We start from the raw sequence: 72,089 nt of genomic DNA on the forward strand, positions 1-72,089 counted from the left end.
TTTCAGCACTGAAAAGAAAGAGCTCTCAAGCCATGAAAAGACATGAAGGAACTTTAAATGAATATTAGTACATGAAAGAAGCCAATCTGAAAAGGCTACATACTATATGATTCCAACTATATGACCTTCTGGTAAAGGCAAAACTATGCGAAAAGATCAGTAGTAGCCAGGGGGTTTTGGGAGAGAGACATGATGAGGTGGAACACAGAGGATTTTTAGGGCAGTGGAAATATTCCGTATGATACTATAGTGATGTATTGAATTTATTATACATCATCCCAACCCTTATGATGCACAACACCAAGAGACAACCTTAAGGTAAACTATGGATTTTTGGTGATTATTTTATCTTTCTAAAAATTGTAATGTGAACATGTCAATTCTACAAAGTGACTCAGTCAAGACATACTAACTCATCTAAGACGTGATTATTTATGTATCTCAAAATAAAATATGTCAAAGAGTACATAATTCCACTTAAAATACATGATTTTTCTCCTATTCAGAATCTTAGAACAGTTATTCAACAAAAGAACTAATCTGAGATGTAACTTTATATTTAATACCTAGAATAGCTACTTAAATTTTTTTATTAGAAAGTAGACACACTTCATTTATCTCTGGCACAGTTCCCTCTCCAGTGTGTGTGTGTGACACATACCTGTGCCTTTATTCATGGGCTTGTTTGTGCCCTTGTTTAACAGGTACATTTGTTTTGCTATGTGGTAGAGAAAATGTAAGTGGAACAGGTGGATATATCAAATATCATTAAAAAGGTTTGACAAGCAGGTCCAAAATTTCTCATGATTCCCCTTAGCCATCCTCTTCAGGTATTATAATTCTAAAGAGGTTTTCTTTTTTACTAGATGACAGTCTTTGGAAAAGCTAAGGATGTCACACTGGGGATTTGAGTGCAGTGTGATGCTTAAAAAGTATCTCATTGCATGGGGAAATTCTGAGAGGAATTGAACAAGGTTATTGTGCACACTACAAAGTTAAAGTCCCAATCCTATAGAAAAATTTGCCTTCTCAACCACCTTCTTGAATGCATTCCTTACGTCCTTATTCCTCAGGCTGTAGACCATAGGATTCAGCATGGGGATGACCATGGTGTAGAACACAGATGCCACCTTGTCTGTGTCCATGGAATGGCTGGAGCTGGGCTGTAAGTACATGAAGATGACTGTCCCATAGAAGATGGAGACGGCAGTGAGGTGGGAAGCACAGGTGGACAAAGCCTTTTGGTGTCCCTGAGATGACTGCATCTTCAAGGTGGTTATAAATATGAACAGGTAGGAAATCAATATAGTCAGAAGAGCAAAAAAGATGTTCAAGCTCGAAGTAAAAACAAGAGCCACCTCACTAATGTGTTTATCAGAGCAAGAGAGAGTCAGAACAGCTGGAATATCACAGAAAAAGTGATGGACCACGTTGGACCTACAGAAAGAGAGACTGAATGTATCTCCAATGTGGATGGAGGCATTCAGGAAACCACAGATATAGGAGCCTATGGCCAGACGTGCACACACACTTTTCTTCATGGTGGTGCTGTAATGCAGGGGTTTACACACTGCTGCATAACGATCATAAGCCATTGAGGCCAAGAGGTAATTTTCCACAGTAGCAAAGGCTGCAAAAAAGAACATTTGAGCAGCACATGCATTGTAAGAGATGATCTTGTCACCCATAAGTAAGCCAGCCGTGACTTTGGGAGTGACAGCTGAGGAGTAGCCAAAGTCCACCAGAGACAGGTGACTGAGGAAAAAGTACATGGGAGTGTGGAGACGAGAGTCCAAGAGAGTCAGTATGATCATTCCCAGGTTTCCAGCCAGAGTGATGAGGTAAATAAGAGTGAACACGACAAAGAGAGGAATCTGTAGTTCTGGGGTGTTGGTGAGTCCCAGGAGGATGAACTGTGTCACTTCTGTCCTGTTCTCCATCAATGCTACTTGGGAATCGTGAGATGTACTGTAGCAATGAGAAATAAAGGGGGAAAGTGACAAACAAAAAATAAATTGTAGTGAAATTGAAATGTATAAATACCATATGCATTATTTTATTAATAATGTGTACTTCAAAATTATCTTGATCTACTGCTTACAGTTTTACATATAAATTGATGTACATACAGTGGATAGTATTATTTTTATTTTCCCATTAAAGAAATTAAGGATTTAAGAAGTCATGTGATATTCTACAATTAGACTGTTTGAAGAAGTTTCAAGATTCAAAATTGATTAGGTCAATTTCAACCTAATCAAAATCTGTGTGCTTATCGCCACCTCACTGTCAGCACATTTAAAAGTGTCTATAACCAGAAAGACGAGATTTGGGGGGAAGGTTAAACTGCAGTTTGATCTTACTAATTCATTCAGTTCTGTGTGCAGTATAAGAATGATCACTTCACATGCATGCTTTTTCCTTAACCTCCAGTGGGAGACCAGCTGATGGTGAACAAGATGAAATTGCCACTTACACAATCAGAGCATCATTTATCTTATTTTTTAAACATTTCTCTTCGTTAAGGAAGCAGCAGGGTATTTCATAAGTATCACTAAACTTACCAATGGAAGTTTTGACATTTATACTCCAGCCTCAACTTACTATTTTATATAAAGAAGTTCAAAACATTTATTTCTATGCTCAAATAACTCATAATATATGTAGTTTCCCCAATGATTTTGCATGAATTACACTTTTTACTAATAGTATATATAGAATATAGTAGCTTACCTCAATCCTTGAAGAGAAAGAACAGTGAATCCTGAAGTGAGTGTGAAGTGAGAAATTCAGCCATGAAACAATGCATAAATAATGAGAGAGAAGCTATGTTTTAGGTAGTGGTTAAAAGGTTCCAAGTTCTCTAAAGCAGGGAAATATGGAGGGAAAAAACATTACCAAGGACCCAGGAACCTGGGTGCAAATTTCAAATCCATTATCAATTCTTACTGTGCTTTTGAAGGAGTTACTTACCTTTTCCTTACTTGTAGAATAAACATAATAAAATTACTTCTGCCACATAAGTTACAGAATTATGTCTGTGAACAACAAATAAGAGGTCTGTTCTAGAAAATAATTCAGTAAGGAATTATCATTTTTAAGTTACTGAACCTAATTTTTATCTTGGGATGGTTTCCTTGGCTATGGTTGTAGACATATAGCAATTCCTCAGGTAGGAAGAAGGCCTTTGTGTAATGACAACTATTAACAATCAGATAAATATATGATGATCAAGGGGGCCAGCATGCAGTCAAGTGCTTCTAAGATGATGCCATGTGGAGTGTTGTTGGTATTTCAGAGGCTAATGCAAGGGAAGCAGGAGTGAATTATAGAGACAAGAAGCTCCCAGAGGATCTCCCCGCCTCCCATGAGAGCATCTCCAGCTCCTCATCCCTCCTTCCCAGGGAAGAAGCAATTAAACTGCCATGGGGACCTGGTAGCATATATGAATGTACATATTTTGGTATTGCTTCTTCTTTCATTTTTAGATTTTCTAAATACATAATTTGCAAACAGTAAAATCCACACTTCTGTGTATAGTTTGAAGAATTTGGTCAAATGTATATGGCTATGTAACTACTGTCACAATCAAGGTATAGAACACCCCCTTCACGTAAACAAAACCTGAGGTTCTTTGTGGTCCACTCCTCCTCCTACCCATTGCCCTGAAAACCATGTAAATATTTTGTGTATATAACTTTGCCTTTGCAGGAATATCCTTAACTAGAATTCTAGCACATTTGGTTTTTGAGTCCTGTTTCTTTTACTTTTACTTTTATAAAGCATTTGTGATCCATCAAAGTTGTTACCTTCACTATCAGTGGAATTTTTTTTCAGTCATATTCCATTTTATGGACATTATATTTCATTGAAGGACATTGGTTCGTTCTAGTGTTTGCTGATTCTGAACAAAACTGATCTAAACATATGTCTAAAGGGTTTTTTTTCCCTGTTAACATAGGTTTTGATTTCACTTGGGTAAAAACCTGTGAGAAGGATTGCTTAGCCACGAAGTAAATAAATGCATAATTGAAAAAGAAACTGCCAAACGGTTTTCTGAATTTGTTCTACTATTTGGTTCTCACTGGCAATGCATTCCAGTTGTTTCACATCTTTTCCAGGACTTGGCATTTTAATATATTTAAAAAATTTTAAAATCTCATTTCTTTTCTTGCTCTCACAAAGATGTCCCTCCCCCGCCCCCCAATCTCAGAAAAATCAATTAAAAAAAAACCCCTATTTGCCTTTACTATCACAGTTCTTGTCTAGGAATGTTTTTCTCCAGCAAAAGAAATAGATCCATTCTTTGTCTTTACATTTGCCTCTTAACACACACTCCCAAAGAGACATCACACTTTGCTCGGTGTAGCAAGTTTAGTGGTTAAAAATTTGTTCTGTTCCCTGAAAGGCTTAGTCCCCAATTCAAGTAAGTTATTTAACACATTTAATCATCAGCTTTTCAACTGTGTGGAGGGAGACAATATCATGTAATCCTCATGGAATTGTTAAGAAGATCATCAGATGATATATATATATATATAAATGAGTACAATTTCCAGCACTTTCCAGGTGTTTCATAAGATTAAATATTACTGTTTTGTTACTCATCAAAAATTGATATGGCATGTTTTAAAAATATATTGGTGCTCAAACATTCCATCTGCTTCCCACACATCTGACTACCTATTGCAGCTCAGCAGAGACATTCATTAGTTCTAGACAATGGGCTTTGGGAAGAATTGATGTGTGTTACTTCTTGGTAGGCTGAAGCCCCTGTACAACACTTTAGCTGTCTCTTCCACCATGGAGACTAAGGAGGGATGTTACTACTTGTCTTACAGAAATAAAAAAAAATTAACGCAATACTATTCACAAATATACAACTATAGGTAGTCCAGATGAAATCATGAACTCTTAAAAATGCCAATATTACAAATATTGGATCAAAATAAGAAAATAGAAAATCTGAGCAGTCATATAAAGAGATTTTTTTTCAACAACAACAAAAATAGGAAAAGATGGCTTCACTGGTGAATTCCAAAAGTATTTAAATAACTATAAATACCAGTTCTACTTAGACTCTTTCAAAAAAAATAGTATAGAACGACTCAGTCATTCTATGGGGGCAGCATTACTATTTTGCCAAAATGAGTCAACAACATCACCAGAAAACAACAACAACAACTGTGAACCAATATCCTTCATGAATAGAGACGCAATACTATTCAGCAAAAATGTTAGCAAACCAAATCCACCAACATGTTAAAAAGATTATAAACCATGACTAAGTACGATTTATCCCAGGAATGCAAGAATGGTTCAATATATGAAGCTCAGTAAATGAAACAAACCACTTCAATTTAATGAGGGAAAAACAACCATCTCATTGATTTAGAAAAAGCATTTGACAGACTCTTACATGTCTTAATAATTAAAAAAGCCACCCATAAAAGTAGAATTGAACTTCCTCAACCTGATGAAGTACATTTATGAAAAACGCATGGCTAACATAATATTCAAAAGTGAAAAACTGAATTCCTCCTGCCTAGAATCAGGGACAAGTAGCCTTTTTTGTGTTCCAAGATGGCTACATAGGAAGATCCTGACCTCACTTCCTCTCATGTGCACACTGAATCTATAGCTACACATACTACAATTCCCTCCGAAAAAGATCTGAGAACAGATGAACACCTCTACGTCAAATGACAAAAGGGTCACATTGAGATGGGTATGAGAGCATGGGACATAAACCCCACCCCTGGCACAGCACGCCACAATTGGGAGGGAACACATAAATCTGGAGCTTCTCTTCAGAACAAATGATTTGCACCCCAAGTCTGGCAACCTCACTTGTAGACCTACACCTGAGAGATGAGACCCAAGAGCATCTGGCTTTGAAAACCAATGGGGCTCAAGTCCACGAGCTCCAAAGTGCTATAGCAAACTGAGAAACTGCTCTCAAAGGGCGCATGCACAGATTCACTTACCCTGGGGGCCAGGGTAGAAACAGCAGTTTGAAAAACTCCCAGGCTCTATGTGGTGGAGATTCGTTTGCTAATCTTAAAGTGTACACCAGAGCAGCAGAGAGGCCCTTTGGACTCTCTCCAAGGACAGAGGTGCTGGCGGGTGCCATTTTCCTGCTCTCTCTCTGCCTTGTTAAAGTATGTAATTTTCTGATGACACATTTTATCTAGCACTACATAAATACAACATTTTAACAGAATCAACAGTTATGTTAGCACTGATTTGCTTGTCTAAAACAGCATGCTCTCATAATAATTGAAAAAGAAACCCAGAGTATACAAGAAGAAAAAATAAAGGTGATTTCAAATTTGTGCACATATGACCACCAACTCTTCATATTGTGCTAAATAAATATAATGAGGAAAACAATAATGCTATATGTTGCTCTATCTTTAAATACTTTCAAATGGTTATTACAGCTTGTTCACTCATACTTTAGTTGAGATATATATATATTTAATCATTTCCCTAGTCATTCAGCCAGATGTATAAACTCTGATTTTCTTTCTGCTCTGTAACAACTCAAAACACACTTTTATTGCAGGACATTTTATGGTCTGCTTCCTCTACTTAGGATGCCCTCTCATTTCACTATGTGCCTGATTAAATGATACCATATCATAAATATCATCCTTTAGCACCTTCATAAAGCTCCTCCTTTTCATGTAACCCTGAGGAAGGCGAACAGGCTGGAGGCACCTGGCTTCTTGATGTCACACTACATTAGGAAGCTACGGTCAACCAAAAAGTGCGGAATTGGGACCAAAAGAGTCACACAGACCAGAGGAATAAGACAGAGAGCCCAGAATTCAACCCACATGGATGGGGTGAGTTACTGTTTGTCAAAGAGGCCAAGAGCACACCAATGAGGAGAGGACAGTCCCCTCCCTAAACAGTGCTGGGAAAACTGGACACTAAATACCACATAGGCTCTACACTGCACACAAAACCCACTAAAAGCCCAGGTTTCTACAGCAAGCCCCTTCCTGGGTCCTCTGAAGAAAGACTCCACCTCTCACTAGTTAGTCACACATTGTAAGCTTCTCCTGATTTTCCAAACTTCTCTTCACCTGTTCCTCACAGCAGAGCTGCCCCAAGTGGGTCCCACAAGGAAACTGGGCACAGCCCTGTGCTTTCCTGAAGTTGAAACCCCAGCGTGTCCTAAGGAGGCTGAGCTCCATTCAGACTAGATGCTGAGTTTCTCTCTTGCCAAAGCCCAAGCCCAGTCAGAACCTGAGGAGACAGAACTGTTCTCACCTGCACACAGGACCAGGTCACAGTGGAACTGACAGTCGTAATACCCTCCAAGTCTATCCACTTTGTTGCAAATGGCAAGATTCCATTCCTTTTATGACTGGTAATATTCTATTGTTTATGTATGTGTGTGTGTGTGTGCGTGTGTGTGTGTGTGTGTGTGTGTGTGTATATACATATATATATCTATCTATATCTATCTATCTATCTATCTATCTATCTATCTATCTATCTATCTATATATATATATCTTCCACATCTCACATAGTGGTCATTTTATCCTTTTAGTTGCTTAGACAACTAGGCTACTCTTTTCCTTATACCCACATGTGATAATCAGTCTATCATAGCATCTCAATAATTCTAATATATTAAAAATAATCTAGCTATCTTGGAAGAATATAATCCTGCCAATGATTTTGAAGAAACAGAAAATAAGCAATTAAACAAGTAGAATATAATTTCAGAGCTTTATTTAAATTCTTTGAAGAAGATAAGGTTGGGTAACTTATTACTTAGGAGAGCTATTTTAGGTGAAGTGGCCAAGAAAGGATTTTTTAAAGAAACGGTGCAGGAGCTAGGAGAAGAGTTACTACTGGAGAAAAAAGAAAAAGAAAAACAAGCTAGAGGCACAGTTTTGGTGACAAATGTAGTAGTTCAGATTCAGGTACCATGTATGGCAGACTACTGATTTTCCTCAGACTTTTTTTTTTTTTTGGTAGTGTATTGGGATTTTAGCCAAGCACATTGCCACTCAGCTAGAGACTTCAAAGTTGACTTGCAGCTAGTTCTTGTGATCATATGACTGAATTCTTGCCAACAGAATGTACTCAGAAGTAATGTGTACATCTACTGCATCACCTCCCAATGATCTCTTTCTCCTTTCTTCCAGATAGAATAGTTATGATAAGGACAGACTTTCAACACTCTGTCTGATGGTAGAAAGACACAATGTGGAATGAACCTGGTCCCAGAAGGACCAAGACACATCAGCTGTCTAGATAGCTCATTTTGACCTTGCTATATTATCTACCACTATTTGAGAAGTAAATTGCTCTCTTTTTCAACCTACTGTATTTTAGCTCTGTTAACAGCAGTTTAACCTAATTTCTGGTTGTGATAGATAAACTATGGGCAGAAATTCTATGCAGACTTTCTCCTCAAGAGGTGGATCTTTTTTCATGCTTGGATCTTGGTCAGCCTTTTGACAAACATTGATTAATATTATATGGTAGAAAAAATGTTGGAAGTCTAGACTTCAAGAAGCCTTTCAGTGGGGGCAGATAAATTATGAGTTGGGGATTAACCAATACACATTACTATGTCTAAAGTAGATAAACAACAAAGACCTAATATATAGTACAGGGAACTGTATTCAATTTTTTATAATAAGCTATAATGGAAAAGAATCTGAAAATACCTGTATATCTATGTATGCGTATATATAACTGAATCACTTTGCTGTATATCTGAAACTAACACTGTAAATCAATTACACTTCAATAAAAAATTAAATTAAAAAAAAGCCTTTCAGTTTCACTTTCACACTGTGAGAATTCTGGCCTGAAAATATTATTAAAGAAAGCTTGTCCAGCCTGTAGAGGACGAAAGTCCACATGGAGAAGAGGTAGATCATGGCTGGAATCGACATCCAGAAATGTGAGGCCACCTTTAAGCTTTCAGCCCAGCTGGCCATGAAGAAGATGTGCAACTTCATAAGTGATTCCATGTCAAAGCAGCAAAGTACCTGCCCTGCCAACCATCCAATTATGAGAAATAATAAACTATGCTTTTAAGCCACTAAGTTTTGTGGTAGTTTGTTACAAAGCAATAGATAACTGATTAGCTACACAAATTGTATAATCTCTCTGATTAACCAATCTATGTTCTGAACAGAATCTTCATCTTCTCAGTGGCTTTCCTGAAAGCATTATTAACCTCTTTATTCCTTAGAGTGTAGACAATAGGGTTCAACATGGGGATTATTATTGTATAGAAGACAGATGCCATTTGGTCATTGTCCATAGAATGACTAGAGCTGGGTTGTAAGTACATGAAGATTACAGTTCCATAGAATATGGTGACAGAAGTGAGGTGAGATGTGCAGGTGGAGAACGCTTTCTTCTGTCCTTCTGCTGAGTGCATTCTCAGGATGGCAATGAATATGAACAGGTAGGAGGTCAAGATAACTATAAGGGCAAAAAAGACATTGAAAGCTGCTAAGATAAAGAGTACAATCTCATTTACGTAGATATCTGAACAGGAAAGAGCCAGGATTGGGGGGATATCACAGAAGAAGTGATGGACCACATTGGAATGGCAGAAGGAGAGGGCGAAGGCAAATCCAGTGTGGATGGCGGATTCAACAAAGCCCCAGACATAGGAGCCTATTGCCATCTGAACACACACACTGGTGGTCACAGTGGTGGTGTAATGTAAGGGCTTACACACCGCAGCATGACGATCGTAAGCCATGACAGCTAGTAGAAAACAGTCTACACTGGCAAAAGCCACAAAGAAGAACATCTGAGCCACACATCCCCCATAGGAGATGACTTTATCTCCCATGAGAAACCCAGCCATCACCTTGGGGGTAACAGCCGAGGAGTAAACACAATCCACCAGAGAGAGGTTACTGAGGAAAAAATACATGGGAGTATGGAGGTGAGAATCCAACAAAATCAACATGATCATCCCAAGATTTCCAATGAGAGTGATGAGATAGATGAAAGTGAATATTATGAAGAGGGGAACTTGCAGCTCTGCGGTGTCAGTCAGTCCCAAGAGTCTAAACTCATGCACCTCAGTGGTGTTCTCCATGAATGTCATTGGAAATTGTGTTCACCTGTCAAAACAAGGGAAGCAAAATGGATAGTTTACTGATGCATGGAAGATGACTCACTGCACACTATGTCACCTGAATGACATGAGCACACTCTGATTTCATTACTAATGCAGGGCTTCCAGTCACCCTGAGACTGGCAGCTTCTGACCTCCACCTTGAAATTTGTAAGCTTATGCCCTGTATTTGTTAGTTGCTGACCCTACTCAGATATTCCAAATGACCACTCAGTAATCTTCAAAATATTTTTTGCCTATTTTTATTTGGGTTGAAAGTTTGTGCTTCCTCTTACTTTTATCATTGTCATTCTTGGGTGAGATGGCACTGATATTAACTGAGCACTTACCATCTGCCAGGTACTCTGAGAAGAATAAATATTAACTCATTTAGTCTTCCCCTATTAGGTACTTACTTGAGAAAAATGATGTATTACTGCCTTTCTTCATGTGAATACTGTGAAGAATGAGATTTTTCTACAAGCAATGGTGATCCACCTGAGGTTTAAGAAAGGATAGTTTTTCTTTCATTCTTCAGAGAAAATTGTCCCTTCATTGAAAGATATGCCCCTAAAAGTATAAAAATCTCAAAATTGTGACTTTTTGAACATACTTTGTCCTGTACAGTGTATGCCCGGCTTTATCCTTCTGAGGGAGGCAGCACAGAATGGAGGAAGATGGTCATTCTCATTTTATTCCCTTGGAAAAGCAACATACGTGTTGATGAGCTCTAATTGCTTCCTCTGAAAAAATAAAGTGGACATTGTATTTCCTACTCTTAGTATGCCACAGGAGTCTTGCAACAATTTTAAAAGGTGTTTGGAGACCAACACCAGTATTTGCACAGGAAGTATACTGTGGTGATAAATAACATGGTCTCTGGAGTGACCTGCCTGACCTGGAGTGGCATTGTCACTTGCTAGACAGGTAACCTTGGACAATTCACAACCTCTCTGTGTCTCTCTGTGTCTCTCTGTGTCCCTGTTTAAAAAAGGGATGATAATAATAGTAGATCACAAGGATGTTTGGAAAATTTAATGAGTTGATATTTTTATATCACTTAGAATACTGTCTAACACATAGTTAGGATGCAGTAAGTCTTAATTATGACTACTATTAAATAAATATTATTATTATTATGAATAGTAGTCATAATATTATATAAGGTTGTTGAAAAAATAACAAAAGAAGCTCAAAAAATAATTGGAATCACATTACATGGGTGAGTGACCTGACGACTTAACTTCAAAATCATTTAATCAAACATACTATTTACAAATATTGACAACAAAAAACTGCAGGCTGAGATTTAGGGATAATAACAGGTACAAATTTTGAGATGCTATCTTTAGGGCAAGACTTCTGCAAGAAGAATCTATTAAAGGTTGTATTGATTATTTCACCCAACTGTATTTATGAAATAACCTACCGGATTTTCCAGATCCATCTGGAAATGGATAAATATCTGATCAAACCTGATAAAAGTCTTCAACATACAACCCCTTAATGTCAGAACTATTCAGCCCTAAGCTCTCTTTCCCTCACACTCCACATGTAGTCCATGAGCACATCCTGTTATCTCTACCTGCAAAATATATCTTAAAATCATGTATTTGTCACCGCCTTTGGTATAACCATTTCATGCCAACTCATCATTTAGGTCATACCTGGTAAGAACTGAGGCCCAGAATGAGACACTGGCAAAGTTAGGGAAAGGAAATCTGAGTTAAGATGCAGACATGGAAGCTGAGAGATGGTGAGGGCTAAGGAGTAGGATGCTAAAGGATGTTGAAGTTTTATCTTTTCAATTTGATAGTAAGTGTGTCCTAGAGGCCAGTCTTTTTTAACCACAACAACAATAATATCAGAAACATAATGGGTAGCCTCATTGCCCTCCATGCAAAGCACTACTGTCCTAGTCCATAGAGATTTGAACCTTTAAAGTCTGTGTAATATAAACAATATGTTATATTGCCTTGATTTTTTTCTGTATGACCCAATGTTTTCAGTAAGCAACTGAGCACATACTAGATAATAATTAAGAAGACTAAATGATTAAATAATTCCATAAGTCAATCTGAAGTAATAAAAAGTATTTGATTTTGGGGCCAGACACCATATTTGAATTTCAGCTTTTTCATTTAATAGTTCGAACATGATTTTAGAATTCTCTAATGGTTTCTTTTTTCAATATGGCAAAGTGAAGGTAATAACTACTTTACAATTATTGTGGAAGCTTTGCTGTGCTTGTGTGTTTACATATTCATTGCCTACTGGATTGGAACTTGGAAGAGCTCTCATTGACTTATCATTATATCCATGTGTCTAACACAGTGTGTGGCATGTACCACAGAGTCAATTACGTTCTGTTGGATGACTGAGCTAGTGAAGAAATGATTGCTATCACTTTATAAAAGTAGCTCTGTAGAGACTAATTCCCAATGAGAGATTGAGCAATATCTTCAATGACAGGCTTTGTGACTCCAAGTGGAGAATATAAGGGGGATGATTTTCATGCATTTCATTGATATTTTCATGAGACTATATGCTTCATTAATATATTCTTACCCAACATATTCTGTCTTTTATTCAATACAGTAAATGCCAATAGCTTTCTTAAAGTTCCCCTGAGAATATACAGTTGACCCTTGAACAACACAAGTTTGAACTGCACAGGTTCCATTATATACAGACATTTTTTTTTCACTAAATACATACTACAGTATTATGTCATCCATTGTTGATTGAATTTGTGGATGTGGAACCACAGATACAGGAGAGCTGACTATAAACCTATATGCAGATTTAACCTTCACATTGTTAAAAGGGCAACCTTACTCAGTGAAATATATTTAAATCACAAGATAAATACAGAGAACAGATGGGTAAGGTTGTTAGAGGTGGGGGAATGGAAGGTGGGTGAAGAGGGTCAGAAGGTACAAACTTCAGTTACAAAATAAGTCATGGGGGTGTAACTTACAGCATGGTGACAATAGATAATAATACTGTATTGCATATTTGAAAGTTGCTAAGAGAGTGATGTTAAAAGCCCTAAACACAAGAAAAAAATGTTTTATAACTATGTATGGTGACAGATGTTAACTAGTTATGTTCTGGTGATCATTTTACAATATATACAAATATCAAAACATTATGTTTTACACCTGAAACTAATATAATGTAATTTATCATTATACCTCAATGAAAGAAATCACAAAAGGGATATATGTGTATTTATTAGAATATTATCAAGAAGAATATTCCATGAAATGCCTTTTTGATAAATACTGATTTAAACTTGTTATATTCATCAAGCCTCCAACAAATAATCCCACCATGAATTTGTTTTGAATAAATAACGTTTTGGGGAATGAATTTACCACAAATTGTCCTAGAACAGTATTTTACAAAAGGTAGGTTATGACTATATAGATGGTGAAATCAAATTGTGAGTCAGGATCAACATTTAAAAAAAAAAACGAAATGTAATGAAATACTTTGCACTGCTCTTATTAGTGATAATTGTTACTGCGTGTAGCATCTACAATGTAAGATGTTCTTCTAAGTGTTTTGCATATATTAGTTCATTGAAGATAGAAAAGCATAGAAAGTAAAGGTGCATTGCAAAAGAAAAAGAAGCAGGGCTCCGTGAAAGTTTTGTTTCTGCTATATGGGTGTGTGTGCGTGTGTAGACAGGTGGGTGGGTGTGCTGGGTGCCAGTATAAATCATATTTTTTTCTGTGGATCTCTTGCTCAAAAAAGTCTGAAATCTTTGATCTAGAGCCTCTGACAATCCTGTGCAAAGTTACACATAAGAATATGCTTTAGTAACACAGGATCATGCACTTCATATTATGTTCAACAACCAGCTCAACAAACAGTTCATCCAGTAATTTATTCATTCACTAATTTATTCATTTATTCACTCATTGCCTCAATAAACCTTTATTGAGTACTCACCATTTTCTAAGTACTCTCCTAAGCACAGAGATTTAATATAATAAGGAAAATAACATCCTCTATTATTTGAGAAAAATTATCATTTCCTAATTAATGAAGGTTGTTACAAGATCTGGACTCTGGCTAAACAGCATGAAAGCATGAAACTTGGAATATTAAACTCTGAAAAATCCGTGGGGAGATGTTGCCCTTGTAGCTGTACACAGCACATCTTGTCATACTGCTGAGCTAGAAATTCACCTTGCTCATCAAGGAATGTGATGCAACTTTACTTACTGGTCTTTAAATTGCTAGTCCCACTCAGTAAAGAAAAGGTCCTATTGAAGTGTTTTCTTAATGTCTGCTCACAAAGACTGAAGCTCTGTAAAGGCAGGGAAATACAAGGAAAAGGTAATTATTAGGTGAAGATTATAAAATACTCTTGCATCTGTCACATGGAATGCTGCTGTGAGGACAATGAGAACATGTTTGCATACACCCTACTAAGTGCTGAGCGGAAACAAGAAAGGATCGTCATACTCACCATGGACATTTTAGCTTGGGGTTTTATTCCTGATCATTGTCTCAGGTCCAGAGTAATATGCCAGTGAAATAAAGTCACTTAGTAAAATAAGTAACCCTTTGCATTAAGAACAATAAAGGAATGCAAAAGGGCCACTGACACATAGACTAGTCCCTCTAAAATGATGTGAAACAGAATCATGTTGGGATGTCAGAGGCCAATCAATGGGAACCAGACAGATTCATAAATAGGGGAAGTTGTCAGCAGACTAGGTACCCAAGGGAATAACCAGTCTCTCATTCCAGTCACCTAGAGGAGAAGCAATTAAACTCTCTGCAGAGAACCTACCTTCATTTGTGAAGGCATAACACTGATGTACCTATATCACCTAGCATTATTTCTTCTCCATGGTGCAGACATCTTCAGAAGAGATTTGGCATTAACTTTCTTGATGGCAATCAGACAGAATCATGGAAAGGGCAATGGAAACTATGCAGGGGACATTAAGTAAATTCTGTTGTCACACAGCAATATGATGTCCTAAAGTCATATTAAGAAGGTTACAGGTCATGTAACTCCTCTGTACTTTGGGTCCCTCATTTATAAACAGGAGATGATGATGGTTCCTATATCCTATGGATGTTATATGGAGCATATACATTAATATTTATAAAGTTCTTAAAACAGTGTCTGGTATATAGTAAACCCTTATCAAGCACTATAAATAATGACAGAATCTTAATTTTTGTGAAAGAGCCTCTATTCATTTCTGAAAGTTTCAAATCTCTCTAAAAGAAATTATTTATCCCGTAGGGGCCTTAGAAGTCACCGTGAGTTAATATCAAAGACCCGGCCGTGTAGTTGTGGGGTTGGGGTGTGCATTAATAATTAACAAACTGAGAAATAAGACAAAGGAGAATCAAAATATGAGCTGCTTAAGCTGACAAAGAAAATTGGAAAACAAAGATTAGTCTGTAGCATATTCAGTTTGCCCAGTGAGTTACAGACAAAGCTGAACAACCCTGGGACTCACTATAAAATTTCTAGATGTATTTCTATGTGGAAACACTGACATGACCACCAGGAGCTTGCATCTGATATTTTTCTGGAAATCTTTTACTCTGACTCTTCCTATTTTTGATAATTCCCCACTATGTGCATTTCAGTTCATAATGTACATTTTGTTTACAATGTCTACTCTTTGATCAAAAACATACTTTTGAACAGATGAAGACACTGCTTCAGGAAGTAAAGTATATTGACAAGGAAGTCACTGTGCCAAGAAGATCTAAGAGGGTTAAATTGGGTTATTGTCGATCCTAAATAATTAAAACACTAACCCTAGAGACATTATTGTCTTATCTGTGTCTGAGGAATTCCTGGAGAGTGACCAAAAGTATGGAAGATGACTGTCCCAGAGAAGATGGAGACTGCAGTGAGGTGGGAAGCACAGGTGGAAAAGATGTTCTGGACTCTCTTGCCTAAGCACATACTCAAAATGGCGATAATTATGAACAGGCAGAAAATCAAGGTCAAACAGGAAAACAAGAAAGATGTTGAAGCTCGCCACAAAGAAAGAAAGAGCTAAGTTACTGATAAGTTTATGTGAGCAAGAAAGAGCCATGATTGCTTGCTCCCTCAGAAAAAGTGATGGACCATATTGGACAGACGGAAGGAGAGGTAAGTTGAAATCAATATGGATGGAGGCATTCGGGAAATCCCACAGACCTAGCTGTCAGTGGTGGCCACGTGACCAAAAAATGTATTGTCATAATAGTGGTATAGCACAGAGGTTACACACTATTGCATAGCTGTCACAGGACAGTGAAGCCGTATCAGGATCAAATTAAATGCATAATGATCATGCTTTACACTAAGATATGGAATGCACGTCACCTTTATTACTGACAGATATTTTCTAGTTTATATTCTATATGGACATTGTGAATCGTTTCAGCTAGATGTATAAGCAATATGCATGAAGTAATTTTCCAAATTAAATCAGAGAGTAAACTTTTATATAATCTCATATTAACATATTTTATGACTTACCAAACAGAATTTGTTTGCTGTTTACTTGCCACTTTACAAGACATCATTTCTGAAGAAAATACATGAGCTGATTTGAGATTACCCAGTTGACAGAATGTCTAGGAAATCACTGTGCCAAATGTGGGGCATGCAAGCACTAAGAATATAAACTATTCCAGCAAAGCAGAAAATAAACTGTAACACTGGAAATGTTCTAGAAGCATATTTAGAAGGTTACTATAGGTAATAAACTATATTATGAGCCTCAATGGCTCAAAGATTTAACATATGCTACAAATGGACTCAAAATTTATTTGTACACTTAATAATTGTTTATTGAGAGTTGATTATGAAACACATACTCATTTAGATGCTGAGGATCATGAGATGAAAAATACAAAGTCACTGCTCTTATGGAGTTTACATTCTACTTAGGAAAAAGAGTTAACAAACTAGTGGACAGATAAATATACAAGGGTGAGTGTTGATAAAGACTATAAAGAATAATGAAGGGTGAGGAGCTGTTTTTTTGGGGAGGAGAGAGGGACTATTTTATAAAGACGGTCAGGGAAGGTCTCTGTGGTAGGGTAACATTTAAAGACATCCTGACTGTCGAAGTAGGGGAAGATTCCATTCAGAGGGAACAGGAAGTACAAGGGACCTGAGGTGGACATGTATGTGGAGTTGCCAAGAAATAGTGTCAATGGAGTGGGGGAGGAAATTAGGGGAGTAAAAAGAGATGACTTAACTCAACTAAAGTAGGAACAAACGAGAAGCATTAACCATTTCAAAGCATCTGCAGACTGGAAAACATCCAACATTATCGATATTCTCAGTGCATTTTGTAAACATCATGAAAGTTTGTGGTCATATACGAATAATTGAAAACGCTTTTATTTCTCCCCATTTTTCTCGTATTGCAGTTCTTTTGTCCTTTTGAAAAATTGTAATTTGGACATTCAGTTCTACAAAATGATTCAATCAAGACAGAAACATAACTCCACTTGAATGTGATATTTATGTGTCTTTCAATAAAATGTGCCCCAAAAGCACATACTTTCATTTAGCATTATTATATAACTTTTTCTCCAGTTAAGACTCCGAGAACAGAAATTCAACTAAAGAAATAAATAAGATTAGACATAAGTTTATATTCTATAACCTTAAAATTATTTTAAATTATTGTATTATAAACTACCTACAGTACGAATTTACCTCGACCATGTATAAGTGACCATGTATTCATATAGAGCACATGTATGTACTTCTGTTCGTGAGCTTGTTTTTTCCACAGAATACATGTCTCTTTGTACTGGCATGTGGTAGAGAAAATGCCTATGTAACAAGTAAATGAGTCAAAAGCCATTAGTAAGGTTTTTAAGAAGCAAAACCCAAAATGTCTTATGATTTACTTGAGCCATATTAGCTCAAGTATTACATTTCTGGACATAATTTAATTTTAATAGACAACATATTTTTGAGTGGTAAGGGTATAATTATAGGAATTAAATGTACTTTAGGGCTAAAAATATGAACTGAGAGAAATGAAACTAGATTATTGTGTATCGTGCAACATTAAAATCATTAAAATCCCAATCATAGATAGAATTTCACCTCTCCCAAGACCTTCTTAAATGCATTTTTGACCTCTTTCTTCCACAAGGTTCAACATGAGGATAACCATAGCATACATAGAATAAAGATGCCATTAAGTCTGTGTCTGTAGAATGACTGGAGCTAGGTTATAAGTACATAAAGATGACTGTCCCATAGAAGAGGGAGACTACAAGTGGACAGAGCTTTTTGGTACCCCCTTAGTTGAATGCATCTTCAAAATGATGATAAATATGAAAAGGTAGGAAATCAATATAACCAGAAGATGAACAAAGACATTAAAGCTTGAAATTAAAACAAGAACCATCTCACTAATGTGTTTATCAGAGCAAGAGAGAGCCAGGACACCTGGAATATCACAGAAAAAGTAATAGACCATGTTGGACTTACAGAAAGACAGACTGTGTCTCCAACATGGATGGAGGCATCCAAGAAACCACATACAAAGGAGCCTAGAGCCAGATGTGCACAGACACTTGTCATCATGGTGGTGGTGGACTATAACGGTTTACACACTGCTGCATGGTGGTCATAGGCCATTAAGGCCAAGAGATAGTTTTCCACAACAGCAAAGGCTGCAAAAAAGAACATCTGAGCAGTACATGCATTGTAAGAGATGACCTCATCTCCTCTAAGGAACCCAGACATCACTTTAGGTGTGACAGCTGCAGAGTAACCAAAGTCCACCAAAGACAGAGTAATGATGAAAAAATACACTGGAGTGTGGAGACAAGAATCCAACAGGATTAACGTGATCATCTCCAGGTTACCAAAAACACTGATGAGATAAATAAGGGCAAACACAATAAAGAGGGGAATCTGAAGGTGTGGGGTGTTGGTTAGACCCACTGGTAATGCATGAGAACCTCAGTGCCTTCATGTCATTGCCAACCCTTAGTATCATCTATACCAGAGCTGAGTGTTCCTGGCAGAATGAAGCATCTGAGTGAAGGTACTTAGGCTGTGAGAAAGATACATTGTTTAAGGAACTAAGAGAAGTCCATCGGGTCCACAAAACATTTGGTAAAACTATTGGAAAAGTCCAAGTCTCAGCTGCCTAAAGCTGTGACATTGAGGAAAGTTAGTAGAAAAATCAAAATTTTTGAAGGATATCTAGAGAATAATATGTGGGCTTTGAAAAATTCTGATACTTTCCTGGGTATTGAGAAGGCTAAGCACATGTTTAAAATTGCCCAGAAAAGAACAGAGCAGATGCCAATTACTCATTCTTGGATGGTCTTGAGGACCTACACAAACAGAGAACAAGAGCCAAAGCAGATTTTTCAACTGCCAGACTTTGAGTATCATCCCCAACCTACATGTAGAACCTCTCATCAAAATGGATCTAAGGAAAACTCTGACAAATGGTTGGCCAGTAATACAGTGACAACCCCTAAGAAGACAGGCTTATAAATAAAAACATCTATAAATAAACAAACAAACAAACAAATAAAGTTTATTGAAAAAAATTAAATCGACTGGGCAGAGACTTCAGTGCCCATAAGAGCAAGTGAAACAGACTTTAAAATGAGTACTACAGTCAGCTCACTAAACAAACAAACAACAAATATTGAACAACTCCTGGCTAGCCAGAATTCAGTTTCTACACTATACTGTCTAAAGTGTCCATTTATTTAACAAAAAAAAAATTGTGAGGCATGGAAATTAAGAGGAAAATGTGTCCCCCAAAAGTGAAACAGCCATCAATAAAAACTCTCTGAGGGTGTCCATATATTTTCAAAGAACTGAAGGAAACAATATGTAAATGAAGGGAAATATAACAATAACTCATCTAATAGAGAATATAAACAAAGATATTAAAGTTATAAAAAAGAAATAATTAGAAATTCTGGACTCATCATTTAACTTTATCAAAATTCAAACATTTTCTATGTTAAAAGACACCATTAATAAAATAAAAAATCACACCACAAATTGAGACAAAATGTGTATAAACCAAATATCTGATGAAAATATTATTTTGAGAATATGGAAATTTTTACAACACAGTAATGAGAAGACAAACATCTCAATTAAAAAGTGGGGAAAGATGTGAAGAGAGTTTACCAATAAATTTATATGAGTGCCTAAAAACCATGTGTGAAGAGGTAGAAATGATCAAAAATCATAAAAATTGAAATGACAATGAGATACCATTTCAGACACACCTGGATGACTATAATTGAATAAATTGATAATAACAGATATTCATACCCATGCAGTGAAGTGAGAATCCTCATACATTATCGGTAATTTTTGAATTTTGGATTGCTTGAGGCAGAAGAATTGAGCTAAACTCTTTTAAAAGGTAGAATAAAATCCCCTGAACTCTCTTTATACAAAGGAAACAACTGCTGGAAGAGGGAACTCTGTTTCAAAACAAGGATAATCTCACTCACAAGACATAATTCTATTTTGAAGGTAATGGAGTGAAATGTTAGAGGGCTGGACTGGAGAATTCTGAATTTTGAGGAGACAAAGACTCAGTAGAGTTCCAATCTAAACTCCTGGGAGAAGACAACTTAAATTTCCAGCTAATCACTATACAGACTCAATTATCAGTGTGTCTAGGGGATAACTTTATCGTCTCCATCCCATCCAGATGTGGCTCCTTCTGATCCAACAGCTCATGAACTGAAAAGAAAACTTAGCTCATCCCCCATACATATCCAATGTATAATGTTGAAACAGAAAGATAGTAAGGGTAAAAAGCCTCTTTCTTAAAGTAGAATAATGGAAGATATGTGAGTCAATCCTGAAATTTTGCTGAGTTAGCATTACAAAGACACACACACACACACACACACACACACACACACACACACACACAAAACCTTGAGAATGATAGATAATTGCTCATTAGATCTTGATCTGTCTCTTAGTTAAGAACATTTTTCATTCTTTTCTTAGCATCTGGTTCAATCTTCTGGATATTGCTTTCTTAATTCATTATTTTTTATAATGACTTCAGAAGTAGTGGTTAAGTGTCTCTTCTCCTTGAGGAATATCATTTTGTGGCTCACTTCCATCTGTGCAATTTGGAAGTCAAAGACTTCTAAATGAAGGCATAGCTTTTTAAGCAATGCAATCCTTTCAAAAATATGGAGGTTTCTTACCATTTTCTCTCATATTCTAGTAATCACATGCCAATTTTTTTTCCTAGCTATAACTCTCTAGCCTGCTTCATTTATTTTCTTCCATAATCCCAACCTTACTGTTTCAACCTGATAGTGGCTGTGCAAGTTATACACTGCTGGTAACACATTATTATATTATAGCTTTGAAAAACAACTAGTTTTATTTGTTTATGTGACATTCAAAATTGGAATCTGAAACAAAATAAAAGGACATTAGTGGAAAAAACTAATGAGCTTTGACTAAATCTCTGACTTTTTAGTTAACAGCAAAGTACCTATGTTGAGTTACATTTGGGAAAATGTACCACAATAATGTAAGATTAAAAAAAAAAGAAAAACAACCTTAGCTATAAGCTTCTTGAGCAAACTGCGTGAGTGCTATATAGAAATTCCCAATCTTTGAAATTTTTGTAGTCAATCTTAAATAACTCCAACATTGAAAGTTATTAAAAATAATTTTAGTGGTAAGGCCTTTACATAGTACCATAAAGAGTTCAACAGACTTTCTTTCCATTGAAACAATAATATAAATGATGAAAATTATATTTTAAAAAACAATCATTTGTAGGGGGAGGGTAAAGTTCAGTGGTAGAATGTATGTTTAGAATGCATGAGGTCCTGGATTCAATCTCCAGTACTTTCATTTGAAAAAAAAAATTAATTACCTCCCTACCACCCCAAAAAACATTTGAAGTTCCTTGAACTTGTCCTAATTTGCATCCCCATGTTCACTGCAGCACTATTTACAATAGCCAAGATATGAAAGACGTCTAAGTGTCCATTAATAGATGAATGGATAAAGAAGAAGTATATTCCACACACAGTGGAATATTACTCAGCCACAAAAATGAAAATTTGCCATTTGTGATAACATGGATGGACTTAGAGGGGATTATACTAAGTGAAATAAGTCAGGTGGAGAAAGACAGATACTTTATGATTTTACATATACATGGAATCAGAAAAAAACAAAACAAATAAACAAAAACCAGAAACAAAGTCATAAATATAGAGAACAAACAAGTGGTTGCTGGAGACGAGGTGGTAGGGAGATTGGCAAAATAGGTGAAGGGAATTAAAAGGCACCACCTCCAATTATAAAATAAATAACCTATGGGGATGTAATAAACAGAATAACTAATATAGTCAGTAATATTATAATAACTTTAAATTGAGAGAGATGGTGACTAAACTTATTGTGGTGATCATCTTTAATGTACATAAATATCAAATCACTATATTATACATCTGAATCTAACATAACATTCTATGTCAGTTATACTCCAATTAAAAAAAAAAAGCTGAGGGAGTTCATCAACGGTAGACCTGCGTGGAGGGAGTTCATCAACGGTAGACCTGCGTGACAAGAAATGCAAAGGCAGTCCTTCAAGTAAAAATAAAAGGATGTTAGACAGCAGTGCAAAAGCATATGAAAATATAAAGCTCACTGGCAAAGGTAAATATATAGACAAATACAGAATCCTACAATACTGTAATTGAGGTGTGTAAATCACTTGGAATTCTAGTATAGCATATAAAAGACAAGCAGATAAAAATGATTATAACTATAATACTATATTACTGGATACAAAATTTTAAAAGATATACTTTATGATATCAATAGCATAAAGAGGGGGGAGGTATAAGGGAATAGAACTTTATATGTGACAGAAGTTGAAAATAGATTACTATAACTATAAGACGTTTTATGTAAGCCCCATGATAATCACAAAGAAAGTACCAGTAGGAGATACACAAAAGAAAATGAGAAAGGAATCAAAGCCTATCACTGCAAAAATCAACGAAGCACAAAAGAAGTCATCAAGAGAGTGAAAGAGGGAAAAAAAAGCGTACAAGACAGAAAACAACAAAATGAAAATAGCAAGACCCTCTGTGATGGTTAATTGCATGTGTCAGCTTGAGTAGGTCAGGGGATGCCCTGCTATGTATTTAAACAGTATTTCTGAGAGTGTGAAGATGTTTGTAGAAAAGATTGGCATTTGAATTAGTGAACTAAGTAAAGCAGATAACCCTTCTCAAGGTGGGCAAGCATGAAACAAAAAGGTAAAGGAAAGTGGAATTCACTCTCTGCTTAACTGCTTGAGCTTAAAGACTTTCATCATCTCCTGCCCTTGGCACAAAAAAGCTTGGGGTTTTTGTTTCGATGATAGAACTCTACTATATTGTGATTGTAGTAGTGGTTATATGACCAGATAAATTTGACCAAATTCTTGGAATCAATCATACACTAAAAATTATGGCTTGTTAATTATTTGTAAATTATGCTTAATTAGAAAATTGGAAAAAAGAAGAAAAAACAAGCAATGCAAAAAGCACATGTACACCCTCAACATATCCAGCTAGATCCCATGGACAATTTAATTACTTCTCAACTAAAAACGTGGAATGAGAACAGTGAATGCCCTCCTGGGGAAAAACCTCAGAGAATTCCATGTTTCTCTAAATTCCCTCCTGGTTCCCATGAATTAGCCTCTGAAATCCCAATACGACTGAACTTGACATCATTTTAGGGGGACCAGACTTGGCCATCATTTATTCATGTGATTGTTAGTAGTTGTAAGTACCTGTAGGCTTTCCCCGCCACCCACCTATTCTGAGGACTTGCTATGAGCCTGCAATCATGGCCAGAGAAAACTTCTCAAGATAAAAATTATTTTGATTAACTTTAAATGTGAAAACCTCCCAGTAAGGTGTTTTACACAGCTTCCCTAATTTGCTAATCATAGGCACAATTTTGTGAAATACATGGAAGAGGTTATTGTATTACTTATTTCTCTAATAAGAAGACAAGTGACCCTTTCAAAGGCATAGTAAAAACCAGTAGTGGATTCAGGATTTGTACCTGGGTTTCTAACTTTATGTTGGACTCTTTCCTCCATCTTTACCTGTCTGAGAGGTCTGGCCATCTTTTGACCAGTACCTGATGAAGAATATCTCTAACAGTATTCATTATTCCACAACTAAATGTCTGAGTTCAGACTCGTTATTCAGGATTGACTTTGTTTCCAGCAGCAAGGTAAGCTTCTAAGTTTCATATACATCTTTAGTGAGAAGCATAATTCATGCAAAATCTATGGGGCAGCTATGTCTACTATGATTATCTGAGCACAGAAATAAAGGTTTTGAACATTTTTTTTCTAAAATAGTAAGTTGAGACTGAGGTTTAAATGTTAAAACTTCCATCAGTAGGGAATTTAGTGCTACTTATGGAATATCATCATACTGCTTTCCTAGAAAATATTAGCAAAATAGAAAAAAAAAGGATAGGCGATTCTGTTATTAACTCTTAATTTCATCTTAATATTTCTTCACTGGGGGCAAAAAAAAAAAAAAACCCCGCAGAAAAGAAGTTTTAAAAAAACCAGAAGAGAGGAGAAAAACCCTTATTTATTTAAATCATAGAAATGTTGTAATCAAAGTAGCAAGATCCTATGTCCACTGTAATCTTTTCCCCATAATCTCATCCTTACTATTACTAGCATTTTTACAAATGATAATAGTAAAGTGGCTAAAAGCACAGGCTTTTGGTTTGGTCACAGCTGGGTTTGAATCCTAAATCCTGAATCAACCTCATACTGAGTAACTTTACAGCTTTATATAGCTTCTCAAATCCTCAGTTCTCTTAATGGTAAAATGGGAATAATAATACTGTCTGCCTTAAAACATTACTGAAGTTTCAATGAAAACATACGTGTATTTATATACTTATATATACATATATAAACACATGAATAAATATATAAGCACACACATGCATAAATACAATTGTAGATGCATATAGCTCCTAATATGATTTGATAAACATACTGCATTCTACAGGTGGTTATGATTGCCAAAGCTTGGCAAACATAATGATTTTAGGGATGAGGCTTGTAAAATGAAGATGTGAAAGAACTGGAAGAATGATAGCAGAGAATAATGATTGTCAATTGATAGACATCCTTCTAAAGGCATAAAACTAAAATAAAGAAATTTAAAACACTCTTCATAGACAAGAACATTATTCAAGATAAACAGCAAGGTCCTTCTGTATAGCACAGGGAACTATATCCAATTGCTTGTAGTAACCTGTAATGAAAAAGAATATGAAAAAGAATATGCGTGTGTATATATATATACAGTTATATATATATATATATATAACTGAATCACTATGCTGTACTCCAGAAACTAACACAACATTGTAAAGCAACTATACTTTACTAAACATTTTTAAAATTAAAAAAAAATGTAACCGTGGAACTCACCACCAAAACAGACCTGCAAGCTAAAGGCAGTCAACAAACTAGGAACTGTCAACCCTTGATCTCTGTGGTCCAAGTATGAGATGATTGTAATGAGAAAAAAGTTGAGTTTAAGGAAGGAGACTCTCTCAACTCGTCCTAAAATTTGGATTTTAAGAAAGAAAATAAGCAAATGAATGACTCGCATAGAATGACTAAAACAGCCACTCATGCTGGAAGAGACTGACAGACTGAGAAACATCAGAGAACACAAAAAATTTCAGCAGACCGAGTGTGTGAAGAAAAGAAAGTCGAAGAGAGTGGCTACAAGAGTTCAAAACTCATTCATAATTGAATTTCTGAACTTCCTCACCCACCTTTCTCGATCATAGAGGCTATCGTTCCACCCTAATAATAAGTATCATAATTAACACTTACCAGATGATGCTAAGCACCCAGCATTTTACTCATGGTTCTTAAAGCATTATTTCACTTAATTCTCACAATAACACCTTAAGGTTGATTTCATTACAATCTTCCTTTTGTACATGGAGAAAATCAGAATCAAGTACTTATGTTAGAACCAGTGACTCTTGGGTAGTAAATGGTAGGACTGATACGAACCTCATTCCAGAGTCTAGGCTTTATATCCAGTCTGTCATTTTCCCTCAGAATCACCTCTGCTGGTGGTACATGTCCCTCCTGCTTTAGTTACCACACTAGATCTTCTGTGCATCTACGTCTCAGCTACTTAACTGTGAAACCCCAAACACTGAGTTTAGATCAGTGGAGACAGTGAATAATCATAATTCAGTTAAATTCAATTTTATTTAAATTTAGTTAAGACCAGTAGACCAAAGAACTTCCTGGGTACAAACTTGGCTTTGGCAGTAAAATTTTGTAAACTGAAATACATTATTTAACCTCTGTGTTTCATAAGTTAAATGGAGGTAGCACTAGTCAACCTTAAAAGGTTAACGAGAAAAACAAATCGATATACATGTAGAGTGAATAAGGCAGCTCCTGGCACAAAAGCAACATAGATGTGTAAGCATTTACTAAGCTCACGGAATGGAAATGGCACTTGTCATCTGGATCAAGAGATTACTTTGTCCACATTCTAGTTAACAAGTTTATAAAATTTAGACAGAAGATGAGCTATGAAGATCCTTTAATTTCAACAATATAACATATATCTCTATAATGTATGCATTAAATTTTGTTGTCAAACCCTTATTTGTCTGAATAATATTGAAGTTAGAATTATTACATAATGAAATAATGTACTTCTATCTATCTATCATCTAGGTATCTATCTGTGTCTATTTCTCCACATTTCATTTTTGTTTATCACTCTGTTCCTTTATTTCTTATTACTATAGAGTACCTTGTGATTTCCAAACAACATCCATGGAGAACAATACAGAGGTGACTCAGTTCATCCTCCTTGGACTAACCAACGCTCCAGAACTGCAGGTCCCCCCGTTTATCACGTTTACTGTCATTTACCTCATCAATGTGATTGGAAACCTGGGGATGATCATTTTGATTCTCATGGACTCTCATCTCCACATCCCCATGTACTTTTTCCTTAGTAACCTGTCTCTCGTGGACTTCTGTTACTCCTCAACGGTCACTCCAAAGGTGATGGCGGGGCTCCTCCTAAGAGACAAGGTCATCTCCTACAATGCGTGCGCTGCTCAAATGTCCTTTTTTGTAGCCCTGGCTACTGTGGAAAATTTCCTCTTGGCCTCAATGGCTTATGACCGCTTTGCAGCTGTGTGTAAACCCCTACATTACACCACCACCATGACAACAAGTATGTGTGCTTGTCTGGCCACAGGCTCCTACATCTGTGGTTTCCTAAATGCCTCGGTCCACATTAGGAACACATTCAGTCTCTCTTTCTGTATGTCCAACCTAGTCCATCACTTTTTCTGCGATGTTCCAGCAGTCATGGCTCTCTCTTGCTCTGATAGGTATATTAGTGAGCTGATTCTTCTTGTTGTGGCAAGTTTCAACATCTTCTTCGCTCTCCTGGTTATCTTGACTTCCTACCTGTTCATATTTATAGCCATCTTGAGGATGCGCTCATCTCAGGGACACCAAAAGGCTTTGTCCACCTGTTCTTCCCACCTCGTTACAGTCTCCGTCTTCTATGGGACAATCATCTTTATGTACTTACAGCCCAACTCCAGTCATTCCACGGACACAGACAAAATCGCATCTGTGTTCTATACAATGGTCATCCCCATGCTGAACCCCCTGGTGTATAGTTTAAGAAACAAGGAGGTGAAAAATGCATTCAGGAAGGTAGTTGAGAAGACAAAATTGTCACTTCACCATTTGAAGTTGTAGGATCCAAAATGACCTAGTTTCATTTCTCCCAGATTTTTAACATGATAAGGCCCACCCTGCACCAAAATTAATGAGATAATGCCATTTCTCTTTCAAAAGTCTATCTTTTTTCAAGAGAAAAAAAATATGATGTCCAAATGTGTGATATCTGAATGAGGATGTCCAAAGGGGACTTCAAGTTTTTTAGTGCCTTGCTTGTAATAAACCTTATTTATTATATTTAAGTTATTCATATGTTCATATTTACTCTACCATATGGAAATGCAAGGATATATGTAAAACATTGGAAACACAAGCCCAGGAGTAGAAGCATGTGTAAGAATCTCATTAAATACACACACACACTCACACACACACACACACACACACACACACAGCAGTTAGAAATCTGTCAAAGTAGTTGGAAAGAGTATGGCTAATTTTTAATAAAAAGTTAAAATAATTTATGTTCAGAATATAAATGTATGTCTGACATTGTTTCTCTAGTTGAAAAATTATTTCAAGAATCCAAACTGAAGAAAAACGTGATATGGATTTTTAAAATAAAGATATGTTTTTGTTAGCAGATTTTATTCAGAGCTACACATGTACAACATTTGAAAGGAATGAATAGTTCTGTGTTCAGTAAATCATTTGGTAGAAATGGTATGGACATAGGATAATTTTGAAAAACAAGAAGGCCAGAGTACAAGAAAGGATGATTGATTAATAATAAGAAAACTTTCTGATTTTTCTGTATATGATGACCTTCTCTTACATTTTGAAAAAGGTACACTGAGTAATAACAATTTTATATGTTTTTCCTCTCTGGAAACACCATGACATGGCTAATGCCACTTACTTGAGGATACTTCGGTTTTAGATGAGCTACATCATGACTTACCACTCCGCTACTTTTTCACTCCACTTTGTTCACACTGATTTCTTGCTATTCCTGGACAACTCCAAGTGTGTTTCTTCCACAAGGTCTTTCTACTTGTTGTTACCAATGTTCAGAAATCTCCCTCGCTTCCATCAGGTCTTTGCCCAAATGTTATCGTATCATAGTCACACACACCCTCACGGACACCATTCCTTCCTTTTTTTTTTTTTTTTTGATGTATAGTTGATTGATGATATTATCTAAGCTTATAATTGTTGCTTATTTATTTTATACATAGTGGTTTGTGTTTCTTAATCCCATACCCGTGTTTCCCCCTCCTCTCTTTTCTCTCCCCACTAGTAACCATTAGTTTGTTCTCTTTATCTGTGAGTCTGTTCCTGTTTTGTTATATATCTTCACTTGCTTTTTTTATTTAGATTCCACATATAAATGATAATGTAGAGTATTTGTCTTCATCTGTCTGAGTTATTTCACTAAGCATAATACTCTATAGATCCATCCATGTTACCGAAAATGGCAGTATTTCATTCTTTTTATGGCTAATATTCCATTGTGTATGTGTGTGTGTGTGTGTGTGTGTGTGTGTGTGTGTATACACCACACCTTCTTAAGCCAACCTTCTGTTGATGGGCACTTGGGTTGCTTCCATGTCTTCGCTCTTGTAAATAGTGCTGCTGTGAACATGGAGCACATGTATCTTTTCCAATTAGTGTTGCAGCAGTGTGTAAACCCATTTGTTTATTTCTGCTTTGATTTCTATTGCTGTGGTAGACTTCTCTAGAATATTGCTAAGATTTTTGTCAGAGAATGTTTTGCTTGTGTTTTCTTCTAGGAGGTTTATGGTGTCTTGTCTTATGTTTAAGTCTTTAAGCCATTTTGAGTTTATTTTTGTGTATGGTGTGAGGGAGTGTTCTAACTTCATGGAGCTGTCTAACTTTCCCAACACCTCTTGCTGAAGAGGCTGTCTTTTCCCCATTGTATATTCTTGCTTCCTTTGTCAAAGGTTAATTGGCTGTAAGTTTGTGGGTTTATTTTAGGGTTTTCTATTTTGTTCCATTGATCCATATGTCTGTTTTGTGCCAATACAGCACTGCTTTGATTATTGTAGCTTTGTAGCATTATCTGAAGTCCGGAAAGGTTATTCCTCCAGCTTTGTTCTTTTTCTTCAGTATTGCTTTGGTGATTCTGAGTCTTTTGTGATATCATATAAATTTTAGGATTATTTGTTCTAGCTCTGTGAAAAATGTCTTGGGTAATTTTATAGGGATTGCATTAAATCTGTAGATTGCTTTGGGTAGTATAGCCATTTTAACAATATTAATTATATATATATATATATAATTATATATGTTCCATTACATGTGTGTGTGTGTGTGTGTATGTATGTGTGTGGAATACTAGTCATCCCTAAAAAAGAATAAAATAATGTCATCTGCAGCCATGTGGATAAGTCTACAGATCGCCATACTAAGTGAAGTAAGCCAGAAAGAGAAAGACAAATACCATATGATATCACTTACATGTGGAATCTTTAAAAATGACACAAGTGAACTTATTTTCTAAACCTAAACAGACTTACAGACAGAAAACAAAATTGTGGTTATCAGTGGGGACAGGGGGAGGTGGAGGATATGCTGGGAGTCTGGGATTTGTAGGCACTAACTAGGTACTAATATATATAAAATACATAAGTGACAAAGTCCTACTGTATAGCACAAAGAACTATATTCACTACCTCATAATAGCTTATAATAAAAGAGAATATGAAAAAGAATATATATATATATGTATAACTGAATCACTATGCAATACATCAGAAATTAACACAACATTGTAAACTGACTATACTTCAAAAAAAATAATTTGAAGAAAAGAGTTCCCTTCTATGAAAGAGAAGAATGGAGATACACTGGTCAGCTTTGAAATCTTGCTGACTTAGCATTTTGAAGGCACCTCAGTCTTGGTGATGGAAGATATTCCTTTATTCAGAGCCTGATTTTTCTCTCTGGGGAAAACTCCATTTTCCATTATTTTCCTTAGTCCCTGGTCTACCTATGTGTTAACAATGTATAGGATACTGGAACAGAAAAAGGATATTAGAGGAAAAACTAGTGAAATCAGAATAAAGTATGGGATTCAGTTAGCAGCAACATGTGACTATGGGATTCTTTGTATTGACACAAGTACCAAGGCAATATAAGACAATAACACCAGGGTAAACCGGGAAAGGAGTATGTGGGAACTCATTATTTTTGCACCTTTTCTGTAAATCTAAAAATAATCTAAAAGCTTTTATTGAAAAAATATTAAATGGCTCTAGAAGAACATATATCACTATCATCATAGACTTATAGCCAGAAGGGAATGCTTGTATTACAGCACTCTGCCCACACTATGTCCACATGACCATCTTAGCACATCCATCCAAGAGCAGTCTAACAAATACTGAGAGTATGAACGCCTCTAAGTATATAGAGGCAGAAAAGGGAACATCAGTGCAAATTCTTATCGATAGCTTTATTATGGAATTGAGCTCCCTTGAGGATCAAAATAAAATATATAAACATTACTCTACCTGGATATTAAATTTAGATTGTTTATTATTGACAAGTATTTTTACATTATATATGGTATTTAGAATCACAGGAATTAACTGCATTACCAGTGTGTGTGAAGTAGTTTTCCAAACTGAAGCAGAATTATGCTTTAAAATAGTTTCATACTTTATGAAATAAAATCTATTTGATGGGCTACTCAGTCAATGAGAAACCATTCCTAAGGAATGATTGCAAAATTTTCAGATAACTATTGTGTCTATAAATGGGGATTGAAAGCACTGAGTGAGAATGTATTCAAAAATATTTCAGCAAAACAAAACACCATTCATGCCTCTTGAAATGCTCTCTAATTCTACATACAAGGTTTATTTTATGAAAGATGAATTATAAATATCCATGATTCAAATATTTAGTGTATTTATATGATTGAACTAAAAGCTTTATTCATTTATTTAACAAATATTTATTTAAATCTCTTATGATCCAGAATTATGAACAAAGTGGATAAATCTACTCCTCACAGGTAGTTTATGTTCTTAGTTTGAATATATATAATAAATAGGTAAACAAATAGAAAAATCAAGAAGTATGAAGCAGGGTGAGAAGAAAATGTCAATAGGGAACATATATTTTATAAAGGTGACCATGGAATACTTCTATGATGGGATAGGATAATACTTCTATGATAGAGAAACAAAGAGAGTAAGGAAACATTCCAGGCAGAGGGAACAGCAAGTGCAAAGGCCCTGAGACATGCTTGGACATGTCAAGGAAGAGCAAGAAAGTCAGTATAAACAAAGTGGGATGAATGAGTGAGAATGTGATAGGGATTTTGTAGCTCAACTAAATTATCAACGAATGAGTAGCATTAACCATTTAAAACCATTACCAACTAAAAATCGGCACTTGTCATCTGCCTCTACAAGGATTAAATCAGGAACCACTGCAGCTGCTGACCGCCAACACACCCTGAAAGGAGCTCTGGGAAAACTGGTGGAACAGGCCTTCAGAGAGTTAGATATTTTCAGGAGAAGATTTTATGCACCCAAATTCTTGCATCTCCTCCTATCTGGACAAGCACTAAAATCACTGAGAGTGATATCTGCTCCTTGTGACTAGCAGCAAGCCTCTGCCTAAACTTGTTCTTGCTTGCATGTAACTGTCTTCACTAAAATCATGTAATACTGACGTTCCCTCCTACTTCTTTGGAGCAGTTGCTCAGAGCTGTTGAAAATGCTGTCTCCCAGGCAATAGTCCTCATTTTGTGCTAAATAAAACTTAACACACACTCTCATATTGTGCTTTTTTTTTAAGTTGACAATATTTATAGAAAGAAAATTTTATCAGTATTTTTATTATCAGTGCATTTTTTTTATAAAATGTGAAGTACTGATAGTCATATTTTGATAAATCAGAAAACGCCTTTATTATCTCACTTCTTTTGTGTACTCTTACTCTGCTTTTTTTTCCTTTTTGAAAATTATCCTGTGAATGTGTTTATATCAAGTAACTCAGGAAAGACAGAAATATCAATTCATTTAAAAATTATATTTATGTAGCTGTGGAAAAATTGTGCCTAAAAAGTACTTAGATTTATTAAAAAAAAACTTGTATTACTTTTTTTTCTGAGTTTAGGACTAATAACAGATTTTTCATTAAAGAAATAAATAAGCTTAGACATAAAAAATACATATATATCCTTATAGCCAATTGATTATTTTACATTCATTTTTCCCCCCCAAACCAGCCATACTCCATTTATTTCTTTAACAAATTTCCTACTTCTGTTTGTATGTGCAAGCATGGGACACGAGCATGCACTTCTAACCCTAGGCTTGTGTATGCTCCTGTTTTGCATGTATATTGTCATTAACATGTGGTAGAAAGATGCATGCTAACTAACATTGTGTTCAGTTTCTATGAGACCTCTGAGATTGTATAATGGGGGGAGTATTACCTCAAGAAAGTAGGTGGGCCTTAACTTGTGAGTCACTGAGCAAAGAATGTCATACAGAGATGAAACTAACTTATTGTGGAAGCTACATTATTAAAAGGTTAATCTTAGAGACAATTTTGCCTTCTCAACAACCTTCTTGTATGCACTTTTGACCTCCTTGTTCCTCAGGCTGTAGACCATGGGGTTCACCATGGGAATGACCATGGTATAGAACACGGATGCCATTTTGTCTGTGTCCATGGAATGGCTTGAGCTGGGCTGTAAGTACATGAAGATGACTGTCCCATAGAAGATGGAGACGGCAGTGAGGTGGGAAGCACAGGTGGACAAAGCCTTGTGGAGTCCTCGACCTGAATCTATTTTCAGAATGGTGATAAATATGAACAGGTAGGAAATAAAGAGAACCATGAGAGCAAAAACCACATGGAAGGTACTGATATAAATAAGAATCCAACTCACTGATATGTTTATCCGAGCAAGAAAGACTCATGACAGCTGGAGCGTCACAGAAAAAGTGATGGACCACATTGGACCTACAGAAAGAGAGCCTGAAGGTATCTCCAACATTTACAGAGGCGTTCAGAACACCACAAGTGTAGGAGCCTACGGCAAGACAAGCACACATATTTTTCGTCATGGTGGTGGTGTAATGTAGGGGTTTACACACTGCTGCGTAGCGGTCATATGCCATTGATGCCAAGAGGTAACTTTCTGCAGTGGCAAAGACTGCAAAAAAGAATATCTGAGCAGCACATGCATTGTAGGAGATGACCCTATTTCCTGTAAGGAATCCCATCATCACATTGGGTGTGATTGCTGAGGAGTAACCAAAGTCCACCAGAGAGAAATTACTAAGGAAAAAGTACATAGGAGTGTGAAGATGAGAGTCCAACAGTATCAACATGATCATCCCCAGATTTCCAGCTAGAGTGATGAGGTAGATGAGGGTAAATATTATAAAGAGTGGGATCTGCAGTTCTGGAGCATCAGTAAGTCCTAGAAGGATGAACTCAGTCACCTCTGTATTGTTCTCCATGGACGTCATTTAGGAATCACAAGATGCCCTGTGGCAATCAGAAGGAAGGAACAGAGTATTAAGTGGAAAGAGGGTACAGTAAAATTGGAATGTATAAATCCTCTGTGGATTATTTCAATTACAACGATAATTTGTTCTCCAGACCTAAAGCACACACATAACAAAAAATTGATAAATAAATTATCTGTAGTGTTATATATAGTGGAAATTGAGGGATTTCCTGGATTACTCACTTAATTTTGTATGTGAGAAACTGAGGTGCAGAAAGAGGTAATGACTTGTCCACAGTCACACATCTGGTGTGACTCCATCTTCCAAATCATATCTACTGAGCCTAGAAATAGTTTACCCCTGTATAGAGCTCATATTCCAGGATCTGTGTATCTCAGATTCAATCCTGTTATCTGTAGTAGTTAGGTTCTGTAAAGTCACAGCAAACAGTGAATTCCTGATGCTTACTTTCTAGCAAAAATACACAAACAGGTTCCTACAAGCCTCCGGTCACATCGTCATCAACCAATCAATCCAAAATCTTGTTTATGAGTATTTCTCTTTAAAGACACCCTTTTTAATACATATTGTTGATTCATTGAACTCATGGCCAACAGCACTATAACTCATGCCTGAATGAAGCTAATGTAACACATATTTTCTCCTTAAGGCATATCACAGCTTTCCTGAGCTCAGGAACATTGGATGGCACTTCAGAACTTACACTCAAGGGCTGTTTAAATAGGAAAATCACTGGCAAAAAGCAAAAAATATGAAAAACTGACACTATATAGACTGCATAAAAGACACAATTACAGTTTGAGAACTGAAGCAAGAAGGCAGATCAATTGCCTTGTTCAACCTCAGCTGGAAATGTACGCATCAGGCAATGCATACTTTTCACCACTCTTCACCTATCCCTAAATGATCATAAGAGCACTGTGAATATTTACTTTAGGACTACAAATAAATTTTAGATATATGAAAATTTGCAAATATGAAATCTGTGAATATGAGAATTGACTCTCTATATATTCATTTAATTCTCTCAACAGTGCCATGAGATTAATTAGTCATTGCCCTCATTTATTTTATGAGATAACAGACTCAAAATGGTTGAGCAATTAGTTCTAATTTACACAAGTACTAACTGGCAAAATCAAGCTTTGTTCCTGGGCAGCCTACTTCCCAATTCCAGTGATGTTAACTAAAATTTGAATTGAATTGAATTAATTCAATTCACATTTAAAAATTAAGTTCACTGGGGCAAGCTTAATATTAACTATTAGGAGTAGTGAGATGACTAGTATATATCCTTAGATTTGGGACTTACAAGGGAGTAACAGAGGCATCTATGTGAAGTAGATGCAGTGAGCTAACCAGCAAAGGCAATTCTGAAGAGAAAGTAATGCATTGAGTGTTAGAACTCAAGCTCTGGGAAGAGATAAATATGTACTCTGAAAGTACCCTACCATTTACTATCTGGGAGACACTATCCAAACCAAAGGTTTCTGAGCCTCCTATTTTTCATCTCTAAAGACAGAGGTGTTCCATGAAGGGGCAATTGTAAGAGTTAATAAAATAACACGTGAAAAAATGGTAAGTACAAGCCTGCTGAATATTAGCTCTAAATATTAGGGTGAAATGATGGATTCTACCTTGGTTTGGTAAAGGTGGGAAGCAATATCCAGGTCCTTAGGTTATGGATTAGTTTGAAGTGTGATAGTCTCACTCCTTGATTCATCTTTCCTCACACACTATGTCCATTCTGATCTTCTGATCCCTCCAGTGGGTCTCACTCTGTCTTTCCTTTGACTGTATCATTGGATGTACCAGCCATGTGCTCAATTTCTTCCTTGAGATCCATATTTTACCTCAGGTTGAAACAATTTTCTTTTGCTTTAAACTTTTCTCATGACTGTCACCCATAAGCTGGATCACAAAAATCTAGGGTTGAAATTTTATGCCCCTGGGTTTTACTTTAGCTTTCAGATCTACTTCTTTGGTGCGCTCCATGTCTGTAATTTTGTTTGTTGGTTTGTTTGAACTTGAAGCTGATGTCACAGCTTCCATTAATTGGTAACCACTCTTCTTCCCCTTCACAACTTCACCTCTCATGCCTAGTAACTAAAGACGTTTGTATTTGCTCACCCTTGACAAACATAACTTTTCTTAGCATATACTATTGTCTATAATCTCTACTAAAGAGCATTTCATATATATAAGTATGTGTATATATTTCATTTTATCTTCCTGACTGTAAGTTAGGTAGTATAATATTTACACTAGGCTTATGAAGATAAGCATTTATAAAAATAACTTATGAGTTGACAAGAATAACTTTATAAGTTATATTGTCCTATATCTTTATCCTGCAATGTTATAAGGTACAGAGTATTATTATCCACATTTTTTTTGTAAGGAAACTAAGGATTTGAGAGGTTAGGTGACTTCATAAAAGTCCACATCTAGCAAGAAATATACTCAAGATTCAAATCCAGGTCAGACAGATTTTAAAGCCTATGTCCTTAGCCACCACTCTTTTAGCTTTTCTAGGTGTGTTAGTGATAATATGAATGATATTACCAAACCAGAGCATAATCTGTCCTATGATTTGAGGAGTTTATTTTATTTTATTTTGTTGTTGCTGTTGTTTGTTCTCATCCTCTTTAGGAAAGCAACATGATGTTTAAGTATCACAAAACTCCCCATCAATGCACATTTTTAGCATTTAGTGACCAGTTCCACACTGACAAAAATATTGAAAACATCCATTACTTTGTGAAAATATCTTGTAGTAGACATAGCATTCCTACTATTTTGACATGAATTACACATCTCGCTATAAATGTCTAGGGAAATATAGACGCTTACCTTGCTCCTTGACAAAAAGGGAGAGGCAACCATGAGTTGTGAGTCTGGTACCAGAAAATCAAAATCCTACAGGATAAGCTCTCCCAAGGACTGGTAAGAGGATTTTAAGGTCTCTGAGGCACGAAAATATGGAGGAAAGATCATCAACACGATGCTAGGAAGCCTCGGTTCCAGTCCTGCATCTCCCATGTATTCTTTATGACCCCTTGGAAGAGTCGTTTTCCTCTGTCAAGCTCAGTTTAGTTGTGAAACTAAAATTTAAAAATTACCTCTCCTATACACCTCACAGAATTTTGTCTGTGAATAGCAAACTGAAAGAAGATCTATAAAACAATTTGGTAAAGTGGTTATCATTTTATCTGAATCAGTATAATTCTTATCTTGGAGTATTTTCCTTGGCTGTGGCTGCAGGCTCTAAGCAAATCCTGTTTGGAGGAAAATCGGCATGTGACCTAGGAAATATTAGCAGTCAGATGAATAAACAAATGAACAAAAGGGGTTCTGCACACAGACTGGTCCCTCTAAGATGATGTTAAATGGAGTAATCTGAAGACTTCAAAGTCTAATGAACAGGAGCCAGGAGGAAGTTATAGGGACACACAGTTGTCAGAGGAATAGGCCCACTATGAGAACATCCACGACTCTTCATCTCATTTATTTAGTGAAGAAGTAATTAAACTGTCTGTGGGGAGTTGAAATGCCTGTTAACTGCACAGCCCATTTGCGTTACTTGACTTTTTTTTTCATTTTCTAATTAAGATGTAATTTACATATAGTTATATCCACACTTTTTAATGTATAGTTCTAACAGTTTGCACAAATGTATGTGGCCATATAACCACCACCACATCATGATATAAATCAGTACTATCAACCCGTCAAATTTCCTCTTCTCTTTTGTAATTGACCCCTCCTTCCACCTCCTCACAACCACTGATCTGTCTGCAGTTCTTATAGTTTGGGCTTCCTTAGAATGTCATAAAAAATAATTATACAGTAGGTTGTCTTTTGAGTCTGGCTTCTTTCCCTTAGCATAATGCACTTGAAATTTATGGAGTTGTGTAGTTGTTCTGTAATTGGTTCCTGTTTACTGCTGAGAGGTATTCTGTGTATCCAGTGTAGAATGTTTATCAAGTCTACAATTGAGAGAAAATTGGATTGTTTCCAGTTTTTAGCTAATACAAATGAAGCTTCTGTAGACATTCACATTCAGAATTTTATGAGAGCATATGTTTATATTTCGCTTGGGTAAATTGTTAGGAATGAGATTTCTGGGTCATATGATACTGTCAACCTGTTTTCCAAAATGGTGCACTATTTTGCATTCTTGCCAACAATGTATGAATGTTCTGATTGCTGATTGCTTCACATCCTTGGCAGTATTTGGTATTTACAGTGTTTTTTTTTGTATTAGTTATCTAATAGGTTTGGAGTGTATCTATTTGTTTTATTTTTCATTTCTCTAATGACTAATGATGTTGAGCATTTTTCCATGTGCTATTTACTAGTCCTATTATCTTCTTTTGTGAAATGTCTGTTTAAATCTTTTGCCCATTTTTATTGTATTTGTTTTGCTATTATTGCAATTTGAGAATACTTTATGTATTCCAAAATACAAGCTCTTTACTAATAAGGACTGATATGTGATTTGCAAATACTTTCTTCTAGTCCGTGACTTGTCTTTTTGTGTTTTTGACAAGTATTCCAACTATATCAGTTGAAAATACTTTCTCTTAAAAATTGGCTTTGCAAAATTGTCAAGTATCAACTGATCATATCAGTATTGTTGGTAAATTTCTGGAATCTCTATTTGGTTCCAGTAATGTTTAATCTAATACAACTATCCTTGGTCCACTACCACACTACTTGACTATTGTAGTTTAATGGTGAATTTGGAATAGTGGGATGTGAGTGCTCCAAATTTGTTGTTCTTCAAAATTATTTTGGTTATTCTAGTTTGTTTGACTTCCTATGTAAATTTTACAATAAGCTTGACAATTTGTACAAAAATTCTTTCTGTGATTAGATTAAACTTCTGTTGATCAGATTTGGGAAAACAGATATTAACGTTATTTAGTCTTCCAATCCATTAACATGGTAAATTTCTCCATTTAACATATTTGAGTTTTTAATCAATGTTTTATAGTTTTCAGCACATCTTGCACATATATTGTAAGATTTATACCTAAGTACTTCATGTTGTTGTCACTATTGCAAATGGTACGGTTTTAAAATTTCAGTTTCTGGAAGGGAGGGCATAGTTCAAGTGGTAGAGCGTGTGCTTAGCATGAGCAAGGTCCTGGGTTCAATCCCCAGTACCTCCTCTAAAAATAAATAAATAAGTAAACCTAACGACCTCCCCACTCAAAAAAAATACAATAAAATAAATTTTAAAAATAAAAATATTTAAAAATTTCAATTTCTAATTGTTTATTGATATTATATGGAATTATGAGTATTTTTGTCTATTGACTTTTGTTTCTTGAGAACTTGCTAAACTCATTAGTTTGTCACCTTCTTTGAGATTTTATAAGTAGAAAGTCATATTTTCTCTGAATTGTGAGAATTTTACTTATTCCTTTCCAACCGATATGTTTTTTATTTCTTTTGATCTCCTTACTATATGGACATCTATCATGATGTTGCATAGAAGTGGTTGGAGGAGACATCCTTGCTTATTTCTAATTTTAGGGAAAAAGCATTCAGTCTTTCATCATAAAGTGTGAAGCTAGCTGTAAGTGTCCCTTGGGTGTCTTTTATCATGTTTGGGATGTTTCACTATTAATACTTTGCTGAGATTTTTTTTTATCATGAATAACTGTTGAATTTTGTCAAAGGCTTTTTCTGCATTTATTGAGATGAGTATATGGTTTTAGCTTAGTAATACCATATTATTTCACTTATATGTAGAACATAAAAAACAAACAAACAAAACAAGTGAACAAACCAAAGCAAACCAAACCAAAACACATAGTTACAGAGAACAGAATAGTGGTTACCAGAGGGGAAGCAGCAGGAGGGGGAGGGCAAAGCTGATAAAGTGAATCAACTATATGGTAAATGGAAGGAAAATAAATTTTGATGGTAAGCCTGCTGTAGTGTATATGGATGCAGTAATATAATATTATATACATGAAACTTATACAATGTTATGAACCAGTGTTACCTCTAAAATAAATTTAAAAAATTAAACAAAATATACAAACCAAAAAACACAATATCCTAATGTAGTCTATCAATTCTCAACCCCACTTGCAATTAATTTGCAATCCCACTTGGTCATGACTTATTAATCATTCTATATATTGTTGGATTTGATCATACACAATGATGCAAAGATAGTTCTACATAAACAAATCTATTAATGTGATATATCACACTAAGAGAATGAAGGATAAAAACCACATGATCATCTGAATAGATGTAAAAAAATAATTTGACAAAATTCAACATCTTCTCATGATAAAAACTTTCAACAAATTAGGTATAAAATGAATGTACTTCAACATAATAAAGACTATATATAACACACACACAACTATATCATGCTCAGCAGTGAAAAATTGAAAGTTTCCTTTAAGATCAGGATCAAGGCAAGAATGCCCACTCTCATCACTTTATTCAATATAGTAACAGAAATCCTAGCCAGAGCAATTAGACAAGGGGAAAAAAAAAAGATATCCAACTTAGAAAGAAAGAAATAAAAATAAAACTGTCTCTGTTTCCATATGACATGATTTTATGTTTAGAAAACACTATACTTCAAAAAACATTTAGCACTAATTAACAAATTCAGTAAAGTTGCAGAATACTAAATCAACATACAAAAATCAGTTGTGTTTCTAAGCATGAACAATGAATCATGTGAAAATAAAATTAATAAAGCAATCTCATTTATAATAGCATCAAAATGAATAAATAATTAGAAACAAATGACTTAAGGAAGTTAAAAATCTATACAAATAATAAAACTAAAAAAATTAAAATAATTGAATAACACACAACTAAATAAAAGGATATTCTATGTTTGTGGATTGGAAGAATAAAAATTGTTAAAATGGCCATACTACTCAAAGTGATCTACAGAGTCACTATAATTCCCACCAGAATTCCAATGGTAATTTTCAAAGAAATAGAAAAAAATTCTAAAATTCATATAGCATCACAAGAACCCTGAATAGCCAAGGCAATGTTAACCAAGAATAATAAAGCTGATGGCATCACACTTCCTGATTTTAAAACCTATTGAAAAGCTGTAATAATCAAAATAGTGTGATATTGCCACAAAAATAGGTAGGTAGGTAGATAGATAGAAAGATAGATAGATAGATAGATAGATAGATAGATAGATAGATAGATAGATAGATAGATATAGACAGACAGACATCTCTCAATGCAACAGAATAGAGAGCCTAGAGATAAGTTCACAAATTTATTGTCAACTGACCTTCATTCAACAAAGGTGCTAAGAACACACAATGAAGAAAGGATAGCCTCTTAAACAAAATTGTGGGAAAACTTGATATCCACACACGTGAGAATAAAACTGGATCCTTATCACATACAAAAATGAACTCAAAATGGATTGAAGACTTAAATGTAAGACCTGAAATTGTAAAACTACTAGGAGAAAACAGAAAAAAAAACTTCTTGACACTGATCTGGGCAATGAGTTTTTGGATATGATCCCCAAAGCACAGGCAGCAAAAGCAAAAATAGCTAAGTGGGACTATATCAAATGAAAAAGCTCTTTCATAGCAAAAGGAAAAGCAACAGAGTGATAATCTACAGAATGGTAAAAAATATTTACAAAGCCAACATCTGATGAAGGGTTAATCTTGAAAATAGATTTTAAAAACTCCTACAACTCAATAGCAAGAAAACAAATAACTTGATTTAAAAATGGGCAGAGGGAAGTAAATAGATATTTTCCAAAAGGAGGCCTACAAAGAATAACAGCTTCATTTTGCCTGCATTAACCCATCCCCCAAGCCAGCATTGCTTGGGGTGCTAAGAGGGAGCTGCCCAGCTAGAAAGAGTTACCTACTGTGAAAAGGAGAGTAGGGCAAGCAACTAGCTTCCCACAGCATACTTCCGGCTACCACCACTGCTTGCCCAAGTTCCTAGCCATTGGACCTAGAGGTTGTGCTGAGGATTCGAACAACTGAGTAATTTCTGCAGGTCTCCTGCAGTACTCATCATGGATCATGCATTTGTGGATGTTGTGGATCCTAGCAGCCAGAGCTGAGCTGTCACCACATCCCCAAGACCCAGAGCCACCACACGCCCCCACATTTGCTGCTGTGTACCACTAGACCCGGGGGTCACAGCATGGTCTCGCATTCACCTGCAGGAATTGGAGTAAGATATTTCCTTACTGAAGAAAGCTGGTAAAGTTTGGGGTAAGTAACTGGTACTTCAAATGCATAGACATCTATGCAAGGGAATTCCTTTAAAGCTGTATCAATGGCTTTCTCAGCAGAAACTTTGCAAGCCAGGAGAATAGGATAATATACTCAAGAAAAATACTGACAGCCAATAATATTTTACCCAGAAAGATTGACCTTTAGAAGTAAAGGTGAGACAAGACTTTCAAAATCTAAAGGAGTTAATCACCACTAGGTCTGCATTACAAGAAGAAAAAATTGAAATAGTGAATTTAAAAATAGAAAAGATCAATAAAACTAAGAATTGCTTTTTTGAAAAGATAAAATTGACAAGCCTTCAGCTAGACTTACTAAGAAAAATAGAGGACTCAAGTAAAATTGTAAGTTAAAGGGAAGACATTACACCTGATATCACAGAAATACAAAGGATCGTTAAGAGACTACTATGAACAGCTACACACCAACAAATTGGAACCTAGGAGAAATGATAAAATCCCTAGAAACATACAACTTACTAACTCTGAATCATTAACAAATAGAAAATCTGAAAAGACCTAAAAGAGGAAATTGAATCAAAATCAAAGGCCTCCCCATACAGAAAAGCCCAGGCTCAGATGGCTTCATGGGTGAATTCTGCAAAACATTTTTAAAAGAACTAATACCAATTCTTCTCAAATTTTAACAGAAATTTGAAGAGGAGGGAACACTCCCAAACTCATATCATGAGGCCAGCATTACCCTGATACAAAAGCCAGATAGGGAAAGGACAATAAAATAAAAGTACAGGCCAATATCCCTGATGAACATAGATGCAAATATTCTCAACAAAATACTAACAAGCCAAATTCAAGAGCACATTAAAAGCACTGGAAACCATAATCAAGTGGGATTTAGCCCTGGCATGCAAAATAATTCAACATATGTAGAGCAATAAATGTGATACACCACATTAGTAGAATGAAAGACAAAAAAAATCATCTTTAATAAACACAGAAAAATCATTTGACATATTCAACTTTTTATGCTAAAAATGATCAGCAAATCAGATCTAGAAGGAACATGCTTCAACATAATAAAGGCCATATATGACAAGCCAACAGCTAGCATCATACCCAACAGTGAAAAGTTCGATAGGTTTCCCTCTAAAAACAAGAGGTGCCACTCTCACCACTTCTATTCAACATACTACTAGATACACCAGCCAGAGCAATTAGACAAGAAAAATAAATAATATGCATCCAATCAGAAAAGAAGTAAATGTGTCATTATTTTCAGATGGTATGAACTTATACACAGAAAATCCAACTCTGTTTTGCGGCTCAATAGACACTCTCAGCCCCAGTTTCCTCCAGAAGTTCCTGGTTGTGGCCCAGCCTAATCCTACATAGCCCAGACCCAGTGATCAGTCCCAGGGAGCCTGGATGCTGGTTGAGTGGCAAACATATATATGCATTCAATGAAATATTATTCAGTCATAATAAATAAGGAAATCCTGCCATTTCTGACAATATGAATGGACCTGGAAGGCCTTAAGCTAAGTGAAATAAATCAGACAGAGAAAGACAAATGCTGCATGGTCTCACTTAGATGTGGAATCTAAAAACACTGAATTCATGGAAATAGAGTAGAATGGTGGTTGCCAGGATCTGAGTGGTGAGGGAAATGGGGAGATGTTGGTCAAAGGATAAGAACTTTCAATTATAAGATGAATAAATTCCAAAGAGGTAGTGTACAGGATGGTGACTGCAGTGAACAATATTGTGATGTATACTTGAAAGTTGCTATGACAGGAGAGTTTTAACATTCTCAACATAACAACAAAATGGTAATGATGTGAGTTGAAAAACAAACTAAACTAACGTTGTTGTACTAAATATTTCAGAATATACGTACGTATCAAATCATCACATTGTACACCTTAAACTCACACAATTTTATATGTAAATTATATCCCCATAATGCTGTGGGGAAAGGGGAAGGAAATGAAAACTGAAATTGAAAACATTCTTCCTCTGCTGTTTTGTTTTTCAGTTCTAGTATTTCCACTTGTTTCTTATAAGTGTTCATTCCTTTGTTAAAACCACCAGTCTGACTCTCATGTTTTCCAACTTTTCCACTAAAATCTTTAACATATTAATCAGATTTATTTTGTATCCTTTCTCTGATAGTTTCAATGTCTCTGTCATATCGTATTTGATTCTGTTGATTGTTTTGTCTCTCAGCAATGTAGTATCTCTTTGTATTCCTTGTAATAGTTTCTGAAAGTCAATGTTGTATATAAAACAATAACGCTTGTGGTAAACAGATTTTTATGCCTCAAAATAGGCCTCCAATTTTGTTGCTGTTGTTCAGCTAGAACATTACTGTGGACGGCTGAGTCAATCTAGTTACAAGTCAAACTAGATTTGGATCTTGTTTCTATAGTTACTGTGAGTGAACCACATATGAAGAGGCTTCATATACTTCTGGCATGACCATGTTTTAGGATGGAAGCTGGTTTACAGCAAGATATTTCTCAATCTCTGCTCCCCTTCCCTCAGTTTTAAATCTTTCCTTTACACTTGAACCTTAGAAAGGGTCTCCATAGTCTTGGCCCTCTCCTAGCAGTAGGCTGTTTACTTACCACTCAGTGTTTGTCAGCATGGTTTTGAACAGGACAGCATCTTTTCTGCTGTTCTGATACAGCCTTCATCCTACACAGAAGCTCCATCCTGGTCTCAGAGATGGGCCCCTTTTCAGGGATCCTGCTTACTAGCAGAACTTTAACAGTCTTATCCCAGGACATAAGTGAATAAAATAAATAAAATCTAAAATTCACTAAAGTGGGTCAGTAGCAGATTTAAGCTTGCAGAAGAAAAAAATAAATGAACCTTAAGATAGATCAGTTGAGAATATACAGCCTGAGGAACAGAAATAAAAAAGAATGAAGAAAACTAAAATGTCTGAGAACAGCAGGATACTCCAAAAGTACTAACATAATGGGAGTCCCAAAAACACAGAAAGAAAGGGGCAGAAAGAATTTTGAAGAAATAATGGCCCCAAACTTTGCAAATCTGAGGAAAAGAATGGACATATATTTAGATTCAAACATTTTAACATAGTGAGAATCAAAATGTTAGTGCTTTTGGACATTAATGAATTCATAGCATTTGTATGCAGATAAGATATGAATACTATTATAATTCTTGGGGCTTAAATTTTTAAATTTAAATGTTAAATTTTTATTTTATATATTTAATTCATTAACTATAACTTTATCATCCTTTTCCCCATATTGCTGTGTGTTGTCTCTATTTAAAATGTTACATAAAGATTATTTTTAGATATGAAAATTTGTCTAGAAAAATAAATGCGCATATAAAGGCATGCATTTTTTAAAAACAAGAATAAATAAAGAATCAATAAATCTACACTCAAGGAACTTTGGACATATTTTCATAAAACCTATTGTTTTAAAATATAAAATCTATTGCTTTTTCCTATGGAAAAAGAGCAAGTGAAACATAATTTTTAAAACCAACTATATATATATATATGTTTCCAGACACTAAAATAATTATTTTTAATTCTACTATAACAAGAGACCTATCTCATATATGTCTTAACTAACTTCCCCTTCTGTAGGTTTGTTGGTTTCATGAGTTTCTCCTGAATGATGGATATGTGTGTGTGTGTGTGTGTGTGTGTGTGTATGCTAATACACACATGTGAATGCACATGTTCATGTGGGAGTGTGGGTGAACATGTTTATTAAGATGAATTTAAAAAATAAGAGTCCCATGTTTATGGGTGATTCTTCTTAACCTACTATTCCTAGCTGTCATGTTGTGTTTAGATTTTGCTTTGTAGACTTAGTCAATGGCTGGGAAACTGCTATGAAAATTAGAAATATGTGAGCTAGACAGGGAAATATTTTCCCCAGATAGATCTGAGGTGGATAAACCTGCCTTCTTGTAGATTTAATATAATTAAAATATGAATCCCATAGAAGACTTTGCCTTCCCCACTGCCTTCTTAAAGGCACTCTTGACCTCTTTGTTCCTCAGGCTGTAGACCAGTGGATTCAGCATGGGGATGACCATGGCATAGAACACAGATGCCACCTTGTCTGTGTCCATGGAATGGCTGGAGCTGGGCAGTAAGTACATGAAGGTGACTGTCCCGTAGAAGATGGAGACGGCAGTGAGGTGGGAAACACAGGTGGAAAAGGCCTTCTGGCGGCCTTCAGATGAGCGCATCCTCAGAATGGTGATAAATATAAACAGATAGGAGATCAAGATGACCAGGACAGCAAAGAGGGCATTGGAACCCACCACAAAAAAAATAACCATCTCACTGATGTAGTTGTCTGAGCATGACACAGCCAGGAGAGATGGAGCATCACAGAAAAAGTGATCAACCACATTGGACCTACAGAAGGAGAGCCTGAAAATGTTCCCGGTGTGGATGGAGGCATTCAGGAAACCACAGATGTAGGGGCCTATGACCAGACGTGCACACACATTAGTCGTCATGGTGGTGCTGTAATGCAGGGGTTGGCACACTGCTGCATAGCGATCATAAGCCATGGAGACCAAGAGGAAACTTTCTGCAGTGATAAAAGCTACAAAGAAGAAGAACTGAGTGACACAAGCATCATAGGAGATGCTTTTGTCTCCTGTGAGGAATCCTGCCATCACCTTGGGAGTGACGGCTGAGGAGTAACCAAAGTCCATCAGAGAGAGGTGACTGAGGAAAAAGTACATGGGAGTGTGGAGACGAGAGTCCAGCAGAATCAACTGGATCATCCCCAGGTTCCCAACCAGAGTGATGAGGTAGATGAGACAGAAGATGATGAAGAGGGGAATCTGCAGTTTGGGATCATCCGATAACCCCACAAGAATGAACTCGGTCACCTTTGTACGGTTTCCCATAGAGATCAATTGGAATCGTGTGGCTGCCCTGTACCAATGAGAAAAATAGTATCAGATGATAAATGGAGGGAAGACTCTACTGAAATCCACCAGTATCTTTACTCTGTGCCTTATTTCAGTATCATAATAACATGTTTCCAAGAGTCTTTAGATCTAAAACATGGCTATGACAATAAAATGCTATTTTAAATGACTGATCAATCATAGACTATTCCAGGTAAAAGGATTTAGGGATAATGCATTCAATCTCCTAACTCAATAGAAAACTGAATTAAGATAAAGAGAAGAACAGAAAGGATTTAAGAAATATCATCAGATTAGTTGCTAACCCAAGAAACTTAGATACCCAAGTCAAAGTTTACCAAAGAATGACAAGTTATTCTTTATACTACGCTAGAATAGCTTAATAAAATAATGTGAAATTATATTAATTTTACTTCAACTGACCTTTTTTGTCTTTTTCATTGTGTCAAGAATAGCTGTATATGATAGCAAAAGAAAGTTAAATAAAACATCTTAAAACAACAATGAGGTGTCACCTCACACCTGTCAGAATGGCTATCATCAAAAAGTCTATGAATAACAAATGTTGGACTGGATGTGGAGAAAAGGGAACCCTTGTACACTCTTGGTGGGAATGTAAATTGGTGCAGTCACTATAGAAAACAGTATGGAAATTCCTTAAAAAGCTAAAAATAGAATTACAATATGATTCAGCAATTCTACTCCTGGGTATATATCTGAACAAAAACACTAATTGGAAAAGATACATGCATCTTAATGTTCAGAGCAGCACTGTTTACGATAGCCAGACATGGAAGCAGCCCAAGTGCTCATCAACAGATGGACAGATGAAGATGTAGTGTACACACACATAAACATACATACACACATAAACATATGTACACACATAAACATACATACACACACATACACACACACACAGTGGAATATTACTCAGTCATACAAAATGAAATACAGTCATTTGCAGCAACATGGATAGACCTAGAGAATACTGCACTTAGTGAAATAAGTCAGATGGAGAAATGCAAATAGATATCACTTATATATGGAATCTAAAAAATAATACAAACAAATATATATAGGAAAACAGAAACAGACTCACAGATACAGAAAAGAAACTAGTGGTTACCAAAGGGGAGAGGAAAGAGAAGAGGAGTAAATTAAGGATATGGGAATAAGAGATACAAACTTCTATGTATAAAATAGATTAGAAACAAGGATATATTGTATAGCACAGGGAATTATAGCCATTATCTTGTAATAACTTTTAATGGAATATAATCTGTAAAAATACTGAATCACTATGTGCTACACCGGAAACTAACATAATATTGTAAATCAGCTATACTTCAATTAAAAAATTCTTGTAAAAAACCATGTCCTTAGCCTAAAATGGTCTCAGTATAGTACAGAACACAGAAAGTGTAATTTACCAAATAGTGGTTAAACTGAAATTAATGTACAAAGTATAAAACATCTATAAAATGATAGCTTTTAATTTTTATTACATTAATACAGTTATTAACTTTTACATTCAGATGTCCTTGATCTGGATTCGTGTTGAAGCCATGTCAAAAGATGCAAATCCCACATCTATCATGTATATAATCAGTGAACATTACTCAGCCATCATGTTTCTGATCAAATTGGGTTGATAATCCAAACTGGAACTATATAAGTTCTTAGATATGATTTGGACAGAAAGTTTGATCTATCAGGTATTAGAGAGGTGGTTAATATAAGATGGAGCTTCCAGATAAGGGTGAAATTAAAGGTTTGATAACATCACACATACCACTTCCTTTCCCCCCAAATTTCTTCAACTCTCCTATCTTTCATATACCCTCCTTCAATTTTTCACATAAGATTTCTCCCTGTGTATACGATGGTCATTCCATCTGTGCCAACTTAGAATACAGAGTCACCTTGGGCTTTAACTAATGTGTTAATATTGGGCCTGTTTCCCCACATATAAAATGAGGATAATAACATTTTCTGGCACTTGACTAGCATTCAATAAATGTATCAGTTCTTGGAAAATTCAAGGTGCTGGTGAGATTTCCTTTTGTCCCATTAGCCTTCAGTTTTCAGAACCTGAAAGACCTTGGATTCAGCCATCACATATAAAAACAATACAAATTTTGACACATTGTCACTGACTTTATGAACTATAAAAGGACATTTTTTGAAGCCTACATAAAATCCTATTATGTAATGTCCATTTTTTTTTTACAAATCAAGAAAATTTCCAAATTGGGGTCTTAAAAATTTATCTATTTAAAAATTTTAGCTAAATAATTTAGAGATCAAAAATTCTTAAGAGTAATTCCTACTATAGCAATTAGATATTTGATCCAGTGATGTATTTCATTCAATAATTTTTGTTGTGTCTATTATAAGTAAAACATTGCTGTAACTATTGGAAATAAAAGGAAAAACAAGAATTTCTATTTTGGAAATGGAAGCAGATAATGAATAGAAAAAACATAGAGTATGTGTGGAAATTTTTTAAAAAGCTAAATTGGAGATAGGAAGGTTATAGCTAGGTGGGCATAATTTTAAATATAGTGATCTGGGGAGACACTCATTCATAAAATTAGATTTCTGAGCAAATATCAGAAGGAAGCAGGTATGTTTAGGGGAAGGGCATTCCAGGCAGAAGGAACAGCAAACACATAGTACTGGGGTTCAAACATTCCAAGATTGTCCTGGAGACAGTAAGAAAATGAAGAGGGATGCAGTGGGAAGAAAAATTTAGGTCAGAGAGGTACAGCAAGGTGAAGCTGTAATGACCTCATACACTACTGTAAATTATAAGGCTTTATTCTTAAGATTGGAAAGCATTATAGGATTTGGACAAAAAGTGACATAACCTGATTCCTTTTTTAAAAGGTTCACTCTAGTAGATCTGTTGATTGAGTTTACTAGGATAAAAATGAAAGGTGGTAGAAAAATTAGTAGGCCATTGTAATAAAAAGACGACAATTGCTTGGACCAAGAAGGCAGGGAGAGAGATAAAGAGAAATTATCTACTTTTGAATTTACCTCAAAAGTAGAGCTGACTAAATTTCCTGATGTATTGAAAAAGGGGGCAGGAGAGAAAAAGGGGGGTCAATGCTGACTCCTATTTTTGCATAGTGATACACAGAATAGTGTAAAAGAAACAGGTGTCTGGAAACAGGGGGAAAAGATCATTTCATTGAGCTTAAAATCTCTTTTGGCCAGTCAAGTAGAAGTGTTACAGAAATCATTAGATATACAATGTGGAGTTGAGCGGCGAGGACTGGCTGCAACAGATTATATTGATTTAAATCATGTTGGCAATTTCTAATGGTTCAACCTACGTATGTTATATTAAATCCACAAGAGTAAATAACACCACCGAGTGTTTAGACAGACAAAAAGAGTTTAGACAGACAAAAATTAGAGTATTCTAATGTCAAGAAGATAAGGAGATTCTGTGGCAAGGGGGATATGGGAGACAAAATTGCTAAAACTTGAGATGGTTACAAAGGAAGCACTACCCCAAGACACAGATTCCAATTAGACCAAGAAAAGGGGACTGTCAGAAGAAGCATTAAATACATATTAGGTTATGTTTATGATTGACTATAAATTTCACAGCAGAATGATTTCAAGCGTCTGGCAAGAGTGGAAGCCAAGGTCAGTAAAGAGGATATACCAAGATGTATGGACATTATTTTGTAGGAGTTGAGGGCAGATATGACAACCCTCAGCTTCATGCTGAGTGCCATAGCAATAAATATAATAATGACGTTAGTCTTATGGGTCTCAGGATGAGGATAGGGGTTGGAAAGATGATTATACAGCTAAAGGTCATGACAGAAGCAAGATTTCTACGTAGAATTATATCCCTGCTATTAGTGGTATGAGGACCACTTATGCAGAGCAAGGTGACAAGGATATTCTCTTGGTTCCGCAAAAACTTCTCATTTGGATGAATAGCACGGATACAGATTTCTTAAATTCGGGGGAAAAAAAAATGTTCTTGGAATTATTTCAGGACTTTTTTTTACCAACTTTCTTCTCCATACATGAAATCTTAGGTTTCAATTCAACATCTTCTTAGAGGGAAAAGACAGTTAAAACTTATTCTAGTGAATGGAAAAGACATTAAGGACTACCATGGTTCTCTGAGGCATTTATTGATCTCATCATTCTTTGCTCTACAGATGGAAATTTCTTAGAGAATGGCCCACCGTATAGTTGCTGCAAAACACAAACTGAAAAATGCAATTGTCCTGATAACATGTTCTCTGCTCCCAATGCAAATGTCATATATTTTTCAAAAAATAAAAAACAAAAAACCCCCCAAAACCCTACAAGTTCATTTTCAGATACAATTATGTCATTATAATAAGTAGACTTGATCACTTTGTTACTCAAATTTTTAAAGTGTTATCATAATTTGTCATTTTGTATAGTGGAAGTAAGGATTGATGATGGCTTAAGTTGTAATGGATATGATTCACTGAGCATTTGCCATGATCCCATCACCAAGCTAGAGACCATGTGACTTTTCCTTGGTTAATCCTTACAGATCATGTGAGATATTATCTCCAATTCACAAATACGGAAATGGAAGATTTACTGGTTACTTGCTTAAGGCTGAAGAAAGCAGCAAAGATGGGATTTGAAGCCAAATTATTTTGAATCAAATCCTTAGCTCTTTACCATGAAAAAAATCTTCCTTTAAACATTTTACACATTTAACCTACACTGGGCACAACAAAGTAACTCATTTAGTTGACTGGTTGAGTGAGTGAGTGATTAAATCTGTCATCAGAAGTCAATGTGGATAATTGAAAAGGACAAATTTTGGAATCAAATATACTAACCAGTTTGTGTGACTTAGTGCAAATAACCTACTTTTCTGGATCTCAGTTGAATAACAGGAGCTGGATCCACAAATGTTTACAACCCACTTCAACCTCTCAAAAAATCCTCACGCAGTTCAAAAGCATCATAACTCTTTAGTAGCACCAACCGATAAGGCATATAAAGTTTGCAGAGCTGTCCATTTCTTCCATCCCTCTGTAAGCACGAAGTCCCCGTGGGGCACCAGATTGTGCGGTAACCTCTAGGTCTACAATGTTGAACAAGGTACACTTCTTGACCTCAGAATACCTAATGCACTGAGGCAGATATATAAACTGATAGAATATTATGTGCTATTATTCTCCATTCCCAAGAGAGAGCACTGTTTTCTCATTTGTTCAGAACTGTGTGATGGTGGTTGATCTTATTTACAAGATAACCTATCAGTCAATCTATGTAATAGTTAATAAACTGGGTGTCCAATACCAGATAAGTCTCTAGTGGCAGAACTAGAGTTTGAGATTAGATCTATTTACGCACATGATTAGTTGTATCTTGTGTAATTTTACACATCTCCATTTCAGTGGATTTTATCGTTGATTTCTAAGCCGATTTCCCCCTCATTATTATTTTTCATTTCTTCTCTCCCTCTTTTTAAATATTATATTAGCTCCCAGATTACAATAAAATTTTATATTGACACTCAATTTGGTCCTCTCACCAACTCTTGGTTTAGTCAAAATAAGTAATATTATCACATTCTCTGAAAGAGAAACAGATTAAAATAGTTTAAATAATTTGTTCAAAGTCGAACAAGTTTATACTTAGAAGAGATTCAGGGTCTTCTGATGCTTTTCCTCTATGTCAAACGATAAATATCTGTTCTAATGGGACCTCTACATTGTTTAGACATGAAATTTTCAGTTGCACCAAATAGGTACAAGAAATATTCAAGACATTCAACCTCAAGCCCTGAATAAGTAAAAGGAGATGCATCGTTCCTTGACAAATACCTCCATCCGTGCAAATTTATGCAGACAGTAGATTTCATCTAGTAGATTTACAGGTTTACGTTATTCTGTGAACAATAGAACATGCAAATGCAGCACCTTCATACGTGAGTGGTTCTCAAATCAGAAATTCAGTCTGTGAAAGAAAGTAAACACCCTATTGCGATGTTCTTCTTTAGTGTTTTGCCAAAAAAATTTAAATTTCTCTAGAGACAGGAAGAAACTGAATTTAAAAAATGCTATTGGTCTTGGAATCAGCCGACAAGAGTTCTACTCCTGAATCTGCTGCTCACTTTTCTTAGATAGGTCATTCCTTGAGCCTCAATGTCTTCATCTATAAAATGGAAATAATAGAAGGCAGCCTTAACAGACACCCTCCCTGAAGACTGCTGCTATGATCAGAAAGTAAGAAACTCTCTAAAATACCTCATACTTTGTAAGGAGTGGTCACCATAATCACAATCAGCATCACTATTACTTCGGGTTCTTTTCCCTGAACATCGTTGCATGCTCTTAGCAATATCACAGTTTAAGGGAAGGTCATTGCTGCTACTAGACAACCATTAACAAATCAGATGAATAAATAAATGGATGAAGTAATTCTGGTTCTTGGGCTGCACTTTCTAATGTGAGGCCAAATTGAGTCACGTGGGGACTGGAAAGTTTCAAAAATGGGAACCAGGAGAGAGTTATGCAGTCATGAATCTCTCGGGGGACAAATACCCTGTGGGGGCTGCAAAGCGCCTTGTCTCACCTAACTAGAAAACAGGTGATTAAAGTGTCTATGGAGATCCAGCTCCGCTTGTTGAGGGAGTTCATGGGTGTATTGACTCTATTTTCAGTAATCCTCTTTCATGATGCACAAACCGAACCACAGCATGACTTCCAGGGTGCAATCTGACATAAATATAGGGGGATAGAGCAAGGGTTCTGTCATTAAATAAGACAAGTGGACCCCAAGAATGAGTGCTTCACTTAACTCATCTTAAATGTTTGTACCAATGAGAAGAAATATCAATTCATTTAACCATTTATTGATCCCAAATATGTTTCAGCCATAGCGATGAACCCTGAGAATACAGATTCATGCAAAATAAGCATCATTCTTGCATTCATAGCACTTAAGTTTAGTGGAAAAGAAATACACTAAACAAATAAACTAAGATGCCTATATTTACATGTCTTGTGTGTGTTTATGGATACAGAGAAAATAAAAGGAAAGAATAAATCTACCTTACACTGGCTGGTCAGAATGTTTTCTCAGGAGAGTTAACATTTCAACCAGACCTAAAATAATAACAAGTCAGTCGGGGAACGATCATTCCAGGCAAAATGAAAATTGTGTAGTAGAGGCCCCATATTTTGAGGCAGTCAGCAGAATCTAAAAGACGATGTGACTGCAGCAGAGGTAGTAGGACCTCTTCCTCAGCAGTTTCCATGTTAGCATCCTCCCAGAACAAAACCTGAATAAAACAAAATGAAACAGAGACGCCCAACCCCCAAACCAAAACTATCAACAGAATTATTGGTCTGGATCACAGGACCAGAAAAGATGGGCTTTAAGCATAGCTCAGATATTGTCCTGCCAGAAGCAAGGACCATTCGGCTTCACAATTAGCTTCAGACTGGAAACTTCTTTCCCACTAATTTCAGAGAAGAGATCAAGGTGGCAGAATAGAAGGGCATGGAATTCACCTCCCTCTGTGAACACACCAAAAGTACATCTACGTGTGGAGCAGTTCTCACTGAAAACGAAGTGAAAACTGGCAGAGCTGCTGCAAATGAGGGGAATGATCAGTTGTGAGGGACTGTGCCAGCCTGGCCCTGGAACAGCAGCTGAACAGGGCGGGTGCAACCATCATGGCACTTATGGAGGGAGAACATTGGAAGTAGTCCAGGGCTCTGACTGCGGCTGGGACACCACAGCCCATGCCCACAGCCAAGCCAAGTCCCTGCACCTGCTCCACTTGCTCCAGGACAGCTCCCCCTGGAATGAGGCTGCCTGTGCTGGGAAGGGGGAGAGCGTCCATGTGTAGGGAACACAGCCAGATCAGACTCACGTCTCTGGGCTTCTGCTCCAGCAACTTGGGGCCCAACCCAACCCCAATAGGATGGTGGTGAATACTGAGCAGGGGGAAGCTCCAGCTCACGCCTGGTTATGGCTGTAGCCCCCCAGTCTCCAGCCCCACCTCCTACCAAGGAGACAGCTGCCAGCACACTCTGGGGAAGGATGTGACTCCTGCTCACGCCAGATCCAGCTCTTCCACCAAAGCCAGTGGGCGCACACAGGCTGTATAGGGAACCTCCTACACAAGGACATCCCTTCAAGACAAAAATCGTTAATTATTTCAATTAATTTCATAGAGACAAAAAATGTTAGGCAAAATGAGAAGGCGGAGGAATTCGTTTCAATTGAACAAGAGAAAAATCACTGGAAAAAAACAATGACCAGAAATAAATACCAGATAAAGAGTTCAAAGCATTAGTAAAAAGAATGCTAACTCAAGTAGAGAAAAGAATAGACAAACACAGTGAGAACTTTAACAAGGAATTATAAATTATAAAAATATTAAAAAAAGAACCAGTCAGAACTGAAAAACACAACAACTGAAGTCAGAAACAAACTAGAAGGAATTAACAGCAGACTAGATACAAAAGAATGAATAAGTATTCTGGAGGACAGAATGGCTGCAATTCCCTGTGCTGTACAATATAGCCTTGTTGCTTATCTATTTTATACACAGTAGTTTGTATCTTTTAATTCCATACCCTTAATTTACCCATCTCCTCTTCCCTCTCCTCTTTGGTAATGACTAGTTTATTTCTATATCTGGGAGTCTGTTTCTGTTTTGCATATACATTCATTTGTATTATTTTTTAGATTCCACATATAAGTAATAACATACAGTATTTGTCTTTCTCTGCCTGTATTATTTCACTAACTATAATGTTATCTAAGTCCATCCCTGTTAATGCAAACGGCAGAATTTCATTCTTTTTTATGAGTGAGTAATATTTATTTATTTATTTATTTATTTATTTATTTATTTATTTATTTATTTATCTCTCCATCCATTCATCTGTTGATGGGCAAGGTTGCTTCCATCCATAGACTATTGTATACAGTGTTTCTATGAACACTGGAGTGAATGTATCTTTTCAAATTACTTTTTTGGCTTTTTTCTAGATATATAGCTAAAAGTGGAATTGCTGGATTATATGGTAGTTCTGTTTTTAATCTTCTGAGGAACTTCCATGTTGGAAGTTTTCCATAGTGGTTGCACCAGTTTATGTTCCTACCAAGAGTGTACAAGGGTTCCCTTTTCTCCACATCCTCTTCAACATTTATTATTTGTAGACTTTTTGATGATAGCCATTCTGACAGGTATAAGGTGATATCTCATTGATGTTTTGATTTGCATTTCTCTAATAATTAGCTGTGTTGAGCATCTTCTTATGTGCCTGTTAGATATTTATATATATCTTCTTTGGAAAAATATCTATTGAACTCTTTTCCCCCTTTCTTTTTTTCAATTAGGTTGTTTTTTCTTTTGATATTGAGTAGTATGAGCTGTTTGTATATTTTGGATATAACTCTTTGTCAGTCTCATCGTTGGCAAATACTTTCTTCCTTTCTGTAGGTTGTCTTTTTGTTTTGTCTAGGGTTTCCTTTGCTGTGCAAAAGCTTTTAAGTTTAATTAGGTCCTATTTGTTTAGTTTTGTTTTTATTTCTTTTGCCTTAGGAGACTGATCCAAGAAAATATTGTTATAATTTATGTTAAAGAATGTTCTGCCTATGTTCTCTTCTAGGAGTTTTATGGTTTCAGGTCTCACATTCTGGTCTTTAATTTATGTTAAGTTTCTTTCTTTTTCTGCATATGGCGTGAGGGAATGTTCTAATCTCATTATATATTAGTTGTGGTTATCCAGTTTTCCTAGCATCACTTGCTGAAGACACTGTCTTTTTTTCATTGTATATTCTTACCCTCTCTATCATAGATTAATTGACCATAGATGTGTAGGTTTATTTCCAGGCTCTCTATTCTATTTCATTGATCTATGTGTCTGTTTTTGTGCCAGGAGGATGCTGTTTTGATTACTGTAGTTTTGTAGTATAGTCTGAAGTCTGGGGAGTGATAACTCCACTTTTGCTCTTTTTAACTAAGATGTTTTTAAAATTTAGGGTCTTTAGTGGTTCTGTATACATTTTAGGATGATTTATTCCAGTCTTGTGAAAAATGTCATGGGTATTTTGATGGTGATTGAATTAAATATGTAGATTTCTTTGGGTAGTCTGTCAATTTAAAAAACTTAGTTCTTCTAATTCAAAGGTATAGGATGTCTTTCCATTTCTGTGAATCACATTCAGTTTTCTTCATCAATGTTTTGTATTTTTCAGAATATAGGTTTTTCACCTCCTTGAGTAAGTTTATTCTTAGGTATTTCTTTTGATGCAATTTTAAATGTGGGACTGTTTGTTACTTTATCTTTCTGATATTTCATTATTTGCATATAGAAATGCAACAAATATCTGTATCTTAATCTTGTATTCTGCAATGTTGCTGAATTTATTTATTAGTTATAACAGTTTTTCGGGGGGGTGATACTTTAGGGTTCTCTATATAGATCATCATGTCATCTGCAGAAGTGACAGTTTTAATCTTCCCTAACAATTTGGACACCTTTTATTTCTTTTTCTTGTCTGATTTCTGTGGTTAAGATTTCCAACAATATGTTAAATAGAAGGGGCAAGAGTGGGCTTCCTTGTTTTGTTCCTGAATCTAGCACGAAGGCCTTCAGCTTTTCACTGTTAAGTACTATGTTGGCTGTGGGTTTGTCATAAATGGCCTTCATCAAGTTGAGATATGTTCCCTGTATAACCACTTTGATGGAAGTTTTTATTATGATTGAGATGATCATGTGATTTCAATCTTTCGTTTTGTTAATGTGGTGTATCACATTGCCTTCTCTCTGTTGAACCATCTGTGTGATACTGGAATAAATCCAAATTGATCATGGTTTTAAGTCTATAGATTGATTTAAAGATATCATTACAATTGTTATCATACTTCTATATGATTTATAGTAGTCTAACATACAAAAATTAAAAATCAAGACTAGGTTGTTCTTAGAAATTGGTAAGGACCCATCAGGTCATCTAATCTGAGCCTGAATGCCAATATTGGGGGCCTGACTGCAGATCTACAGGAAAGAGCATAAAATGTATCCTGGGCTGAGTGTCTAAAGACAAAGAGTCAAACCTTACTTTAAAATTGAATGTTGTTATTTTCAATTCAGTGAATTAAAATATGCTTTTATTATTGTTTCCCTTGTCTTACACTCTGGTCTTCCTTTTATAAATTAATATTGTCATATGAAGATGTAACTTATGGATGATGAGTTGTAAAGATGAAAATCGAGCTAAGTAGTGATGCCCATATAATGATGTTTATCATCATTGAACAAAAGAACAACAACAGAAAAACATTCAATAATAAACCCATACCCAGGATATTTGACTCCAAGGTTATATCTAAGGATATACTATCAGAAATGAATCTCATTGTTTTAAATTGTACTGTAAAAATAGACTAATTTCATTTATCTCTTTAACTTAGCTTTATGTTCATTTGTGTGTATGAGTTACACAAGGTTTGAATAAATGATGGCTGTGTGAGCATGTATTTAAATATACATGTGAGCCTAAATGTGCACACAAGAGTGTGGTTGATCACATAAAATAATTAAATGTAAGTAATAAGAAATTTTATAATAAGAATTTTACAATCATGATTGATACTTCCTAAGCTATTATTCTTCAGATATATTTGTAAGCCATTTATGTCATGGACTTAACAGAGAACTTGAGAAAGTACCTCAAGAATTTACAAAACTGTTGGCTTACAAGACATAGAAACAACCTAAATGTCCATAGACAGAAGACAGGATAAAGCAGTTGTGGTATATTTATATAATGGAATATTAATCAGCCATAAAAAAGCAATAAAATAATGCCATTTGCAGCAACATAGATGGCCCTGGAAAATGTCATTCTAAGTGAAGTAAGCCAGAAACAGAAAGAAAATTACCATATGATATCACTCATATATGGAATCTGAAATAAAAAGACAAATGAATGTATATATAAAGCAGAAACAGACACAAAGACATAGAAAACAAACTTATGGTTACCAGTGGCGAAGGGGATGGGAAGAGGTAAATTGGAAGTTCGAGATTTGCAAATATTCACTGGTATATATAAAATAGGTAAACAAGTTTATACTGTATAGCACAGGGAACTATATTCAATATCTTGTAGTAGCTTATGGTGAAAAAGAATATGAAAATGTATATATGTATATTCATGTATGACTGAAGCACTGTGCCAGACTCTAGAAATTGACACAACATTGTAAACTGACTATACCTCAATAAAAAAAACTGTTGGCTTAGCAAGGCAATATTTTCCCAATCTTGACTGAACTGTATGAAAATGTCTTGATGTTGATTTTATATAATTAAAACCTAAATCTTATCAAAGACTTTGCCTTCCTCACAGCCTTTTTAAAGGCACTCTTGATGTCTTTGTTCCTCAGGCTGTAGACCAGTGGGTTCAGCATGGGAACAATGATGGCATAGAACACAGATGCCAATTTGTCTGTGTCCATGGAATGGTTGGAGCTGGGCAGTAAGTACATGAAGGCACCTGTCCCATAGAAGACAGAGACAGCAGTGAGGTGAGAAGCACAGGTGGAAAATGCCTTCTGATGTCCTTCAGATGAGCGCATCCTCAGAATGGTGATAAATATAAACAGATAAGAGATCAAGATGGCCAGGACAGAAAAGATGATATTGAAGCCCACCAAAACAAATAAAATCATCTCATTTATGTTGTTGTCTGAGCAAGAAAGAGCAAGGAGAGGGGTAGCATCACAGAAAGTCATCAATCACATTTGATCTACAGAAAGAGAGATTGAATATGTTCCATGTGTTCAGAGAGGCCTCCAGAAAACCAAGGACATAGGAACCTATGACCAGACACAAACACAAGCTTGTTGTCATGATGCTGGTGTAATATAGTGGTTTACACACTGCTGCATAACGATCATAGGCCATGGAGGTCAAGAGAAAAATTTCCACAATAAAGACTGCATAAAAGAACAACTGAGCAGCACACGCATTGTAGGAGATGACCTTGTCTCCTATAAGGAATCCAGCCATCAGCCTTGGGAGTGACAGCTGTGGAGTAACCAAAGTCTGCCAGAGACAGGTTACTGAGGAAGAAGTACATGGGAGTGTGGAGACGAGAGTCCAGCAGGATCAATGTGATCACTCCCAAGTTCCCAAGCAGAGTGATGAGGTAGACGAGAGTGAACACCAGAGAGAGTGGGATCTGCAGTCTTGGGTCATCAGTTATCCCAACAAGAATGAATTCAGTCAGCTCTGTACTATTCTCCACTGGGATCATTGGTGCAGTATATGAATGAATTTAACATGAGCGAAAAACAAAATGTAATTATTAAGTATTGGAAGATATGTAGCAAAAAGGATTTTGGAGGTAACATATCCAAATCTTCTATCCTCATCAATGGTTGAAATTAAAGTTCAGAGATGAATATAGACTTCTGTACAATCAAAGGATTTGCGACTGAATGAGATATGCTGGCCTCTCAATTCAGATTTTCAAACACTGGACACAGAATAATTATGCAATAAAATAGGTTAGTGTAATTTAATTCTTCTTATTTCAATTACCACTATTGTATCAAGAGCAGTATTATAGTCTAGCAAAACATAGTTTAATATATCATGTTCTACCCTTCAGCAGTCTCAGAGGCTAATAGGGAACACAGAATGTGGTGTTACTATACAGTGGGTACAAGAGAAATGCCTGTGCAAGAAATGCAGCCATCCAGAGAATAAAAGTTAAAAGCATGAGTCAAGACTAAGGACATCTGGATGCAAATTCCAGTTCCACCATATACTAGATGGCTGACCCACCAGGGATAGCTTGATATCACTTTTCCATCACTTTTCCCTTGAACTCATTGTCAAACTGGAGTGATCATGCAAACTGGCACTGCAAGTTTTTCCACACTGTGACCAGGGCAGAGCTATTGGTCTATATACTGATTAGAGAAGTAGACATTGTAATAGAGGAATTCCAGATAACTCTGAAAACCAACATCCTGTATTCTCACTCATTCCATTTGCTTCTGCCCTAAATTCCTTTCACTCTGATATTCTGTCTATACCTTCCTCCGATTTTTCACCCAGTATTATTCTTCTACTCAGGTAGTGCCCAGTACAGCTATGCCAAGTAAGGATCGATCTGTTTCCTGAGTCAGCTTTTGTATTAAGTAGAGAGTCTGAGCCTTAGTTTTCCACCTATAAAATGGATAAAACAATATGGCTTAGCACTTAACAGAAGTTCAATAAATGTAGATATTTTTACTATTAGAAAATAGTGAAAGGCTCTATCTAAGGACCAAAGAGTAGGTGAGATTAGGAAAAGCTTCTAAGGGGGAATGAAATCTAGGATGTCATGATCCATTCATTTTTCTTTGCATTAATCTCATTAATATGTGCAACAGATAATGATGGTTTGGACCCGGGTGGTAGTGAGACAGATAATGAGAAATTATCCAATTCTGGATATATCTCAAAAGTAGAGCTGGTTGGATTTTCTGATTTACTGAACATAGGGCACTGAAGAAAGAGGGAACAATAATTCCACTTTTTGTATAGTGGTACAGGGAATAGGGTAGATGAACCAGATATTTGAAAAAGAGCAAGACAGATGATTCCAGGTAAGTCCTGCTGAGTTTGAGATCATTTTGGCCGTCTGACTCAGAAGGGCTGCATAAACAATTTAGAACTGCTTGCATCAGATTTTATTATTTTGAACTATATTGGAAATTTCCGAATGGTGTAACCTTCAGCTATCATATAAAATCCACAAAACTAAATGACACCACTAAAGGAAACAGCTTGGAGAAAACAAAAATCAGAGTATTATAATGTACGAATCAAGAACATGAGGCACTATAGTGTTAAGAGGAGTATGGGAGAGAAAATTATCACAACTGAGATGGCTAAAAGTGAAACGTTGTCCCAGAACACAGATTTCAGTTGGACCAGTTGGTAAAAGGAACTTTCCGAGAAGAGGTTAAGGGTATATTGGGTTATGTTGATGACTGTCCATAAATTCCAGAGGGCCTGGTGGAATGATTTCAGGAGTTGGGCAGGAGTCAAAGCTGGGAATAGAAAAAGGATATGAAGGAATATGGTCATTATTTAACAGGGGTTGATGCCTGATCTGAGATTCCTCAGCTTCACGGTGAGTGACACAGTGATGCAGAGAATTATGAGAATAGTCCTAAATGTCTCAAGACAGGTGATGACAACCAGGCTATTAGGCTGTGGAGTGGGAAGAGGGGGTGAAGGTCTTGATAGAAGCCTGACGTTTTCCACTCTCTTGTTACTCTTGCTATTCATGTTAGGAAGGCCACTGGAGAATGTTCAGAGAAGGCACTATCTTGGTTCCTCAGAAAAGTACTTACCTTCATCCATAAACATATATAGATACCCCTAAATCTGGAGAAAACAATGTACTGAAAGGCATTTCATTATTTAAAAACTTTCTTTTTTATGTGGTATATTTATACAATGGAATACTACTCAGCCATAAAAACCGACAACATAACGCCATTTACAGCAACATGGATGCTCCCGGAGAATGTCATTCTAAGTGAAGTAAGCCAGAAAGAGAAAGAAAAATACCATATGAGATCGCTCATATGTGGAATCTAAAACAAACAAACAAACAAACAAAGCATAAATACAAAACAGAAATAGACTCACAGACATAGAATATAAACTTGTGGTTGCCAAGGGGGCAGGGGGTGGGAAGAGATGGACTGGCTTTTCAAAATTTTAGAATAGATAAACAATATTATACTATATAGCACAGGGAAATATATACAAGATTTTATGGTAGCTCATAGAGGAAAAAAATGTGACAATGAATATATATATGTTCATGTATAACTGAAAAATTGTGCTCTACACTGGAATTTGACACACATTGTAAAATGATTATAAATCAATAAAAAATGTTAAACAAAACTTTCTTCTCAACAGAGTGAAGGAGTGAGACTTAATCCAGCAATTTCCAGTGAGAGGAAATAAACTAGTTTCAGGCACATTCTTGTAACCAAATTAATCTACTGGTGAGAAGAAGAATTATTGAAGGGTTTTGAGTCATATTGACCTCTCAGCAATGTTTCTTCAAAGATTTTTATGAATTGGTCCACCACATAGTTGGTGTTCAGGACATAATTAAAAATTGTAATCTTCCTGAGAACATGCTCTGTGCCCTCAGAAAAATTCAAATTTATTCTTCAAAGAATAACACAAGTTTCAAAGCTTCCATGAAGTCTTCAGTAACTCCTTCTCCCTAGACACTGCCCTTTTGTTATAACCTGTAGAGCACCATTAACCACTTTCCTACTTGGAATTGGTTTATCTTAATTTAAGCTTCATTTCCCATATACATCATCTATACTATATAAGAAGACATACAAACTTAAATGATGAATTAACTATGATATCTAGAATGTATTGAGCACTTTCTATTTTTAGAATACCACATGCAGCCTCTACCTCCACTGATTTGTCACCCAGCCATGGGAGACATTATTCCCATTTCACATATGGGGAAACTGAAGCTTGCTGACAAGTACTTACACACTGAAATCCAAAAAACTAGCAAGTAGCAGAGCTGGTACTTGAAGTCATATCGTTTTAAATCAAAGCCTCAGTTCGTGATCAGTAAGAAGTATTCCCCTAATATTTTATAAATAATCTACACTCTCTATCCCAACGCTGGACACAGTAAAGTTACTCATGATAATGCCTTATTCGTGGGTGACTGATTTATTGAATCCATCATTCAGAAGCAATACAGAGAATTAAAAAGCATGGTTTGGGAATCAAATATAATATTAGCTACTGTGAATTTGGCAAATAAACTATCTTTCAGAATCCCCACCAAATGATAAGAACTATGTCAACAAATGCTTACAAGCAAACTCCTCTTCTCACTCTCCAAAAAGTAAAAGAAAAAAAACATTTCTACATTTAAAAGTGATAGAACTTTTTGATAACAGCAGTGAATAAGCCACATAAAGTGCTGGAATTTGTTCAGTAATTCATCCAGCATTCATTCTCTCCTCAAGTACTAAGTATGTACTTACATTACACCAAAGTGTGTCATAATTCTATGATTTACAGCTATACATAAAACACATTACCTGACCTCACGGTGTGTAGTGGATCAAGACCAATGTATAAAGTGATCATTATAATTTGTGATTTTTATTCTTTGTGCCCAAGCAGAGAGCATTATTTTTGTCCCTCAGGCCAGTATGGTAGGATGCTCTCATTTACACTATAGTTCACCAACCAGGAGGATATGTAATAGTTAATCAGTGTGGGTGCCTAATGCCAGTAATGCTTCTGAATGATAACTGGAGTCCAGGTCTCCTCATTTCCATACATTGTTCCTTCTGCTGTGATGTTTATAACTCTTCTTTCAAGCATTTAATAATTGGTTTCTTAGCCCCTCTTTTATTCCTCTTCATTCCTTCCCTTTTTCCTTAGTATAGTTATGTGCTCTCCAAATCATAATGAACTTTCAAACTGAGATCCAATTTCATACTCTCAAAGTCCATGGGATAGACAAAGTTCCCGGTATCACCATACTCCGAAAGAAGAAACTAACAGTGAGGTAGCTTTAAGAACTTGTCCAAGTCACACAAGCTCTTATGTGGCAAAGCAAAAACTCAAGACCCTCCTGTTCCTTTCACTTTTTCACAAGATAAATACATTTGTTCCTTAAGAATTTCCATACTGTTTGTAACATATTTTTCTGTTTAAGAGAGACTCAAAACATTCAGTATAGAGTGACACATAAATCAAGGGGGAAACGGATGTCTTGATGTATTTTCCAAGAAAAATCAGTCCCTGTAAATTTATTCAGTTGTAGATTGATCAGAAGCTTACCTTGCTCCCTGAACTACGCAAGAGGCAAATTCAGCACATTCACGTATGAGTCTCAAATCAGAAATTCAATCCATGAAAGAAAGGAAACATTCTACTGAGATGTTCTTCTGAGTCTCTGATGAAAATGGAAAGTTCTCCAAAGCAAGGAGATACTTAAAAAAATTAATTGCCGGGGAAGTGGGTAACATGAATTCCATGGTAAAGTCTGCTCATCTCCCTTTTCAGGTAAGTCACTTATCTGCTTTGAGTCCCTATATCTTTATCTATAAAATGGAGCTATTCGGAAGGTTGCCCTGAACTACACTCTCCCTGAAAGACTGCCGCTGTCATGAGATAATAAGAGAATCTCTGGAATATCCTGAAAAAGGACAATTATCATAATCATAATCAAGGTCGCGGTTATTACAGCCCTGGTCGTTACTGCAGGCTCTCAGCAAACCTCAGTTTGGGGAAAGGCCACCGTAGGTACTAGACAACTATTGACAGTCAGGTGAATGGATGAATGGTCAATGGGCTCTGGCACTTTGTCTGTTACCTATAATATAAGTCCCCATGGAGTCACATAGGAACATGAAGAGAGTTATAGAACCTTGGACCTCCCAGGGCACAAAGCTCCCATGAGACCAACAATAGCTCCTGACCCCGCACAGCTAGAGACCAAATGGTTAGTGTGTCTGTAAAAACCGAGCTTTGCCTATTGATGGAGAGTATGAGTGTATTATAATTACTACTTGGGTTCTCGTTGATCATGCTAAAATCAAGTTACATCATTACCTCTAGGGCTCCAATTTGATGTAAACATGGGGGGATAAGGACAGAAGTTTGAGATATCAATGGCATGTAACATTATGTTAGTTTCAGGTGCACAACACAATGATATGATATTTGTATATATTGCTAAATGATCACACAATAAGTCTAGTTAACATCCACTTCCATCCTTAGTTGCAAATTTTTTTTCTTACATTGAGGACTTTTATGATTTACTCTCTTAGCAACTTTCAAATATGCAATAAAGGATTATTAATTATAGTCGCCATGCTGTACAAATATCCTACCATGGCATTTATTTTGTAACTTTTTCTGTATCTTGAAATGACCTCAACTCATTCCTTTGATTATGCCTTTTGGCCCATAAGAGGATTCCGGGCACTACACATCAAACCTCAAAAGTCCTAAATGCTAGATTTGTTGTTTCACTTCACATAGCCTCACTTTCTATATCTTTTTAATGAAATTAGTAATACCTATCTTTGAAGTTTTACAGACTGCTTTGAGGATGAAATAAGACAAGGGACGTGAAATGAAGGTAAATCACTCAACCTGTGTAAAGGATTCCACCTGTTGTCAGAAAGTTCTATCCCAGGTCATTCTGACTGATGTATCACAGCAATGTCACTTTGAAGGAAAAGGCTTCCAGCCATGAGACTCTGAAGACCCCCTGAAATAAAATAAAATCACATCAACAAGGTTGCCCTGGGCACCAGGTAGTTCCCACTATAGTGAGTTTGAATAAAGCCAGATTGGGATTTAAGGGTCTAATGACTAATGTCTTGAAGGGAATTACACTGACATGGAGCTCTAAGGGAACAAGTTCTCCTGTGACCCATCCACAGCTCCATGCCTCATGGACTGAATATTTTAATTAAAATCTCACCTGTAGGGACCAAGTCCTTAGGGAACTTGCTAACAAAAGTCATGGGTGTGTGAGTTGTTATTTCTTCTCCATTAAACCCATCTGTTCTCAAAAATCAAGAAAGAGAGGCTATTAACATTATTCTTGGAAGAAGTTGATGTGGACATCAGAGCTGGAAAAAAAAAAACACATGCTGGTACATCCAACCAATCACAAAAGTCTTAGACAACCAAGCAAGTGACATCCTGGGCCCCTCAGTTAGCCACGCTATGATCCAGCTCCACACACCAGTGAACCACCACTAGCCCCTTGACCTCCTGGGGCTTTGTAGCCAACTAGCAACACAGTCCCACCCACCATTGGACCAGGACCAGGATGAGGACACCTCTGGTCATGTAGCTGGCCATACCAGGACCCAGCTCTGCTCACCAGCAAGTGACCACCTCTGCATAAGGCATAACCTGGCTACCAACCAGACCAGGGTCTAGGTATGCCTATCAGCACATCCACAGTCATCATCCTGTAACAACAAAAAGACACACAGCCCATACAGGGAGCACCCCTAGAGCATATCACTCTAGTGAGCAGAGGGCAGTGCACTGCTGGGACACAGGATGTTTCCTACATAAAACCACTTTTCCAAGATAGGGTAACATAACCAACCTACCAAATACCAATAAATAATAACAATGAATTAGTCAAAATGAGGCAACAGAAGAATATGATCCAAATGGAATATCAAGATAAAACCCCAGAAGAGGAGATCAGTGAAGTGGAGATAAGGAATCTACCCAACAGAATTCATTGAAACAATTATGAAGATGCTCAAAGAAATCAGAAGAAGAATGGATGGACACAGAAATTTAAAAGACAGCTAGAAAATACAAAGAAGAGCCTAACAGAATTGAAGAATACAATAACTGAAATAAAAAATGCACTAGAAGGAATCAAAAAAAGATTAGATGATACAGAGCAATGGAGCAGTGAACTGGAAGACAGAGTAGTGGAAATTCACACAAGCACGTCAGAGAAAGGAAATTTAAAATGAGGACAATTTGAGTCCTGAGATAGAATCAAGAAACTCAAATCCTCATGACAGTGTCCCAGAAGGAGAGAGGAGGTGGGGTACAGAACATATTTGAAGGTATAATAGCTGAAAACATCCCTTACCTGGAAAAGTATCAGACAACTAGGGCCAGGGAGCAGAGAGAATCCCAAACAGTATTAACTCAAAAAGGTCCATACCAAGAGGTATTATAATTAAAATGACAAAAAATAAAAAGAGATTATTAAAAGATGCAAGGGAAAAGCAACAACTTATGTACAATGGACCTACCATAAGGGTATTATTGGACTTCCCAGCAGAAACTCTGTGGGCCAGAACAGGGTGGGTGATATATTTCAGTTGATGAAAGGGAAAAACAAGAAGACTCCGCCTGGAAAGGCTATCCTTCAGATGTGAAGAAATAATCAAGACTTTTACAGATGAGCAAAAGCTAAAAGAGTTCAGGACCACAAAACCAGCTGTACAAGAAATGTTAAAGAGCCTTCTCTAAGTAGAAAAGAATAGGCTACAACTAGAAACATGATAATTATGAAAGGAAATATCTCATTGGTAAAGGCAAGAGTATAGTGTTGAGCATTTGTTTTGCAGCAAGTCCTAATGAAGGCCACGTGCACCTCGAGCAGCCAGGTTGGCACCTCCAGGCTCCTTCCCCAGTAACCACACTGAGCACCTCAGCATCAAGCGGACGTAGCTTTAACTGTGTCTGTGAGCATCTGTGCTTTATCTCAGTGTATTTTGTTCATCCATCAACAAAATGTGTCCTAAGGTGTTTGCTTCTTTGCTTTACACCATTTTGGCTTACAAAAGTTTCATAGCCATGCTCTACTTTCAGACAGTGGGGAAAATGTAGGGGTGTGTGTGTGTGTGTGTGTGTGTGTTTGTATATATACATATATATTTATATGGTTTTATAAAGATATTAAGGAAAAATTGAGGAATTCAGCAACTGAGGATTCAGTACTAGAATGAAGAGAAATGTATTGAGGTAAACTTCATTTTCTTACCTGCAATAAAAATTTGACAAGTATCTTAAAATAGTAGACACAGATCGATCCATTGCTGCTGCAAATCCTGGAGGGTATTATTAGTGAAATAGGTTAGATATAGAAATACAAATACTGTATGTTTTCACTTACATGTGGAATTAAAATGTTTTGCATCTCTCTGATAATCAGTGATATTGAACATTTTTCATTCTACTATTGGCCATTTGTATATTTTCACTGGAAAATTGCTTGTTTCAGTCTTCTGCCCATTTTTGCATTTAGTTGTAGGGGTTTTTTGTTGTTGCTATTGTTGTTAAGTTGTATGAGCTGTTTTTATATTTTGGAAATTAAGCCCATGTAAGTTGCCAATATTTCTTCCATTTTGTAAGTTGTCTTTTTTTTTTTAAACATTTGTTTATTGAGTTATAGTCATTTTACAATCTTGTGTCAAATTCCAGTATAGAGCACAATTTTTCGGTTTTACATGAACATACATATATTCATTGTCACATTTTTTTTTTCGCTGTGAGCTACCACAAGGTCTTCTATATATAAGTTATCTTTTTGTTTTGCTTATGGTTTCCTTTGACGGGCAAAAGCTTATATGTTTAGTTAGGCCCCATTTATTTATTTTGCTGTTAAATCCTATTGCCTCGGTAGAATGCTTTAGGAGAACATTGCTAAGATTTATGTCAGAGGATGTTTTGCTATGTTTTCTTCTAGGAGGTTTATACTGTCCTATGTTTAATTCTTTAAGCCATCTTGAATTTATTTTTGTGTATGGTGTGAGGGAGTATTCAAACGTCATTGATTTACGTGCAGCTGTCCAGTTTTCCCAACATCACTTGCTGAAGAGACTGCATTTTTTCCATTGTATATTCTTGCCTCCTTTATCAAAGATTAATTGACCTTAAGTGTGTGGCTTTATTTCTGGGATCTCTATTCTGTTCCATTGATCCATATGTCTGTTTTTGTGCCAATACCATGCTGTTTTGATTCCTGTAGCTCTGTGGTATTGTTTGAAGTCAGGGGTGAGGGTAATTTCTCTAGCTTTGTTCTTTTTCTTCAGTATGGCTTTGGCAATTCTGGGTCTTCTGTGATTCCGTATAAAATTTCACATTATTTGGTTTAGTTCTGTGGAAAATGTCCCAGGTCATTTGATAGGGATCACAGTAAATCTGTAGATTGCTTTGAGTAGCATAACCATTTTAACAATATTAATTCTTCCAATCTAAGAGCGTGGGATATCTTTCCATTTCTTTAAATCATCTTTAATTTCCTTAATTAATGTTTTTGTAGTTCTTTGCTTATAAGCCTTCCACCTCCTTGGTCAGGTTTATTTCTAAGTTTTTATTCTTTCGGATGCAGTTTAAAAAGGCATTGTTTCTTTACTTTCTTTTTCTAATATTTCATTGTTACTAAAAAGAAATGCCACTGATTTCTGTATGTTGATCTTGTATCCTGCTACCTTGGCAAATTCTTTGATCAGCTTTAGTAGTTTTTTTTTTTTTTTGTGGAACCTTTAGTGTTTTCTATATATAGTATCATGTCATCCACATAGAATGACAATTTTATTTCTTCTTTTTTCGTGTAGATATATTTTATTTCATTTTCTTACCTGACTGTCATGGCTAGGACTTCCAATATTATATTGAAAACACATAGTGAGAGTGTGCATCCTTGTCTTGTTCCAGACTGTAGTAGGAAGGCTTAGAACTTTTCACCATTCAGTATTATGTTGGCTGTGGCTTTGTCCTAAATAGCTTTTATATGTTGGGGAATGTTCCCTCTACACCTACTTTGGTAAGGGTTTTTCATCATAAATGTGTGTAGAATTTTATCAAATGCTTTTTCTGCATCTATTGAGATGATCATGTGATTTTTGTCCTTTCTTTTGTTGACACGGTGTATCATGTTGATTGATTTGTGTAAGTTGAACCATCTCTGAGTCCCTGAGATGAACCCACTTGATCACAGTGCATGACCTTTCTTATGTGTTGTTGGCTTCTGTTTGCTAATATTTTTGCATCTTTGTTCATCAATGTTATTGGCCTGTAAGTTTTTCTTTTGGCAGTGTCTTTGTCTGGCTTTGGTGTCAGGCTGATGGTGGCTTTCTAGAATGACTTTGGGAGTTTTTCCTCCTCTTCAATATTTTGGAAAAGTTTGAGAAGGATCGATACAAGTTCTTTGTTTGGAGGAACTCTCCTGTGAGGCCATCTGATTCTGTACTTTTGCTTGCATGGCTCATTTACTTTTAACACTGAATAATATTCCCCTGTCTGAATGTGCCACAGTTTATAAATCCTTTCACTTACTGAAAGACATATTGATTGCTTCCAAGATTTGGCAACTATGAACAAAGCTGCTATAAACATTGTGGGCTTAAGTTTTCAATTCCTTTGGGTAAATACCAAGTAGAAAAACTGCTGGATTGTATAGTAAGAGTATGCTTAGTTTTGTTAGAAACTGCCAAGCTGCCTTCCAAAGAGGCTGCAATATTTTGCAGTCCTACTGGAAAGGAATGAGAGTTCCATTTGCTCCACATCCTTAGCAGCACTGGATGTTGTCAGTGTTCTGGATTTTGGCCTTTCTAATATATGTGTAGTATTATTTCATTGTTGTTTTAATTTGCATTTCCTGATAACATAAAATGTGGAGAATGACTCAATTTAAAACATTAACATTTTTGGTAATTTTCAAAGGACTATACCTAAGAAGAGGAGGACTCTCCAGGGCTGGTTTCATGACCATAAAGCCTGTACAGTTCTTAGATGGTCCTGCACTGGGTTAACACTCTGCTTTTCCCAACTTGGAATTATTATAATTTTTTTAAATGGGACTCCACATTTTTTTTTCCCATAGGATCTGCACATTCTATAGCCATTCTGGTTTAAGTGTGAA

The 72,089-nt window shown here is 36.0% G+C and overlaps 6 protein-coding genes and 1 pseudogene across 6 annotated transcripts; 1 reads left to right on the forward strand and 6 right to left on the reverse strand.

The window, feature by feature from the left end:
- Positions 1 to 995: 995 nt before the first annotated feature.
- On the reverse strand, positions 996 to 1,986 carry LOC102506250 (olfactory receptor 5B2). The gene has a single exon (XM_006172988.2). It carries the CDS (start codon positions 1,938 to 1,940, stop codon positions 996 to 998), a length of 945 nt encoding a protein of 314 aa, XP_006173050.1. The 5' UTR covers positions 1,941 to 1,986.
- Positions 1,987 to 9,159: 7,173 nt separating this feature from the next.
- Positions 9,160 to 10,098, reverse strand: LOC102506501 (olfactory receptor 5B2). Its single transcript, XM_006172989.2, has one exon. It carries the CDS (start codon positions 10,096 to 10,098, stop codon positions 9,160 to 9,162), a length of 939 nt encoding a protein of 312 aa, XP_006173051.2.
- An 8,019-nt stretch (positions 10,099 to 18,117) lies between these two features.
- LOC102506761 lies at positions 18,118 to 25,994 on the reverse strand (annotated as a pseudogene).
- Positions 25,995 to 27,014: 1,020 nt separating this feature from the next.
- Positions 27,015 to 27,962, forward strand: LOC102507024 (olfactory receptor 5B3). Its single transcript, XM_006172990.1, has one exon. The coding sequence runs from the start codon at positions 27,015 to 27,017 to the stop codon at positions 27,960 to 27,962; it is 948 nt and encodes a 315-aa protein (XP_006173052.1).
- Positions 27,963 to 33,450: 5,488 nt separating this feature from the next.
- Positions 33,451 to 34,396, reverse strand: LOC106728795 (olfactory receptor 5B2). The gene is given in 2 exon segments (XM_014553332.2): positions 33,451 to 33,810; positions 33,812 to 34,396. Coding segments are annotated over 2 exon segments (945 nt in total).
- Positions 34,397 to 46,616: 12,220 nt separating this feature from the next.
- LOC102521920 (olfactory receptor 5B12) lies at positions 46,617 to 47,561 on the reverse strand. The gene has a single exon (XM_006172969.2). It carries the CDS (start codon positions 47,559 to 47,561, stop codon positions 46,617 to 46,619), a length of 945 nt encoding a protein of 314 aa, XP_006173031.2.
- Positions 47,562 to 55,228: 7,667 nt separating this feature from the next.
- Positions 55,229 to 60,902, reverse strand: LOC102507277 (olfactory receptor 5B12-like). The gene is given in 4 exon segments (XM_014553342.2): positions 55,229 to 55,756; positions 59,983 to 60,373; positions 60,375 to 60,664; positions 60,666 to 60,902. Coding segments are annotated over 4 exon segments (1,446 nt in total).
- Positions 60,903 to 72,089: the final 11,187 nt, after the last annotated feature.

This window comes from Camelus ferus, chromosome 10 (assembly GCF_009834535.1).
Source record: "Camelus ferus isolate YT-003-E chromosome 10, BCGSAC_Cfer_1.0, whole genome shotgun sequence".
Classification (NCBI taxonomy): domain Eukaryota; kingdom Metazoa; phylum Chordata; class Mammalia; order Artiodactyla; family Camelidae; genus Camelus; species Camelus ferus.

Excerpts from the sequence above, each read along its gene's own strand:
- LOC102507024 (XM_006172990.1), top strand. The coding sequence starts at position 27,015 with ATGGAGAACAATACAGAGGTGACTCAGTTCATCCTCCTTGGACTAACC.
- LOC102521920 (XM_006172969.2), bottom strand. The coding sequence starts at position 47,561 with ATGGGAAACCGTACAAAGGTGACCGAGTTCATTCTTGTGGGGTTATCG.
- LOC102506501 (XM_006172989.2), bottom strand. The coding sequence starts at position 10,098 with ATGGAGAACACCACTGAGGTGCATGAGTTTAGACTCTTGGGACTGACT.
- LOC102506250 (XM_006172988.2), bottom strand. The coding sequence starts at position 1,940 with ATGGAGAACAGGACAGAAGTGACACAGTTCATCCTCCTGGGACTCACC.